The sequence below is a fragment of the Dermacentor silvarum genome, chromosome 6 (genome assembly GCF_013339745.2).
Source record: "Dermacentor silvarum isolate Dsil-2018 chromosome 6, BIME_Dsil_1.4, whole genome shotgun sequence".
Taxonomy (NCBI): Eukaryota; Metazoa; Arthropoda; class Arachnida; order Ixodida; family Ixodidae; genus Dermacentor; species Dermacentor silvarum.
Window position 1 is genome coordinate 9,676,695 of NC_051159.1, and position 60,948 is coordinate 9,737,642.

General features: G+C 47.4%; 2 protein-coding genes across 2 annotated transcripts; one reads left to right on the forward strand and one right to left on the reverse strand.

Moving 5' to 3' along the window:
- The first annotated feature begins 14,002 nt into the window (after positions 1-14,002).
- On the forward strand, positions 14,003-43,407 carry LOC125946141 (uncharacterized). The gene is made up of 5 exons (XM_049668637.1): positions 14,003-14,143; positions 17,470-17,878; positions 38,049-38,426; positions 40,754-40,966; positions 42,679-43,407. Exons 2-5 carry the CDS (start codon positions 17,480-17,482, stop codon positions 43,405-43,407), a joined length of 1,719 nt encoding a protein of 572 aa, XP_049524594.1. The 5' UTR covers positions 14,003-14,143; positions 17,470-17,479.
- An 11,270-nt stretch (positions 43,408-54,677) lies between these two features.
- Positions 54,678-55,724, reverse strand: LOC119456528 (uncharacterized). Its single transcript, XM_037718356.1, has one exon. It carries the CDS (start codon positions 55,722-55,724, stop codon positions 54,678-54,680), a length of 1,047 nt encoding a protein of 348 aa, XP_037574284.1.
- Between the last annotated feature and the right edge of the window lie 5,224 nt (positions 55,725-60,948).

Sequence of the window (60,948 nt, forward strand, 5' to 3'; positions counted from 1 at the left end):
GCGGGGCTGTGGGAGAGGGGAAGAACCGTGCAGACCAGCTCACCGTTTGTGATCCCGGCGCCGCAGGTCTGCTGGGGTTCCGGGTCGCTCCTTGTTGGTTCCGCGAGCAGGAGCAGGACCTGGAGCAGGAACACTTCGTCGCTGGTATGGACGTGACGGAGACCTCGATCGTGAGTGGTCACAGCAGCTGGTCCTTTGTGATGTTGTGTCTTCTTCAGTCAATCAGGGTACTCCTTGGAAGACGTAGGGTGGGACCCGTGGCATAGGGCGCATCGGGTTGACAGGGGTGGTTGTGATGAGGATGATGGTTTACTGTCATCCCCTTTGAAACGGGGCGGCGACAAATAGTCACCTAGCCTACTTGATTTAATCAGGTATACTATACAAGTGCTTTATCTAGCATTTTTGTATACCTCTCATTATTCTTTGTTCTTTTTCAAAAATTTACCTTGTACCGCTACCTATGATTTTAAGAGATCAGGTCGTATCCATTTTTTCTCAGCTTTTTTTTTCCACCAGTACTCTAATCGTCTCTTGCTTATCTCTACGGCTGATCTGTTGATGTTTCCTTCCACTTTCAACCCAATCGCTTCTGAGTGGCGTTCCGTGCGCCACACTGCGGGCACCACGCTGACTTTTTGGGGTTTGGCATACATCGGTCCGGTGGCCGACTTGGGGGCATATGGAGCAGACATGTGTTGTTGGTCGGTATGGTTTGCAGCGTACTTCACCGCTGTAATATCACACGTAGAAGTGTACAGCCTTGCCAGTGAATGTGATCACTGCCGTGGAGGTTTGTCCGGCATCCGGACGTGCAAGATTTCTTGGCCAGGTGCGTAGAGCCCGTTGAGGAGGACTTCTGTGGGAGTTCCTGCGGGGACGCCATGAATAACTCCTTTGGCGGAGCTATCGGGCATATATAACAATCCGGAGACCACTGAAAACAGCCTAATGAAATGTGAAGGGATTCGCCCAGTGAGAACAATAGGTAACGTACACCTTTCAGAAGCGCTTGGGTTTAAAGTGGACGGAAGCATCAACCGGTCAGCACTCTAGATAAGCAAGAGCCGTTTAGAGTATTGTTGGGGGAAAAATTCGTGCAGATTGCACAAAATTTGTGCAAGGCTGGAGAAACAGCTAGGCAGCCTACATGCAAGCGCTGTTTCAAAAACAGCGCTTGCATGTAGGGTCCCTAGAAACAGCGGAAATGGTGATCACCTAGCTTCTTCCAGTTTTGCTACGTTCGGCTAAGTTTTGCTTGGCTAAGTTTTGCTGGCCGTTCAGTCGCCTACTTTCTCGGGCTCGAAACTCAGAATCCTCGGCCCTTCGTCACTGTTTAGCAGCAGCGGCTGCGGCGCGATACTCCTGATTAGCACGCAATTGCCGCATTTGTTCTCGGCTGGGGGCAGGACGAGCGTCCAGTTGAGCGGCTACTTTGGGAGTCTTGTACTTCTTCGGCCGTCCCATGTTACATTTACGCAGTGTGAAGTCTACGAGAGTTGTGTGTGTCGCCGCCGCGGCGACATGATCTTTATAATGAGTGTGACGTCATGGACCAGCTTCACAAAGTGTTGTCATGAGTAAGCAAAGCAAGAATTGCGGCGCGATAACAATAGGCGACCGCATAGACGGAGCGGGTCTGATGGAAGGCGATGTCGGCATTGCAACGCGGTGTCGGCATTGGAACGTGGTGCCGGTGTTGTAAACTACAATATGCAACGCGCAGTGACCGCACCGCTGACGCGGCGGCGGAGGAGCGTTGCCGGAGCTAGGAGAAGCGAGGCGCAGCTGTGGCAGGTGGTTGCTAGGCAACGTGCAGGGACGTGTTCCCTAGGCGAGTTTTTGCGAACGGTACGCGTGGAAACGAAGAGCTTAACTAAACAGCTTCGCTGCTAAAAGCAGGAAAGAGATTGATACAACCTGACTTGATCTCGCAGTCATAGTAGAGGTACAAGGTAGATATTGAGGGAAAAAAGAGATTGATGGGAGTAGATAGATGGAATGTATACAAAAATGCTAGGTAAAAGCATGTAGAGGATACCTCATTAAATCACGTAGGGGAGGTGACTATTTGTCACCGCCCTGTTTCAATAGAGAAACCATTAAATCATCATGATCATCATCATTCCACGTTTCGGGGCGCTCTTTCCCGCTATGGACGCCGTGCAGCAAGCAGGCTTGAAGCGAAGCGGGTGCTCGCCCGCGAAAGACAGCAGCGACGCAGGGCACATCAAGCGGTGCGCGCCCGAGAAGCTGAGTTGCTCGCCAGCGCAGGCATGCTAATCCCAACATCATGAAAAGAATAGGTAAACAGAAGATAAACACAGGGTAAAACTAGATGGGTCCGGCAGTAGTCGGGCTGCGGCATGGCGAACGGTTGCTGTAGTTACGTCTTTTTCGTTTTGCAGATTGCCGCTTTCTTGGATGGTTGCGACGTCGAGAGAGATGTCGAACCAATTTGGCACCGGCGCAGTTCATCATCTGATTTTGATGGTGCTTCTTGCGTATTCAAGGACACGTGTGCTGCACCGATACACTACGAGTGCATGTCAGCAGTATTTCTCGATCTCCCGTCCTCGTGAAGGTGGCGCTTCCGCGCACTACCTGACTCTACTGGAACATTGACTGTCTGCCGAACTTCAAAAGGACCTGTGCGAGCGCTTTGCTCTTCAGTGGGTCCGGCAGCGGCATGGCGAACGGTTGCTGTAGTTACGTCTTTTTAGTCTTGCAGGTAGGCAATGTTTATGATTACAAATGCTACAGAAGTGATTATCGTTGTCTCCTATTGCTGCCGGACCCTGTACGTTTTCTCTCCTTGCCGTTATGTGTGTTGCACTCCCTAAGAAAACTATTGTTTCTTTCGGGATACATTGAGTTGAACCCCAGCCCGAATACTGAGACAATGTTAACAGGATTGCTGGCGGGACAGGCTCGAATCGGTCAAGACATAGGTGCCCTAACGGCTAAGATATCCTCATTCGATGATCGTTTGACCAAACTCGAGTCGCTTGCTTCCAGTAATAACGACGCTATCCAGCGTCTGCAAGATCTCGAGCAGACCATAACCAGTTTAAAGAGCACAATACAAAAATTAGACATGAAGAATGACGACCTAGGAAACAGGTCACGAATAAATAACTTGGTAATCCCTGGCTTGGCCGAGGTGTCGCGAGAAACCCCGGAAAACCTTGTAGCACCGACATTCTGTCAACTCAGCTCGGTGTTCATTGCGATGTTATAGAGCGCTGCCACAGACTCTGTTCTCGTAGGCAGGACAAAGGACGACCGGTGATAATAGGCCTACTCGATTACAGGACTAAAATTGAAAAACTCATGTAAACTCAAGAACCCTAATATATTTAATAATGAGGATTTCTCGGCGCGTGTCCGCCAGCTGCGCAGAAATCTGTGGCAGAACTCGCGTGATTTAAGAAAAAGCGGAAAATCAGTTCAGCTGCGTTTCGATACCCTGATCATTGATAACGCTCGCTACAAGTGGGACGAAGTGAAACAGTGTATTCTCAAAGCACCAGCCTGTCGGCGCACTGACTGACTGCCTCCTGAAAAGCAGCTAACAGTCTTGAATGTAAATGCGCGAAGCCTGGTCAACAAGGGCGTCACTTTTAAATGTATCGTTGAATCGCATAATTAGACTTTTATATGCGTTACGGAAACTTGGTTGCACGATGCAATATCGGATAGTGAATTTTCGCCCCCAGGCTATGCTGTGCTAAGAGAGGACAGAGTCGGTAGCCGAGGGGGTGGCGTTGCGATTTTTATTAAGACAGACATTGGTTTCTTCCTACTGCCTCACCTTCCTGGTACCGAGTTACTTTGGTGTAAGGTAAAGGTTGGATCCCTGGTTGTTGCAATGGGTGCAATTTATCGTCCTCCTGACGCCCCTGGTGATATTTTTTGCCTTGTCAGAAACTATATTGCATAGCATAGACTACACAATGGGAAATTAGTAGTTATAGGTGACTTCAATCTCCCACATATCGACTGGCAATCGCTCAAGCCAACTGGTCGCGATAAACAGCTTTGTGAGTCGGTTATCGACATGTCCTTGTCATTTGATCTGACCCAACTTGTTGATTGTTCAACAGACCTTGTTTTTTTTTTGTAAACCACGAGCTTGTACAGAATGGACACCATTGCTGCACTGTTGAAGGCTTGTCTGATCACAAGGCAGTGATCGTGAGTGTGAATGTTACGTGCGAAGCCAGAAAGCCCGTGTTTAAATACGTACCAAACTTCGTCAAACCCGACGATGCATTCATTGTAAATGCGCTTGCTTCTGCGTACGATAATTTTGTTTTGCAGTGACCAGTGCGACGTTGACTCTTTAGTGAGCATGTTTCATTGTGCGCAGCTGTATCTCTAGTCATGTTCCTAAGAAATGCATAAAACGCAATCGGCGTCATCCATGGTAAAATCGCGAAATCATTTACATGTTGCGCAGAATCAAACGAGTTCGTAAGTGTTGTCGCAAATACCATACTTTTGTCAGTCTACTAAGTATGTTGAAGACGACAGTAAAAGCTAAAATGTACGAGGCGAAACACACCTACTACAACGTGACCCTAGCGACTGTTCTCAAAGATAATCCTTCGAGGATTTGGAAAACCATCAATCCTAATGATTCTAGTTCTTCGTCATTTATTATCGACGGTATCTCCTGTACCGAGCCTTCCAGCATTCAGAGGCTTTCAATAATTTCTTTGAATCCGTGTTTGTCTCCGATGATGGTCTTAATCCACCTTTCAACCCTCTTGCCCTCCCAGCGCTTCCCGATATTACCATAACTGTCGGAGGTGTTCTTAATCTTTTACTCCACATTAACACAACTAAAAGCTGTGGTCCAGACGATATTCCAAGCACTTTTCTTAAGCGATATTCTGAGTGGAACGCACGTTACCTCACAATTATCTTTAGGAAATCACTTCTGACATCTACCGTTCCGAGCATTTGGAAAACAGCTAACGTGGTCCCAGTTTTTAAATCTGGTAAACAGCAAATCATTTCTAACTATAGGCTAATTTCCTTGTTATGTACTACTTGTAAGTTACTTGAGCACATTATTCACCAACACATTGTTAGTTACTTATCAGAGAACAACGTTATCTCAGCGTGTCAACATGGTTTTCGGCCCGGTTTCTCGACAATAACACAACTTATTGAGTTTTCCAATGATATTGCTACGGTGCTAAATAGCCGAGGCCAGCTGGATGCTATATTTATAGACTATGCTAAAGCTTTCGACTCTTGCTATCATAGAAAACTGCTTCTCAAGCTTCGTGAGGTTATTAAAAATGACCAACTAATTACTTGGATTGCTGATTACTTGCATAAAAGAAGCCAGTACGTTTCCTTTAATAAAATTAGGTCCAATACTATCGAAGTTACATCTGGTGTGCCCCAAGGTCTGTGTTAGGCCCGCTTTTATTTATAATCTATACCAATGATGCAGTGAAGGTCACTGAAAAGTCGCCAGTTAAGCTAAGGTTATACACAGACGATTGTGTATTGTATTCGGAAGCGTCGAATGCAAATGACCAGTCAGTATTAAATGAAGTCTGTGCTTGGAGCAATACTTGAAAACTTGCACCTAACCTAACAAGCACAGTCTCGATGACCTTCACGAATAAGAAAACACCTTTGCACTTGAAGTATGATTTCAGCGGGACTAAAATTGCACATGTAAATGAATTCAAGTACTCGGGCTTAACTTTTGCTCATAACATGAAATGGCAGAAACACATAGACTACATCCACTCGATGACACTTCGCAAATTAGCATATTTAAAACGTACATTAAACGGTGCTACTAAGGATTGCAAATTAACTGCATACAAGCCACTGATCAGGACAGTTTTGGAATATGCGTCCCTTGTCTGGTCTCCGTATTCTTCTTGTGACGATAACAAATTGGAATCTCTGCAAAACAAAGCGATAAGATATATTTATAACAGATACGACCACCATTTTTCACCTTCTTCACATGTCCATGGCCTATCGTTTGACACACTTGCACACAGACGCACGTGTGAGCGTCTTATCACTTTACATAAGATCATACACGGGTCGTCAGTTATTGCGGCACCGGTTTCATTTGTGAAGTGTCCTGCGTGTTCAACTCGAAGTACTCACCCCCTTAACCTTGTTCCATTTCAATCATGCTTGAACACTTTTAAATTTTCATTTTTCCGGTCAACAGTTGAACTCTGAAATGGCCTTGACGGTTCACTTCGACAGTTACCTCCCGCACAATTTGCGAAAGAAATCTATCACATATCTCATTAGTTCTAAGACCTGCTGGTGTACTCTTTATTTTTTGTAGCTTTGAATACATGCCTTTCTTTACACGCGTTTGTACTGACCATGCACATATGTAACATGCTCTACTGATTGTATGCTGTATGATGTTTGATTTTGCCTATGTAGGCTACTTATGTACCCACCCCTGCAATGTCTCACATTAAGACGGCAGTATTTGTAAATAAAAAAAATAAAATAAAAAAGTAAACACAAGGTAAACACCGGCGAATCACTGCTCCGCACTTCGCCAGCTTTCACGATGAGTGGAACTGCATTAACACCGAGTTTACCATTTTTTTTAATGTCAGTCTGACTTCCCTCCATGGAGTACTTTGTTATTGCCGTTCCAAAAGTTGGCCTTTAAATTCAAGACTCCTGTTATTATCTTTTGCGAGAGAGAGACCCTTCGGTGAAAATTGGAGAAATGTGTTGGGTGAAATTATATTTAGCCATGACGCCCCATTATCGTACAATCCCCTATAGTAGGCACGTTCCATACTTTCTTCGGTCACCATAATTATCATGGCCTTTACATTGCCAGCGAAGAGCCAGATAGTACGGTGGCTAGATAAAGTGGGAAATGTACGCTGAAAGACACTATAAACGTGTGATGTTTCTTGTTTTAATCAGTCAACCTCAAAAATGGTCATTATGTCGTCCGCTGTGAGGTAGACGGCAGGCGTAGCTGCACTCGCAGCCGTGATATTTATCATGCGATAGGTTGATGACGATGGTTCCATTATGCCAGTAAATATAACGAGTATTTTTAATTGCACGGTTATATTATTATTTACCTCAATGTTTAGGCAGTGGAATGAATACCGTGGATAACACTCGTCAGTGTCAAGCTCCTCAGGATCCAGGACCGAGTGAAAATCTCGCTACGCCGAAATAAAAAAACTAGGAGGAACACCACTTGCATTGCGCCCTATTGTAAGTCCGGCTACAAACGTGCGAGCCAAGGGCAGAAGATATCGCTTTTTGCGAGGCCGCGTGACCCAGAACTGTTCAAAAAACGGGAGCGTGCACTTCACCGCACTGACAAAGAACTTCAACCGCATTCGGTAGTGTGCGAGCGCAACTTTTAGGACCACTTCATTGAGCGTCACTCACTCGTGTGATAGGCGGGCAGGTTGTACAGATTCCGACGGCATATTTGCGACTAAGCGAAGCTCTTCCATCAATACTGGGCCGGCGCGCCTGGTTGCCTATCAAAGACAATTCCCAGAAAGAGAAGCAGGAAGACTTCGACGGGATGTCGGCCGGTAAGATATGCCCAAAAAGAAAGCACGCCTGAAATTTGACAGATTTCCACCGAATCATTTGCCAATGAAATGAGCGTGTAGAGGGCGCGAGTGCTAAGCCGATTATGAGGCGCCCTCTATAGGATGTAGCATATAAAGGCTGTGCTGTGAATAAACGGGGGCACTTCTGCTGGGGACTCGGAGCGTGTGTCTTTACTCCGCGGCCCTCGGGCTTCAGCCTGCCTCCTCGGCCGCCTCGGCTCGAACCCTCCCACCACATGGTGTCAGAAGTGGGATGCGTGGTTCCCGCGACTTGCCATGGCTAACAAAGACGCTCCAGTTCCTGCTCTCGCTGCCGCCAGTCTCCGGAGTCCCGCTCCGTTACCCTTCGACGATGTCGGCGAGTGGCTGCCCTGGTTACGGCAATTTGAGGACTATGCCTTCGCCACCGGCATGCACGCAGCCCCGGACGAGACGAGGGTTAGGACTCTCCTCTACTGTATGGGCCCCCGTGCACGCATTGTCCTCAGTTCTCTCATGTCCGATGAAGAGGCGTACAAGTCCTACGCGGAAGTCACCCGGCGGCTCACAAGCTACTTCGTGCACCCCGTAAACGAGGTGTACGAGAGCTCTCGGTTCCACAAGCGGACGCAAGAGCCAGGCGAAACCGTCGACAGTTTCTTCACGGCCCTTCGGAACATGGTACGCAAGTGTAACTACCCGTCACCTGCCGTTGAAGAGCGTCTTGTTCGCGACCGTTTCGTCGTGGGTTTGGCGGATTCTCGCCTTTCAGACAAGCTGTGCCGCACTCCGAGCCTTTCCCTGGACGACGCACTCGTGCAAGCTCGTCAGCACGAAGACGCCGAACGCGAAAGACAACGCCTGTCCCTCACCGCTGGGCAACCGCTTACGGCAGCTCACGTGGACGCGGCGACTTCGCGTAAACCCGCGCAGCGTGCACGCGGACGACGCAATAGACGGGACTCTGGCAACTTTGCTGACTTTGCGTCACGTGACCGACCCGACGGTTCGCACTCGAGCAACAGAGCTGGCGAGGCTTTGAAATGCGGCCTAGGCCTAAGTAGGCAATGCGGATTTTGCGGTCACGAGTTTCACCGACGGTCTGACTGTCCAGCGGCCAAAGCGGTCTGTAACCACTGCAAGAAGCGAGGCCACTTCGCGGCGGTATGTCGCTCAGGGAAGCGCCTCGGATCCGTCGAGCTCCACTCCGTCGCGGCGGTGGCCCGCAACGGGCGGTACGTTGAGGTGCGTGTCAACGGGAACCCTCTCGTCTTCAAAGTGGACTCTGGAGCCGACGTCTCGGTGGTTCCGCGCACGTTTCCCGGCTGCCCAGCCGTCCTCGATAAGCCGCGAGGCGAAGAACTTTTCGGACCCGGGAAACAAGCCCTGAAGCTTCTCGGCACCTTCGACGCGGCGCTGTCTTGGAGAGGCAGGCAAGTCAACGAGCGCCTCTACGTCGTTGCGGGACAAGAGCAGCCACTTCTCGGCTATCCCGCTATCGTTGCCCTTGGGGTCGTCAAGTTTGTCGGCGCCGTCGCACCAGCTCTGCCGGACGCACCACCTCGTGAAGTCCCTCCAGCCCTTTTCACCGGCCTGGGCACGTTTCCGGAAGAGTACACGATACGTATCAAGCCTGACGCGGTACCGTATGCCCTCAGCACAGCCCGGCGTATCCCGATACCGCTACGAGACGTAGTCAAAAAGGAGCTCGACAAGATGGAGCAGGAGGGCGTGATCCGGTGCGTCGACGAACCGACGGACTGGTGCGCGGGACTTGTCGTCGTCCCGAAGCCAGCGGGGAGTTACCGCCTGTGCGTTGATTTGACCAAACTCAACCAAGTCGTTCTGCGTGAACGCCACGTACTCCCGACCGTCGACCAAACCCTCGGACTTCTCGGTGACGCACGCGTTTTCTCGAAGTTGGACGCAACTTCAGGCTTCCACCAAGTACGCCTGGCGCGCGACTCCCAGAAGTACACGACTTTCATCACTCCGTTTGGCAGGTATTGCTACTGCCGCCTCCCATTCGGCATAACATCGGCCCCGGAATACTTCCAGCGCCAGATGTCTCGCCTGCTGGAAGGGTTGGCTGGTGTTGTTAACCTTATGGACGACATCCTTGTGTTTGGCCGCACCACAGAAGAACACGACCAACGCCTCCAGGCAGTCCTTGGTCGCCTCCAACAAGCGGGGGTCACCCTCAACGCTGCCAAGTGCACTTTCGGCGTGTCCAGCGTGCGGTTCCTTGGCGTTGTCGTCGGTGCCAATGGCATCACTCCGGATCCAGAGAAAGTGGCCGCCATTCAGCGCATGCCAGCTCCTCAGGACGTTCATGGTGTCCAACGTTTTCTCGGTATGCTCAACCATGTCGGTCGCTTCCTCCCGGGCCTCTCTCAAACGACTGCGCCAATCAGAAGTCTCCTGAACAAGCTTGCAGCCTGGACATGGGGACCAGCGCAGGCTTCAGCATTTGAAAAGCTCAAGAGCATGCTGTCGTCGGACATCTGCCTCGCAAGGTACAACCCTGCACTGTTGACGACAGTCTCCGCAGATGCCAGTTCCTTCGGGTTGGGTGCTGTCCTCCTTCAAGACCAGCCATCAGGGGAGCGCCGACCAGTTGCATACGCCTCTCGAGCGCTGACTGAAACGGAACGGAGGTACAGCCAGATCGAAAAGGAGGCACTGGCTGCCACCTGGGCCATCAACCGATTCGACGAGTTTCTTCGGGGTCTTCGTTTCACCCTCGAGACCGACCATAAGCCGTTAGTACAGCTCCTAGGAACCGCGGATCTCGATCTCATGCCACCACGAATCCAGCGCTTCCGCATCCGCCTTCTCCAGTACCAGTTTGATGTCAAGTACGTTCCTGGGAAACAGCTGGCCACCGCAGATGCACTCTCAAGGGACCCAGTCGTCCAGCTGCCAGCGACTCCAGCTGTTGACAAGGTGGAGCTGTACGTTCAAGAAGCACTCCGTGCTATCCCTCCTACATTTGCAGTCCTCCTCGACGACTTCCGAGCTCACCAGGCTGCAGATGGGGAGTGCGCGCAGCTCAAGTTGTACTGTGAGCAAGGGTGGCCTAGGAAAGAGAATCTGCCTCTCAGCATGGCTCAGTTCTGGGCTCATCGGGCCGAGTTGAGTATTGGTGACGGCCTTCTCCTCTGCGGTGGACGCCTGCTGGTGCCCGCTTCTCTGCGGAAGCACGTCCTCTCCCTCATCCATGACGGACACCTCGGAGTGAACCGTTGCCGCGCCATCGCCAGGGGAGCTGTCTGGTGGCCGACCATGGGGAGTCAGATCAAGACAATGGTGGAGAACTGTCCCAACTGTGCTACCACGCGGGTCCAGCGAGCAGAGCCACTGCTGCCTACCGTGACGCCTAGCCGTCCCTGGGAGCGAGTCGGGGTGGACATATTTCATCACGAAGAAGCCGACTACCTTCTCCTCGTAGATTACTACTCGAGGTACCCTGAAGTGCTGTCCCTTCGCTCGACGACGTCTACAGCGGTGATCTCCATCATCAAAAGTGTCTTCGCAAGGCATGGGATCCCAGAGACCCTCGTCAGCGATAATGGGCCTCAATTTTCGTCGGCAGAATTCCGCGTCTTCGCCCAGAGCTACGGATTCTCCCACGTCACCAGCAGTCCCAGGTACCCGCAGTCTAATGGGGAAGTCGAGCGTATGGTGCGGACGGTTAAGGAACTCTTCAAGAAGTCTCCGGACTGGCCTTTGGCCCTCTTGGCATACCGCAACGCACCTGGCGTGACCGGGTACAGCCCTGCTCAGCTGCTCATGGGGCGCAGCCTCAGGACTCGCCTTCCGGTCCCCATGGCCGCGTTGCTTCCAGAACCACCTAACGCTGCCGACTTCCACCGGCGTGACACTACCCAACGACGTCGCCAGCGTCAAGATTTTGACCGTCGACATGCTGCACAAGATTTCCGGCCCCTGGAGGAGGGAGAGAGAGTGTGGATTCGCGACACAGATTGTGCTGGCACTGTTCTTAGCCCAGCGCAGCGTCCACGCTCCTACGTGGTCCAGACGGATGCAGGTGCTCTCGTCCGCAACCGGAGACATCTGGTTCCGCAGCAGTCTCCGTCATCAGGTGGTCTAGACCTCGGCAGCTCCAGTCCACGGACACGAGGATCTGAAAGCCTGCCACAGACTCCAACTCGCCCAGAGCCTGTGTGCAGCAGTCCAACTCCCAGGGCACTTACTCCTCTACCAGTTGCATCGCCACCGGTTGCCCCGGCTACTCCCTCAAGACCGCCTGGGTCAGTTGTACGCACTCGGTCTGGACGTTGTGTTAGGCCGCCGGTGCGGCTGAACTTGTAGAACGTGCCATGAGACATTTGTCATTACGTTGTATACCTGAGAGCAAGGGGTTGCTTTCTGTTACTTTCCCAAAAGGGGGGATGTAGAGGGCGCGAGTGCTAAGCCGATTATGAGGCGCCCTCTATAGGATGTAGCATATAAAGGCTGTGCTGTGAATAAACGGGGGCACTTCTGCTGGGGACTCGGAGCGTGTGTCTTTACTCCGCGGCCCTCGGGCTTCAGCCTGCCTCCTCGGCCGCCTCGGCTCGAACCCTCCCACCACAGAGCGCTTGTTGTGATCCGCCTGTTGTAACCACTCAAGAAAACATTGATGCGACGGCCTGCACTTTACCCAACAGTTCATAGACGCTGCATTCAAAGAACGATATCCCACAAACTGAGGCGTTTCCAGTTTGTTCAAAGGATGGCCGGTGCAACATCCCAGTAAACGTTGTCCTTCTACAGTTTTGTGGCAGCGAAATTCTCGATAGTGTCTGTGTTCAAGAAACAGTGCGAATAAACAAGACTTTGCACACACTTGAGGAAATGAGCGTACACCTGACTAATATTGAGAAAATTGTCCCGTTTCAAGGAATTAAAACAAGTGGGAAGCTTGAAGATGTCTTGGCAAGAACGGCAGCAAATACACAGTCAGAGAAGTTGAAGCCTCCAGGAATGGTCGGCTGTGAGCAACACAAATTTGAGTTTACAAGCAAAATTATCAAATTTTATTCGATAACGCGCCTTCACTTTCTTGTAAAGAGCCGGAACTTAGCGACTAGATGCACACGGGAAAAGAAAAAGCACATGAAATTAGGACATGTCTTGTGACTGCAGTGATGCAGTGCTGTACATTCTAAACCTTGTTTGCTGTCATAGCTTTTTCCGTAGTGTTGTTGGTGCATGTTTGTGCTCGAAGCATGCGTAATGCATTAAAATATACGTATATGATGAACAGCAGGCATAAGTTGTTTTTTTTTTTGCATTCTATAACCGACGGCTAGTTTACTATGACATAGAGCTTTATTCCACTCGGATACCTACCGCGTGCAATAACATACAACAGTGCAAAGAAATTACACTAGACACTGGTTGTTTGAGTTAATATTTATTCGGCGGCCGTTCTACGTTCATTAAACAAAAAAAATCCTCCGACGCGGTCTTGAAAAAGCACACTTCGTGCTCGAATGACGCCGCCCCACGCCGCTCTAGAGCTCTTGAATATATGCTGTCTCAAAATACGAATTTTCGTCTCTCTAGCCTTTAGAACTTCCGCAAAGTTATTACATTGATTAACAAATCATTATTAATAGTTTCCTGAAAGATCTTTAGAATTGTAAACGTAGTTATATATTTTATCTCTCGATCTTGAAAGAGGCAGCCGACGACAGACGACTCAAATACGATACTTTCGCCATTCAAGTAACTGACATGCGTTGACATAATTCGTAACTGTCTCTGATGTCACTTAAAGACAGCTTCCAGTTTAAATACGCGGTTAAGTGCGCCGAAGTTCCAGTGCAAAACGGCCGCAGCAGCAGACGACGCGCACCGCCTGCGACAAACCCCCGACCGCAGCGCCAATTTTGTCGTAATGATGCGGAGAAGCGCTGAACTACTCTTCACGCCCGGCGGACGGCACAGCTACTAGCCTCCGTAGCAAACCTACCCATCTAGCCACCGTACAGATAGCGTGGGAGCGCGTGCGCTCGCGTTCTGAACTTGCGAACAAACGGCAGGTGTGCATGCGCCGTGTCTTCATCTTTTATGGGATACTGGGTTAAATGAGGCTGGGACTTTTACCTGTCTGGTAATTTTCATTCGGTTAGCTATGATGCTCACTTGCACACTATTGTAGTTTTTTCCGGAATTGACATTTTTTTAAGTTCCTCCTCTTCAAATGAGAATTTTCTTAAGCTATCTGCAACCGCCCGATTCTTGGCCTAGTCTCATAGTGGATACGCGCCATAAAAGAGGAAAATCATCATCACCGGTGCAGCTGACGGGGCGCTCGAGCAGCCAGAACTGCCAGAGGTGACCGATAACCAAGCGCGCTTCGAACGTTCGTCCAGGGGTTCGTCCACGAAGCACTGGGCGTGAGAGGTGACCGATAACCAAGCGCGCTTCAAACGTTCGTCCAGGGGCTCGTCCACGAAGCACTGGGCGTGAGTTACAACGTGCATCGCAGCACCGAACCCTTGGACATTTCGAAAAGTCCTCGTTTAGCCACTGCGTTCACGTAACAGGTAATATTCTCAATCGTATTTCTTATTTCAATCGTAACAGGTTTCGTGCAATAACGTTCTTCGCAGGCGCTCAGCGTAGAATAAAGTGTGCTCTCAAATTGGTGTGAATCTTCGAAGAATGCGTAAGCATTCTTTGGCCAGCTCCCCAGCCAGGTTACGCGAAAAGTGTAGTGCCTTGTATCTGCACAAAAATGCGTAATTTCCAAATTTAAAAGATTTATTCGTTGTATTAACCATCTAGATGAGCAATTTAAAGCAACAACAAAAAGATGTAAAGGCAATACCTATAGAAACACATAGGGCTCCTTAGAAAATGCATGGGGAAGCTTATAGTAGGGCAGGGCCAAGCGAAGTTTGGGTGTGGGCCAACTTGAACTTCAGCGGTGGGCCAAATTGAAATTTGCGAGTGGGCCGAACTGATATTTGTGGATGGGCCAACTTGAGATTTTGGGGTGGCCCAATGTATAATTGAACACTGCGGAGCGTTCTTGGAGTTATGAAAACCTTGCGGGCAAGCGAACGCGTTGAGACGCTCTACTCGTTATGGTTGGGCCTCACCGAGGCGCAATCAGAACGCTGGCGAGAGCTTGCAATTGGACAAGGAACGCGCGCATAATACAGGCTTGTGAGAGCGACAGCGAAGGTGACATGGCTTCGCGGCAATGTACTCTCCCCTCACGCAACATCTCACGCGCTACGGCAGCACGTGGTGTTCCCTTTCGACCGCTCTGCTTCGTCTAAGCACGCTGGTGCCCGGCGTTCGCCGGATGCGGGTAGAAATCCTGACAATGGTCTGCTAAAGCGGAAGCATTCTCTGTCACCGGAAAGGCCATGGGTAGACGCGCATAAGCTAGGGAAGACGAGTAATCAAAACTAAACACAAAGAATGTCGCAGTTTCGCCCGAAAGGCGAAGCATCAATTGCTATATCAAATTAGCTATACGAATTAAGGATAGTAGTTCACCGAACGCACGCGGCGTTGGTGACTGCTGCCGGTGCCTCTGGAGGCGGCTCAGACGTTATCGACTAGATCAGAACGGGACACTCGTCGAGCAGTGTCAGAAGTCATTGCCACCTTCTCGTCTAAAAGAGTGAACTGGAACGCCAATCTATTTCGTAGCACATTTTAAGGTCGAATATCTTGCAACTGCTGCTAGTCAATTTCTGCTAAGCAGACATGACTTCACAACTACTCAGTTGCAATTTTGCAATTACACCTGCCTTAAAGTTCTTTCTTCTTTTCTTTGTGGGGTTTTACGTGCCGAGTCTGATTATAAGGCACGCCGTAGTGTTGGGCTCCGGATTAATTTTGACCTTCTGGGGCTTTTTAACGTGCCATATAACGCAAGCACACGGGCGTTCTTGCATTTCGCCTCCATCGAAATGCGGCCGCCGCGGCCGGGATTCGATCCCGCGACCTCGTGCTCAGCAGTGCAACGCCTTAACTGAGCCACCGCGGCGGGTCCGCCTTAAAGTTGGCAATTAAAAGCTATTTACCCAGTTTATAACAGTAGCGGAAGTATTGTTGAAATTTTCGTTGCTACTGTCCGCCTAGACATACAGGCCATTTTTCAGGCGCTTCGGATGAAATGAAGCACCTGCTATGCAGAACGTCGCAACACTCGCCTCGAGATGAACTATGGCTAGGGGACATCCTCATCAGCTACAAATGCTTCGTTCAGTTAACTATGCCATGTGATGCTGGTGTGATAGGGAAAGCTCGAGCGCGCGGTGTATTTACCCCAAATCGTGGTTTTGGTACTTGCCGGTGTATACGATCACTCAGCTGCTGATAGAGAAAGCGAAGGTGATGGTGGCAAAGTTCAGCGAAGCATGCGAACATTTCAGTCGGGACGCGAACTGGCACACATGAAAGAATTTGTAGCGGACAGTAGTGCGTTTGCGCTCTCGCAATTTCCGCCAGCTGTTTTTGAAAGCCAAGTCCGGTTTCGTTAAGTATTTGAAACTCTAGAGCAGTTCTGCTCCCAGGGTCTTCAAGTGGCCATTTTCTTCATATTTTCTGCACTGAGAGGTACTCGCAGAGTACACCTCACTCAACCATGCTAACTTATTGCTGTACCATCACCACTACGGGCAGAGGTTCTGCAAGCCCTTTATGACGATTTGAAAGCACCGCATCTCAGCTTTACGAGGCCTGACTTCTTTTGGCGCTCTATTCTCACCCTTGTCTGTAAAGAATTCTACAGCACACACCCGCACCTCTTCAAATTATATAATCCCTATTTTGAACCCTAGCAACTTCCTTCGCATCAAGACACATTTTTCTTTACCCACTAATTCTTCTCGCCCAAATAAGGAGGGGTTGTTAGCTACCTATGAAAAGAAAACCAGTTCACCATAAGCAGACAAACTCATCATATTGAGATGCTCCTCACACCCTGACACCCTTGTTCGCCCAATACCTGAATTCTGGTAGGCGCTCATTGGAGCGTTCTGTTGTGTTGGCCCATGCGTTGTTTACAAACTGCTGGACATGCCAATAAAGTACTTGGAAGCAAACAAGAGCTTGCTCGAAGGAAAGTGGTGGACATGTTTAACCAGCGCTTTAAAAAAAACGCAGGCTGAGTACACAGAACTTGACGATAGTTCAATTGGGCTCGTTCTCATCCTATGTTTTTCATGCGTAGTTGAATGTCTCAATTCTGCAATGTAACCAAACTTCGTTCTTTAATTGTAAAACGGTACAAAAATACGAATTAGTAATTGTAATATGATGATACCACATCAGATTATAAAGTTCTTATAATTCCTCTCCATGATGCTTGCAGAAGGCCATCTTTTCGGGATAGCTATATTTTGTGCCTATCTTGACAAACTACCACGTAGGTAGAACTGTGTCAGTGAGAACATGCTTTGAAAATTTCAGTTTTACATTCATTGGCCACATAGTACCAAAACTTTCAGAATACCATAAGAGCATTTTGATATGCTAAGTGAAGCAATCTAATTAATGTTTGAATTTTATCTGTTTGTGGCTCAAGCTTTCAGGTAGAAATTTCGGATATGCAGACGGGAAAATCTCTTCAATTTGAAGCAAGTGTTTGATGCACATATCCAAGGTCTGAAGTATGATTACTAGGATATTAAAACAGGGATGATAGACGCTCAAGCGACCGTTGCAACATCTATTGCCAGATCAGACGCGTTCAGAAGAAGTAGTACGCCAGATTCACTCCAATCGTTCATTCTATATAAGTGAATCCACAGTCTATTGGCCTGCAAACTTAACAAGCCCTCCTAAGCATACAGCAATGCCACCACTACCGCGAAACATGTGCGCTCCATGGCTTGTGTTATTTTCGCAGCACCTACGCAATGTATCCATATGAATATGATGGGTACAGCGACAATCCTCCTGAACTGGCGGCTACGCCGAGTCCTAGCCGAGGGGCGACCTGGGGAACCGAGATGCCAAGTGAACCGGCCGCCTACTCTGTGGAGAACTTCGAACCGAGTCCTCCACAGGAGCTCGTGTGCACCGTTTGCCGGGGGGTGTACCGAGACCCTGTCGAGTGCCCCTGTCGACACGTGTTCTGTTCTACCTGCATCCGGGACTGGCTGGGCCGTGACATGAGTCCTGGATCCCACAGCTGCCCCATCTGTCGCCGAGAAATTTCGATGTCACAGGTGGTACCCGTGGTTCCCCTGGTGACAAACATGATCGCCCGTCTCACGGTGCGCTGCCCCAACAGAGACACAGGCTGCACAGCAAAGGTGCGCCACTGTTGAAGCATTCATTTTTCACTTGTAAAGGCAAATGAAGGCGATTACAACGCAAGAGAAAAACTTGCCGATTTCTGAAGGTATGCATATACCAGACAAATAGAAATCTTTAGTTCTGGGCACAAAGATATTGTGCGCGCAACTATTTCGTTTAATCTTTGAAATACTTCTTAATCATTTCGTACACGCATTACAGAAACCAAATCATGCATCCTTGGTGGGTAGTCTCTGCTAGCCAAATTGTACGTCGCGCTTGAGAAGGTAGCACTGCAGCAATATCGCTGCTTTCGACCTCCTCCTGAGATTGCTTTTGAGCGAGAACGAAGCTAAGGGCCACTTCGAGCATATTTCGTATGGAGAGGGGTATAAAAGTAACGTAGTTGCATTAAAATGAATTTTATGTTCTTTCGTCAAAGGTAAACAAGCACAAAATAAAGACAAACGGGCCGGGCAACGCACCGATTCTGCTACAACTCATACTAGTGTTTCCCGCACAAAATGTACACGCCACAAAATTACAGGAGTATATTACATGCCACAAGAACGCATACATCACTTCAGAAGTTAAAAGCCATTACAATGCGCATCACATATGGCTAATACAAGAAATAGAGAAGGGAAACACAAGGAGAGGCAGAATGATACAGGAATAGTAAAGTTGCAAACATGCTGTGTGGGTGCATCAAGACTGGGCAACATACAAAAGCTTGTCTTATGGCAACATAAGCATAACACTGCATAATTTCACTGTACACTAGCCCATAGGGGAGGTAAACATAGGCGAATATGTTTGGAAGCCCTTGTGCTCGCACGCACTTAACAGGGTGTCCCAATTATCATGCGCGAAGATATGCCAATGCTATGTAGCTGGACAGAACCAAGGTAATGTTGTTTGCCGTCGCTTGGAGATATTCAGATAATTTTTTCTTGGATTCCGCCTAATCACATAATTAGTCTTAATAATTAATCAACTTCTCAATTGTTATAATTATATAGATTAAAAGTGTCAATGACAAAATTGTGGAGCAATATTAAAAAATCACAGCATATCCACGAAGAGAATGATGATGATGGGGCGAAGCTCCGGAGGGATCATCGGTAAACCGTGAATACTCCGAGTAACTCGACCAGTATATGATCAAGTAAACACGTGAGAAACAGTGTGTGTATGTATACAATACGTTTTATTTTCTTAGACGCTTCTTCTTAGATGCTTGGTTTGCGGAGTCCCTTCATTACCAGGGCTTTGTGGTCCGTGAAATGAAGGGATAACGTAACGGTTCTTCTATAGGTCTCAATGGGAAGTTAGAGAAGACAAGATCTATGCAAGTCCCCCTAATTGTCGTGGGTTTCTTATAGTCTAAGGAGACACACGTGAGTCCATGTTTTGTTGCCCTGTGTTGTATGAGCCACTCGTTAGTTCGTTCTGTAATGTCCACATTGAAATCCCCGACCAACACAAAGGATATCCGTGCCATGCAAGAGGACGTTGATCCTACCAACGAGTTCACAGTTGCCCTCCTGAACGGAAGTTCCGTCTTTGCATGCCTGAGTCTTTGCGCCGCAGCCGTGCCGCTTCTGCCTCTCGTTCTCGCACTACGGGGTCTTCGCGCCGCCGCCGCGCTGCCTGTCGTGAAGCCGCGGCCTCGCGGGCTCTCAGCGCGGGATTCTGCCTGCGAGCGCGCGCCGCCGCCGCCGCCTCCCGTGCTCTCTACTCCGCAGCCTTCTCTTCCATCCGGCGACTCCGAGCGAAACAGAAAGCGCGCCAAGAGCGAGCACCTTTTATTATAACACCCCTAGCGGTAACCCGTCGCACTACATTATAGGTCTTCTCATCAACTATACGAAAAACTAGCGCCATCTAGTGACATTATATACACTTATTTAGAGCACTGCACGGGCCGATTTTTGCGGCCCGGGCCCGGCCCGGGCCCGTTTTTACATTGGGCGGCCCGCCCGAGCCCGATCAAAACTTTTATGGCGAGACCCGGGCCCGGCCCGGGCCCGGAAATAATCTACGTTACCCGCCCGGCCCGGCCTGCCACCCCTTTACCTTAAGCCCGAGCCCGACTCGAAACCGGCCCGAACCCGGCCCGAGACCGAAAAATACATGTTTTTCAGAGTTGAGAAGCCCGAGAATAGCTCGCAGAAAGCCCGAGCCCGGCCCGGACCCGCGTCAAAAAACCCGAGCCCGGCCCGGGCCCGGGTCAAAAAGCACATGCCGTTCCCAAGCCCGGCCCGAGCCCGTGAAAAAACTCCTCTACCCGGCCCGGCCCGGCCCACGGGCCGGGCCGGGCCCGGGCTTTCGGGTAAGCCCGAGCCTGTGCAGTGCTCTATTATATATAGAAAGATCGACACTTACGCATCTAGTGAACACTTCATAAAACTACAGGTGGCTACATACTACATCGGAGGAAGGACAGACCCACGCCCTAAGGAGCTTCGCCCCTAAAACGCCCGATACAACTTTCTGTTGCTCAATGCGTGCCACATAAACGTGTTTGCCTGAGCGTGAAAGAAGCTAGCGAATACAAGCAAAATTGCCGCGCGACTGACCGCTTGGGGCACTTTGCGTGCATTCGCGTTTTTTTTTTTTTTTTTTCGCGCTCCTAAAAAGACCTTCATGTAGACCGTATTGAGCAACAGAAAGCCGCATCGGCAGTTTAACATGTGGCTCTACAATTTTATCACTGACACTTTTAATGTAGTTATAATATTTCAGAAGCTGATTAAATAATTAGGACTAATTATGTAATTACGCAGAATGCAAAACTTAACCTGAGTATCACCAAGCAATGGCAAACAACATTATCTTGGTTCTGTTCAGCTACGTGCCATTTTAATATTTTTAAATCTTGGTGCATGATAGCTGGGACACCCTTTATATATACAAGCAGTTTCAGCTTACTAGCGGCAAGGCTAAAAAAATTTAAGTTTGAAACCAACTCAGCATTCTTGGGCTTGCTCTTGCTATGACCTTACGTGATTATTTCACAAGAAATAGTTATTCACTTTTTAAGGTATTAAAAAGTGAATACCTTATAACTAAAAACGGTAAAATGTACAATGGAGAAGTTGTAGAGACCATGGACAAATATTCAAATAATTTGTTGCCGTGATCATATAGCTGCTGGAGTTGAATTTCTTTTTTCAATCTGCAAAGAACTAGCTCGAGATTTGAAAAAAGCACCAAATAATTATACACTTGCGCGCAATCACATTAGTGCCCTTAAACATACTACCAATAAATAATCGATGCCGCACGCCGACCGAAGGCATAAATAGGCCGCAAGAAAAAAAAGTATAGGTGATGGTCGCACTTCTCGTCTCGGATACATTGCCATATGCCGCGAAATATTGTTGCCCCTTACACTGTTGGTCAATACAGACTTCTCTTTTGCATTCTTTTAATGTCTTATCATAATTTTTGTTGGTCAATAGGAATAACGCTGAAAGAGCTGAAAGAGCTCCAAGAAAGGCCACGCGTTATTTATCGCATATCTTTATTTATTCTATTGCTTCAACAGACACGAAAATTAGGTTAAAGTTGAAACCAATACCATAGTATTCAACCAATCTCCGTTACTTAAGGCCAGTTCATTCCTTTGGTCTGCGTGCAGCATCGATCGTTTGGAGCAAGTTTTAATGCACTGGTGTTGCTGTGCGTAAGCGTCTAGTTACGTGGTACTTTTTCACGTTTTGCGCACTTTCGTACTAACCCGGAAAAAATTGAAACCACAACAGCTATCTCCTCGGAAGGAAACAATATTGATATTTTTCAACAGGTTCTATCACTTCTCCATTGAATATTTTGCGTTTAAAGCAATACTTTGAATATTGGTTATTGAATTACTCTTAAATAATTACCTAAGCTCATAGTAAGTATTCTATGATTTAGCAAGAAGACAGGTAAGAAATCAAAGTTGGTTGCCTTCTCGAAGTCCATATGAAAATTTTTTAACGCTTGGCACGAGTTGGCACATAGGTAAAGATGTGTGGCGTAAAGTTATCATTACCGGTACAAATAAGCGGATACAGAAAGAGACCGTATTTATGTCTCTATACTAGAGCTAACATGGGGAATGTTAGCCATCGCCACCACTCGTGGCCATGGCAGTAAATGTAGAACGTCCTGTCAACCACAATAGTCCCGTATTACGGGAACTTTTCGGGTGAAGTCAACTAACTGATCAATAAACCCAGGCACGCTACCTGAAGGCCGCAAAGCTGCTGAATTCGAGACCCTCGCAATGTAATGAACGAGAAGACAGGAAACCGAGGTGACGAATTTGTATTAGTCAGAACATCAGAAGCCAACAAACAATGCCACGAAGAACAGCATAGGAGAAATTATTAGTAGTTCTTAATTGAAATAAAAATGATGAATAAGCGGAACTGGAAGTGGATAAAAATGCAGCAGATCCAACGTGTCCAGTTGAAATATTCATGCAGCGAAGCTTTCTGTATTTGCACAAGGAGTGTTGAAACACGTGTTTGTGTTTATTCAATGTCAATTCACTTATCAGTAGTTCTTAATTCCATATACCGGCCACCCGCACTCCTGACTACCAATCGGAAAACTAGATGGTGCAGTTTTTGGAGGGAATGCTGCATAGATCGCACAGACTCCAATTCCTCCAGCATGCCCGGCCAATACTTTATTAGTGTGTGTAGGAGGTGTAACAGTTCCATCATCGATTGATACGGGAGCAGCTATTTCTATTATTCACGCTGACTTGTGCTCTCGTCTACGCAAAGTTACCACACCTTACAATAGAGCTCATCTACGTGGTGCAAATAATGTTGTGATTCGGCCATCGGCACAATGCACCGTTCGAGTTTCGATTGACGGGATATGCCCCCATAAATAGTTCGCAGTGTTGACTTCGTGCGCTCACATGCTTATACTAGGGTAGGACTTCCTCTCTTCGGCGTCTGCTTTCATCTCGTCCCGTCAACGCCTCATTAATTTGACTGAGACCGACAATTCCGACGACGTGCCTGAACCACGCCTTCGCTTACGAACTGCTGGCTATTGTATGGTGTCTCCTGGCCGCGAACAACTTCTTGTAGTTAAATCTGACATCACCGATGTTGACGTTTTAGTTGTACCGTCAGCCTGTTGCCTATGCAAAGGGATTGCTCTGGCACCCAGCCTTGTTCGCTTCACCAACGGCACGGCCACTTTGGCTGTACTCAACACAACCACTGAGCCAATACTGCTTCCTAAAGGCGCTGTTGTCTTTTGCATCTTGGACACTCAGCCTGTCTCTGTGCTTACCTCGACTACTGCTGTTTCACAAGCACCCACAGCTATAGATGCGGTTCCTGCTTCTGTTCTCACAAGTACAATCAGCACCGATGTAACGCCACAGCAGAAGGAGGAGATACTAGCGTTGTTATCGAAGCATAAAGGCTCCTTCGACGTGCACTCTCCTCTTCTGCGACGGCTCACCGCATACACACAGATGGAACTTCCATCGTGCGCCGGTGGCCATATCGCGTTTCTTCCGCCGAACGCCAGATCATCGATACCTACGTTGCCGACATGCTGAAACGAATCATCATCCGCCCTTCCTCAAGCCCTTGTCGTAACCAGTCGTTTTGGTGCGTAAGAAAGACGGCTCAATATGATTTTGCGTAGACTACGGTGCATTGAACAAAATAACCCGCAGAGAGTATTTCTCCAGCCTTGATCTACGCTCCGGATACTGGCAGATCCCCATGCACGAAGCAGGCAAGGAAAAAACTACCTTTGCCACACCCGATGGACTTTACGAATTTAACGTAATGCATTTCGGCCTGTGTAATGCTCCCGCCACATTTGAGCGGATGATTGACACTGTACTGCGCGGCTTAAAGTGGAAGACTTGCACCATGGCGACATCTTCATATTTTCATCGACCTTCCATCAGCACTTGCAGCGCCTCGACGAAGTCCTGGCATGCCTCTCAGCTGCTGGCCTTCAGCTGAATACAAAAAAGTGCCACTTCGCCAGCAAAACCATTAAAGTACTCGGACACCTTGTCAGCAAGGAGGGCATTCGACCTGACCCCGATAAGATTACCGCTGTCCTGCGCTTCCCCAGGCCTCAACGCGCCAAAGACTTGCGTAGCTTCCTTGGCCTAGCCTCGTATTTCCGGCGCTTCATACGTAACTTTGCCACCATTGCGGCGCCGCTCCATCAACTACTTCCTTCTGGAGCTCCCTATGTATGGTCGGACGAATGCCAAACTGCTTTTGACGCCCTCAAGCGTGCCCTCATGACCGAACCTGTGCTTTGTCATTTCTACAACACCGCACCCACTCTTCCACATACTAATGCCAGCAGCCGCAGTATCGGCGCTGTTCTTCTGCAACGTCAGCAAGATTACGAAGAACGTGTGGTCGCATACGCAAGTCGCACGCTAACACCTTCAGAGAAATATTATACGATTACCGAGCAAGAGTGTCTCGCCGTTGCTTGGTCAATCAAAAAATTTCGGCCTTACCTGCACATCCACCACTTTACGGGGTCGTTACTGATCACCACGTCTTGTGCTGGTTGGCGACGCTAAAGAATTTAACGGGACGGCTCGGCCGTTGGATACTTCATTTACAAGAATACGACTGCGAGGTCACCTACAAGTCTGGAAAGAAACACCAGGATGCCGAAGTTCTCTCTCTCGTTGTCCCCTACTACCGTCTTCAAACGCTGCCTGCTTACCACCTTCCATGAGCAAACCGCAGGACGTGTCTTCTGCATTTCCTTCGCTTGCAGCTCTCGACCGGCTCCCATCCAGCCATTCTCATACGTTTGCATCTTGCCAACGTAGTGACTCCTACTGCCGCTCAGTTATGGAACGCATTCGTGGATCATCTCGCACACCTAACGCTCGGCTCTGTCGGCAGTTGAACTTCAAGATCGAAAATTCGATGTTATACTGGTAGGTGTTTCATCCGGAACGACACCGTTGGGTTCCTGTCGTTACCCGATCACTTTGGGCTCAGATACTGGAGACCTTTCACGACGATCCCATTGCCGGTCACTTTGGTTTCCATAAAACCTATGAGCGAATGCGCAGCCGCTTCTCTTTGCCTGGACTTGCAACAAGCGTAGTGAGATACGCGGCTTCCTGTTCGCTCTGCCAACACCGCAAACGACGGACCTCACCTCCGGATGGACTGCTCCAACCAGTACCGTGTCCTGAAGCTCCTTTCGCAGTCGTTGGTTTCGACCTGTATGGACCGCTACCCTTATCGGCTGGCGGTAAACGCTGGGTTGTCACAGCTGTAGACCACTTGACACGGTACGCTGAAACAGCAGCACTACCTTCAGGTTCCGCAGCGGATGTTGCAGCCTTTTTATTGGAAGCCAACTTTTTACGGCACGGAGCCCCGCGTGTACTTTTGAGTGACCGCGGCAAGACCTTTCTGTCTAAACTTCTCGACGATGTTCTCCGTGCGTCCAACACCATCCATCAAACGACTTCCAGCTACCACCATCAAACTAATGGCCTCACAGAGCGCTTCCATCTCACGCTGTCCGACATGATATCAATGTACATCAACCCTGACCATACCCATTGGGATGCTATTCTCCCGTTCGTCACTTTCGCATACTACACGGCCGTCCAACGCACTATGGGGTACTCGCCCGTTTTCCGTGTGGATGGTCGTCGACCGATCACTATCCTCGACGTTTCTTTCTTTGGTGTCCCCGTGCCCTCGTCCACATCATTGTGTGAGCAGTTCGTTTCGGGTATTGCCTGGTGTCGTCAACGCGCCTGCCTCAACACCGATGCCAGTCAACAATACCGCAAAACTCGCTATGACGCATCCCACCGTGTCGTTTCCTTCCACCCTGGCGACGAAGTGTTTCTGTGGGCCCCAGTTCGCGCTCCTGGCTTATGCGAGAAATTTCCGTCCCGTTTTATCGGACCCTACACTGTTCGGGGACTGACTTCGCCAGTTACCTATCGTGGCACTCCCGTTGCTACACCTTTGGACGGCCGCTGCCGTGCCACAGCGATTGTGCATTTTTCACGTTTAACGCCTTTCATACGGCGTTCGCCACCATAACCAGCGGCCAGGTTGGCCGCTTCCACGCGCGGGGGAAATTGTGTGAGCATTATATTACCCCTTCGTCTTCATCGGTACGTATATATTCACCATCATGGACCGCTTCATTCGCTTCACCGCGCGGCGTGCAAAATAAACCGTGCAGGTATAACCACTGTCTCGCAATATGTATATATATATATATATATATATATATATATATATATATTGTCTCTGTGCATAAAGGGAGGGCGAAGGACCAAGGTTACCGATCACACTCGACATTTTGTTAGTAACAACTGCATGAGTCAAGGAAAGCATAGCGGAAATTCACTGCTTTTGTATTCTATAGGTAGAAATAGGGATAAGGAAAATGAAAGCTGCAGAAAAGAGAACTCAGTACCTGCGGTAGTCGTACCCACCACTTTTACAGGTGCGTCGACTCATTTTGAATGTACGAACCTCGATCTTGGAGTGTTAGCCAGCGTCACTCACCCCCTGTGGGCACTTACGCGGAACATCCTTCGAAATGCAAACCCGGAACGGGAACAGAAAATTTATTCTACTGAGCACCATCACCATTTGTTAGGACCAAGTCTCTCTGTTTCTCATAATACCTGCAGGAAATGATTGTCTTGCGTATGTGCTTTGAGCCAGCCAGTCAGCTCTATTTATTAAGTAAAATATGGTACATGGATGGATATACGGACGGACGGACGGACGGACGGACGGACGGACGGATGGATGGATGGATGGATGGGATTCTATGAGCATCCCCTTTGAAACGGGGTGGTGGGTTGCGCCATGAAGCTTTGTTAATATTTTGCCTAATGTCCAACCTTTATTTTCGTGAAACACACAAATTCGAAGAATTCCAGGCATCAACCTTTTTGAACCATTAATGGGGACACAGTTTCTGTACGTCTCCGTTGTTTGTGGTCTCCCTACTTTTCTGCCACCAAACCTCCAATCACCTCTTACTAATCTTTACAGCTGACATGTTTACTTTACACGTGCTATCCCTGAACCCAAGGACTTCAAGGAGGCCAGAGGAGCCTACACTTGCCGCTGGGTAGATTTCTTCACATTCCAATAAAACATGTTCCACCGTTTCTCTAGCTTTACCGCAGCAAGCACATGCGGCTCCGTCCTTGGTGTACTTTGTTTTTTAACTGCGCGTTCTAAGGCATCCTGATCTCGCTTCGAAAAGTAAGGAGCTTCCCTTTGAGTTATCATAAATTGTTTCTTTCTTGATTTCCCTTTTTCCTTTGAGGTAGTTAGTCATAGCAGGTTTCTTTTCCCTTGCCGCCACCCATAACCTTCTCTCAGCCTCTCTCACTTTGCGTTTGACGTTCTTTGTTGCATGTTGCTGGCCTTACGGTCGCATATTTGCTAGTAAGCTTCCTAGTTCTTTTCCTCCACTGTGAGTCAATGTTTTGCCTGTACAGATACCTGAGTACTCTTGCTTCCCATCTACGTTCTTCCATTTTCCTCAGTCGTTCTTCAAAATCAATCTTACTCTGAGCCTCCCTTGCTTCAAAATTTGCCCAGCCCATATCACCCTGCACAGCTTCATTATAGTCTTCCCGTAGGCGCCCAACGCGAGGCGTCCCACTGACCTTTGGTTGCCATGGAGTCCTGTTTGTACTCCTCACTTCAAGCAAACAGCCGCATTTCCAAATGTAAGCCCTGGAACCATCACACCACACCACATACCCCGGAGCACCTCGTACCTATTGTATCCCCATAGCGCCCTGTGTTTCATTACGGCCGCATTTCTCTCCCCTTTTGCTGTTGTTGTTTTCTCCAGTGTCTCCAGATATCTATCCCCTTTGTTTATCCATATACCAAAGTATTTGTATTCTTTTACCCGAGGTATTTCCTGGCCCTGAATCAACACTGTCTGTTCACTGTTTTCATTGAATACCATAAAACCAGATTTTTTAACGCTAAATTTTAATCCTAACTTGTCACATTCTTCTCCACAGATATCAGCCAGATGTTGAATATCACTTTGCTTGTTAGCAAGCAAAACAATGTCCTCCGCAGAACATAAACCTGGAAGCTGCTGCTCAACTGTTGTGCCGGCTTGTTTGTATGAGAGGTTAAACCCGATATTGATTCCTTCTAACGCTCTTTCCATCCTTACCTTACCACGTACATCATAAACAGCAGCGGGGATAAAGGGCAGTGCGGTCTCAGTCCCTTGTTTATATCAACTTTATCCTCGCTCGTAATCGCTTCCCATTGAACGCAAACAGTATTTTCTCGGTAAATCTCCCTCAATAGCTGTATGCAGTCGTTGCCTATACCTTCCCTTTCTAGAATATTACATAAAATGCTGCGATCTACGTTGTCATACGCTCCGGTAATGTCTAGAAAAATCACATATAGTGGTCTTCTTTCTTTCCTGGGTATTTCAATACACTGGGTAAGGACGAATAAGTTGTCATCGAGCCGCCTACCGATTCTGAAACCGTTCTGAAGTTCTCCCAATATGCTCTTATTCTCTGCCCATGCTTGCAGCTTCAATTTAATCGTCTGCATTGCTAACCTGTATATTACCGATGTAATGGTCAGCGGTCGATAAGAGTGAATTTTATCTTTTTCCCCCTTACCTTTTAAATTAATTTCGTCCTACTTTCTCTCCAACTGTGTGGTATTCGCCTATGTTGTAAGCATTTTGCTACTGCTTTCAACACCCCGCAGGGGCGTCTGCGTGAGCAGGCGTTTGGTGAGTTGCGACACCACGTACCCGAGCACATGGGGGTTGGACCCTCCCGCGTGTAGCCGTGCGCGGCTTAGCCGTGTCTGGGGAAAGGGGGATCCTGGGGGTTGAGCCGATGCCGGGTGTTCGGACCTTTAAGGCCCCCCGGCTGAGGCAACACACCTCTTTGGCCTCTGCTTCACATAGACGGCACCCCCGGACTGACCCACCCGGGGGAAATCGGTGGTCGCCTTTTCCTGTCCCCCTCTCCAACCTTTTGCTTTCCTATCTCCTTTCTTTTGCTCTCCTATCATCTCTTCTCTTCCGTTACTTCCAAATCTTCACAGGCGGCTTGGGTTAACCTTGTGTATGTGCCCTCCCTTGGGTATAATATATTAGGTTATAGTGGCAATGTACGGTTGGCGCCTGCAGCCTTACGCGTTAGGTGCTGCAGCGTCCCCTAGTTGGGCTCCGTGGTGGGTGGCCGCCATTGCCGCCGAAATAAAACAAACCGTTATGGGAACACCAGCTTTTCCCCGCATACTTGATCGTCATCCTCTAAAGAGGGGACGCACCGATGAACTTTGCCTATCTTTCAACCGACCAAAAGATAACTATCCAAAATACCATGTTGTACACAGTGAGAACTCTCAAAAACCGGCCAGATCAATTTCACCATTCATTGTTGCGAAATCTTTAACCGAAGCTTTAGGGTCAGGTTACAAAGTGATCAAAATGGCTAGCGGAGACCTTCTTCTTGAGGTCCCTCAGAAACAGCAGTACGAGAAACTCGGCAACCTTGTGACGTTCGGCAACATACCCATTTCTGTATCACCACACCGATCAATGAATAGCTAACGCGGAGTCGTATCAGAAGCAGACCTCCTGGAATTATCGGAAGCAGAACTCCTGGAAGGGTGGAAAGATCAAAACGTCACCAATGTAAAACGTATCATCATCAGACGGGACAACAAAGAAATCCCCACCAAACATCTTGTGCTAACATTTGGATCTAGCGTTCTGCCTGAAACAATCGAAACAGGATACATTAAGTTAACTGTCCGACCATATGTCCCTAACCCTAGACGGTGCTTTCAATGCCAAAGATTCGGCCATGGCTCGCAGAGCTGTCGTGGTCAAATAACTTGCGCAAGGTGTGGAGTCCAGGGCCACTCCTCTGACAATTGTAGTGGCACTCCTCACTGTGTGAATTGCAGTGGTGACCACGCATCCTACTCACGTTCCTGCCCGAACTGGAAAAAAGAAAAGGACATAATCACCCTAAAAGTAAAAGAAAATATTTCTTTCAAGGAAGCCCGTAAGAGGTGCTCACTTTTCCACAGCACACCTTATGCTGATGCGGCGCGTCGGGGGGCAGCGTCGCAGCGGCCACTGCCACCTGCCCAGCCCGCGCGCAGCGAGCTGTCGCTTGTGGCTCCTGCCCCTGGGGTGGAAGGATCTAAGCCTACTCCACCCAACCAGCAAACAGGCCCGGTTACTCTAGGGTTGCCGGTAGCACAAGAGCCCGCGGGGACAGCCTGCGATATGAGTAGCGAACCCGCAGGACCGCCAGCAGCTCCCACGGTGGGTGCAGTCAAGGCTGCCTCACCCTCTCTGGCCTCTTCTGGCGCTGGCAACAGCCGGCGCAGCTCAGGCCCAAAGGCAGCCCCATCGACCTCCGGGCTGGTGGGCACAAAGGTCTCGTCCTTCGCGGTGAGACCTTCTCGCGAAATTTCTCGCTCGCAAGAGCGTGTGTCCAGCGCCTCACATGAGGCAATGGACACTACACCCATCCCGACGGCGCATCAAGCGCCTAAGGAGCGGCGAGGCTCCCTCGACCGCTTCAGAAAGGACAAATCCCGTGTTACAGGGCCTGGAAAAGGTTCTGTAATCTAAGGCAACACTTCCTTTTTTGTACACACAGCACCAATTTTACTTTCGGTATGGATATACAAATCATACAGTGGAACGTCCGAGGCATTCTTAGGAACCTCGATGATGTGCAAGAACTTCTCCACGAACACAATCCAAAAGTGCTGTGTGTACAGGAAACTCACTTAAAATCGGAACATGCAAACTTTCTTCGACAGTATGTTACGTTTCGTAAAGACCGCGATGATGCTCTTGCATCTTCAGGCGGTGTTGCCATTATAATTCAGAAAAGCATAGCGTGTCAACGTTTACCGCTGCAAACGCCCCTCGAAGCAGTGGCAGTTCGACTTGTTCTCTTAAACAAACTCGTCACCATTTGCTCGCTTTACATACCTCCACATTACCACTTACACAAACATGAATTCCAGTCCCTAATAGACGAATTGCCAGAACCTTATCTTGTTCTTGGGGATCTCAATGCACACAGCGGACTGTGGGGCGACTCTCGCATCGATGCTCGAGGCCGTCTAATTGAAGGCTTTCTTTTCTCATCCGGTGCATGTCTGCTAAACAAAAAAGAACCCACATATTATTGTCTTGCAAACAAAACTTTTTCTTCTATAGATCTCAGCATAGCTTCTCCATCCATATTACCCGAACTTGAATGGGAAGTTATAAAAAACCCTTACGGGAGCGACCATTTCCCAATACTGCTGAGAGCAACAAGACAACACGAATCTCTACCACATGCTCCCCGGTGGAAGGTCGATGCAGCGGACTGGGAGAAATACCAGACACTTACCAGTACGATCTCGTGGGCTGAGATGTCTGTGCTCGGAGTTGACGACGCCGTCGAGTTTTTTACCAACTTCATAATTGATGCAGCATCTAAGTGTATTCCCCAAACAAGTGGACTTTCTAGTAAACCTCGTGTTCCGTGGTGGAATGAACAATGCCGGAATGCGCGTAGGCAGCAGAACAAAGCATGGAGGCAGCTTCGCGATTCTCCTACTGCTGAAAACCTTGTCAATTTCAAGCAAATTAAGTCCCAAGGTAGGAGAACGCGCAGACAAGCCAGGAGAGACAGCTGGCAAAAATTCTTATCAAGCATCAATTCGTACACGGATGAGGCCAAGATTTGGAACAGGGTCAATAGAGTAAGAGGACGACAAACACATCCGCCTCCCCTGATACACACGCAGGGAGACAGCCTGGAGGACCAAGCAAATCATCTGGGTGCTCATTTTGAACATGTGTCCAGTTCATCACATTATTCTCCAGCATTTACAAAATACAAAGCAGCAATAGAAAAGAAAAACCTAGACCGAAAGAGCACCGGGAACGAGCCATATAACTTACCTTTCTCTCTAGCAGAGCTGTATGCATCACTCACCTGTTGCAACCAATCTGCCCCAGGCTCTGACCGCATACTATACGAAATGTTAAAAAACCTGCCCTCTGAAACGAAGAAAACGCTTCTCTGTCTGTATAACTTTATTTGGACCTCCGGCGAGATCCCCTCTGCCTGGAAAGAGGCCATAGTGATCCCTATCCTAAAGCAGGGCAAGGATCCATCGTCCGTATCCAGCTATCGGCCCATAGCTCTAACAAGCTGCATCTGCAAAGTCTTCGAGAAGATGATAAACCGGCGTCTAATACATTTCCTAGAATCAAGCAAGCTGCTTGACCCATACCAGTGTGGGTTTCGCGATGGCCGATCCACCACTGACCATCTGATACGCATAGAGGCTCAGATTCGTGAAGCCTTTGTCCACAAGCAATTCTTCCTGTCTGTTTTCCTCGATATGGAAAAGGCATACGACACCACGTGGCGGTTCGGAATACTACGAGACCTCGCACACTTTGGAATACGTGGAAATATGCTGAATATCATTGAAAGTTACCTGTCCAACCGCAGATTCCGTGTCCGTGTGGGTAATGCCTTATCAGTACCATATGTTCAGGAAACTGGAGTACCACAGGGTGGTGTGCTCAGTTGCACCCTTTTTATCATAAAAATGAACTCTCTGCGTCTGTACATCCCACGCAACATATTTTATTCAGTATATGTCGACGATGTGCAGATAGGGTTCACCTCATGTAACCTTGCAATCTGTGAGCGGCAGGTTCAGCTTGGTTTGAACAAACTATGTAAGTGGGCAGACGAGAATGGATTTAGGCTTAACCCACAAAAGTCCACATGCGTCCTCTTCTCCAGAAAGAGAGGTCTGCACCCTGATCCCAACATCGAGATGCAAGGTGAGGGTCTACCTGTAAAAACTGAACACAAATTTCTAGGCATAATTCTGGACGCGAAGTTAACATTTATCCCACATCTAAAGTATCTAAGAAACAAGTGCATGAAGACAATGAGCATCTTGAAAGTGTTGTCTCGCACTACGTGGGGTAGTGACACAAAATGTCTACTGAATCTCTATAAGAGCCTGATTCGATCACGTATAGACTACGGTTCCATTATATACCACTCCGCGACTCCGAGCTCCTTGAAGATGCTGGACCCTGTCCACCATCTCGGCATCCGCCTCTCTACGGGTGCATTCAGAACAAGCCCCGTAGAAAGCCTATATGCAGAATCAAATGAATGGTCACTCCATCTGCAGAGAACGTACTTGTCCTTTATGTATTTCCTGAAAGTAAACTCAAGCAAAACTCACCCTACCTACACAACTATAAATGACCTGTCCAGTGCCCAAACCTTTCAGAACCGCCCTAGCGAAAGAAAGCCCTACGCACTGCGAGTAAGAAGTCTTGCCGAAGAGATGGATGTGTCGCTCCACGAACACGATGTCATGTACTCTCCTGTACAGCTGCCGCCATGGCAGTGGCAGCTGATTGACTGTGATCTGTCCTTCGTTGATGTTACAAAGAATGCGCCGGTCGCACATATCCGTATGCACTTCCTCGAATTGCAGCACAAATACTCTTGTCCGGAATTTTTTACTGACGCCTCAAAGTCGCACACTGGCGTGTCTTACGCGGCGGTCGGTCCATCCTTTTGGGCTGCCGGAGTTCTACACCCAAACACAACCATCTTTACAGCGGAGGCCTACGCCATCCTGGCGGCGGTTAAACAGATCAAACAGCTAGACATACGCAGGGCTGTCATTTACACTGACTCCTTGAGCGTGTTGAAATGTTTAAAAACTCTCAGTAGGCACAGAAACCCCGTCATTATAGCTCTTTATTCCATACTTTGCATCGCGTATGCATCTGGGCAACAAATTGTGCTGTGCTGGGTGCCAGGGCACCGCGAGATCGAAGGGAATGAGTTGGCCGACAAGCTAGCCACATCTGCTCATACAGACGCTGCCACTTCGCCCACAGCCGTCCCTGTAATGGACCTAAAGCCACTTATCAAGAAAAAGGTCAGAGCCTACTGGCAACGTCTGTGGGACAGAGAAACGAACAACAAACTACATACTATCAAGCCTCATCTCGCTCATTGGCCGTCAGAATCGAAAACACGCTACACACAGGTTACACTTTGCAGACTCAGGATAGGACACACATACAGTACACACGCATACTTATTGTCCGGTGGCGCTCCGCCTGTCTGTGACGAATGTGGCGAGCCACTCAGTGTACTTCACGTCCTCCTGCAATGCCCTGAACTGGAGCCTCAGAGGAAAATACATTTTTCATTATCATTAAGGCAGAACCTACCATTACATCCATGTATGTTTTTGGGCAATGAACCTCTTTTTAAATACCAATCCGTTATCGCGTTTTTAAAGGATATACCTAACTTTCGTGTTTTATATGCAGGTGACTTGTAGCACGGCCTCTCTGGAGAGGCCGCTGCTGCGGTATTTTTTTTTAAAGAAAGCACGTGCCTCCTGGTCTTTGTCTACAAAGGCTTCCGGTAGGCGTCGTGCTGCTTTTATATTCTTAATACTCTAAGCACCATGACCTTTTCTCATCCGTTCACTACCCATAGATCATTCCACACGTCACTGCCATAATTCTATTCGATATATGTTTTACGCTTCTATACCGCGATTTGTTCTTAGGCCCCTTTACAGCCACATTGCATCCTGTCATCGGAACTCACTGATCATGGCAAACATACCATTCATTGTCTTGGCGCTCTTTGGCCACACTTGGCCCTTGCGCCACAAAACACCAAATATCATCATCATCATCATCTGCTTTCAACAGAGCTTCCTTACTTTTCTGTCCTAGCTCATTAATCAGTCTAACGGGAACCTCGTCTAAACCTGTGGCTGTGCGCTTAGGAGTTTTGTCTTCAACTTTCTTCCAGTTGAAATTACTCAGCACCAACTCCTTTTCCGTCTGGTTTTCATTCATTCTATTTGTTTTCTCAGAAACCGCCTCGCCATTGCCCTTAAATGATTCGGCTGTTATTTTCCGAGCATACTTTAATGCCGCGTCCCCTTCCAGTTAATGTCCATCTTCGTCAAAGATATGTTGCGGTACTGTTCCCAACTTGCTGCTTAATACGTTAATGTGGTTCCAAAATATTCTAGGTGCGGCCTTTTTTTTTCGCACGTATTTCTGACAACCAACGTTCACTTTCACCTTTAATCTTTGATTGAACTAATATTTGAACCACGGTTCTTTGCCGAGGTATATTTCCCATTTTCTGTCTATTTCATCCTGCGGCAACTGTGAGTTTTTTGCCTGCCTGTGTTCTCGTGATGCTTTCTTTCGTTCGTCGATCACCTCCCGTATGTCCCTGTTCCACCGGCTTTTCGGCTTCCTTTTTCCTTTCCAACAAGTATGTTGCTTCTCTTTCCTCATTTCTTTCGTCATTACACTTACAAGCTCACCATAATCCCATTCCTTGCTTGGAGATTTGTCAAGTTCTTTCTCGACTCTTGTGGCTATATTTGCTATTTGTTCATCGTTAAAATTTGGACAGGTCATTCTTCGTTCCTTGCTCTCTTTCCCAACTACATACCCCACTTTCAAAATGATGCGTTTAAGGTCACTCCATATGCTGCTATCCCCTTCCTCGTCTATGACCATTTCTTTCAACTTATCATAAATTCCTTCTGTCATGAGACAGTAATCGATGGCTGATTGTCTATTTCCGCCTTCGCATGTGATCTGGCCATCACATTTTTGCCCCATGTTCACGATAACGAGGGCTTGTTGCTCACAGAGATCTAGCATTAACCTCCCGTTGTTGTCGGTATAACCATCTAGATCCTGTATGTGGGCATTCATGTCACCCAACAGGATAATTTCGCCCTCCATTCCGAAACTCTTAATATCCGCACTTAGGCATTTCACTAACTCTTGATTCTTCTTTGCAATTTTTCCCTGTCCATAAATACGTCACTCCCAGCCAAGTTTTCTTTCCACTGACTGTGCCTGATAGCCAAAGGTGCTCTTCACACTTTGAATATACTCTTTCCCACTTGGCCCCCTGATATATGAGCATTCCAACTCCCCCTCCATTTCTTTCCAATTTGGTTCGGTTGCACCCTTCCCAAACGTAATTCTCAATCATTGGTGGCTCTTCCAAGTCTCTAAGGTGCGTTTCTGTAAACGCGTACGCACCTATGTGTTCTCTATTTAACTGCTCCACAATCTCTAACCACTTTTCTTTTCTGATACCGCCCTGCATTTTTATATAACCTATTGCACAGCGAGCTCTTGTCTGACTGACAAGAGCTCGCTGATGTCTGACTTGTCATTACTAGCGACTCCTCTCGTTTGTAATTACTTGCGTTCACTAACAATTGAAGAAATTAGTTTTTGTTACATACTAATTCACTGTTTAACTCCGTATAATTACTCATAATGGACTATTGACCGCTGCGGCTTAAATGTGCAACCTGTACACGTGCAGTAACTGTTTCTCGTAGTTTCTGAAGGGGATTAGAGAAGGCGTGCTATGAAACAGTTACTGAAGCAGCTTTTGGTGGGCCTTAGTGTAGTACCTTGACATATAAATCAATCGATCAAAACTATTTTTCCCTTGACTAAAGGGCTAAAACGATAGTTTTTTTTTTACAAAGATCTCCACCTGGAGACTCAGGGCAGTGCAGAAAAGAAGACAAAAAAAACATGGGTACAATAATGTTGCATATATTATTGCACACAGCAATACTTCAAATGTACTATCGACCAAAGAAGCTCACGAACCACGGGATCTCAAAAAACACTAAATATCCGTGCAGTTTTTAACAGTAGCCAGTAAAACCATACATCACCATGTTGTTCGCATATACCAGTAGAGGCTGGAAATGGGAATACTTGGCTGCGTTTCGAGGATGCGGAGATATTCAGCTTTTTGTTAGATCCCTTGGTCCGTAAACCTTTTGGTCGATAATACGTTATGCCTAACGTACACAGTACATGAAAATTGCAGTGAAATATAGAGCACATGTTTTGTCAAGTGGGCAGATATAGACTAAATCTAGCGAAATCATTCGTCAGAAGAATACCGTCAATTAATCAATCTCAAACTTTGTTTTCCCAAACGAACGATAGAAGGATATTTCAATAAAGCCGCCAAGCACGGTGACTTCGCGAGATCTAATGGCTAGGGTGAATTAAAATGGTAGCGCTCCTCGGGAGTCCCATCATCTGCCGTGACAACTACGCTAAAGTTAACAATCCCTGCGACATTCTTTTAACGATTTGAATTCCTCCATGTAGCCTCACAAAGCTACCGTAAAAATTGCCCAGCGTTCCTAGACTGTGGTGCGGGAGTGCACCGGCACACACGGCGGCTTCGGCAATGATTTTGCGTGGAGGACCGTTCCAGAGATGCGGGCACCGTCAGCGGCAACCGCTCGTGGTTGGGCACAAGTAGAGTGTACTAGAACACGATTGTCTACTACACTCTAGGCACAAGGAACTGTGGGAGCAGGGAGCGCCGGCCGCGCATGGCTCGCACGCTTCAATCAAGGTAAACTGGTTACTGTTAATAGGCCACGGCGGCCGGGCGCTTTGGCTTTCTATGCTGCTGACGGTGCGTGAGCATTTTTAGAAAAGTACACTGCCACAACCCAGGAAGGATTATGGCGACGCCCAGGGCGTTCTCGTTGAACAGATGTCTGCATTCCTACTTATGTGCGCAGTAATGCACGCGTAAAAATACACAGTTGATGTAGACGTCTATTCTCAGGTGGTGGTGCGTGGTTTGAAGAAACGTAGGCAATAATCACATTTGGTGTATTGATCCTGACAGGTACACAAACTAATATGTATATGTATGTTATCCAAATGAGTCTAATGGAGCGGCATGTGTAAAGTAACCCCAATGACAGGGCGTGCAAGGACAACTAAATATTTCACCACTGAAATCACTAACTCATCACTAACCCATTCAAAGTAGAGTGGGCAGAGGCAGCCTAAACTGTGGGCAATGGTAGCACTACTGTCTTTGGTTATACATGTGTTTAAAACGTAATAGATTGCATGACTGGCCATCGATGTTCGCAACAAGAACCTACCCAGTCGACACAGTGAATTTGGCACAAGATTTACAAAATACATTTATAGTTTAACTTAAGGTAGAAAACGAAACCACTGCGACCTCTGCAGGTGGCTATGGAGTCACTCAGCTGTCACCTGGAGACTTGCGAGTTCCGCAGAGCACAGTGCCCGGACTGCGCTGCCCCGATGCTGGCATCCGAGTTGTCCACGCACCGGCGCGAGAGCTGCTCCAGGCGGATGGCACGTTGCAGGGGTGACTGCGGCTTGAACTTGGGCGCCGATACACAGGGTGACCGTGAGTGTGTCCGCGAGATGCGTTGCTGCATCACCAGGATGGAAGGCACGCTCGACACACTGCGCCAACAGATGGCGTACACGCTGCAGCAGCTGTTTTACGTGAACCGCCAGCTCCGACAGATAACTGCTCGAATGGACGCATTGTCTGCGCGCATGGCTGCACAACCCGAAGCTCCAGCTACACCAAAGGTATAAAATCTATTAATCCACTAATTCAATTGCTGCGTTAGTTAGGAAGATGACAGAGACGAGACAACGCGTAAACTCACAGCTAACTACCTATTAGCCTGACCAGCTGTTTGCAAAACGGTGAATGCAAACAGCATGACTGGTAGGAATTGGAAGCCGCAATATGAATAACGACTCTTACGGTACGTTGTGCACATCAAAAGACAGTGTGATGGGAACCGTGACATGACATAGAAAACACCTTGACCCCTGGCTTCCAAGTCTTCCTCGATCACACTTTGTGCATTTTAAGTCATTTTTCTCTTATCGGAGAGATCTTTGTTCGAGGTCCACTGAGAATCATTGGAAACTTTGTGTTTCCACGGTAAATTAGGCCAGACACGGAGTCTGAAGGATTTCCTTTGGGGAAAGTTTCACATGAATGAGCCTGAGTTCGGAAGAGAGTAAACACGGAACGTTAAGCCCGTTCTTAAAGTTAAGTGCACATGCAGCTGCCATCCCTCTTATTCAAAAATTTCGAAGCGCATTTTTATTGCTCCTACAGGCGATGCTCGGCAGTTACATTGTAAGATATCCAAAAGTGGCTATATCTGAGTCTTCATCAGAAAGCTACGTGCGTCTCCTAAATTCATGCTGCATCTACCAAGAAAGACCAACGCGCATACTACGAAAGGAATAGAAGCTTTATTCCTAAGTAAATTTTGCATGAAATATCATGAAAATGGCCTGTCACCTGATACTGCTGCGCATTTGTTTGCAGTTATGACGATGCTGTATTGTAGGAAAGTCTACACGGAAAGAATGTTACGGGACTGCTAAAAGAAAGTTAGAAATGCCGCCCAGGTTGAATGCAAGTGGCCCGCCAAAAACAACTGTCATAAAACTGAAACTTTAACAATGACAGTGGGAGCAAAGATAATTTGTTGTGGCACCATGGTGACGCCTTTGACAAACATCAGATAGTGGTTAGGGTGAATGGGGGAAAAGGGGGCGGAGTCCGCAGTCCAGGGCCCCTGTGATAGCGCTTGCGACGTCCATTGCCCGGTGGAAAAGCTTTCCTGAGTTCGAAAGAACTCCAGGCCTTGAGGGGGCGGTTCCGTAGCACCATTGCTGCAAATTCTGCGCATGAAACTTGGGTACGGATTGGAAGAGTGAGTGCGGGGCACTCCGCCATGACGTGATATTTCGTCGGGTCGGGGAGCCACCACAGCCAGGGCTGGAGTCTGGGTTGCATGTGGGGTATAGGACAATAGGAAATGGAGGCTATAGAAAGCGTTGGTTTGTGCCCGGCCGAGAGCCCTAGCCTTCGTTCGTGCAAAGGAATCATGGGATCGTGTGAAGGTGGTACGTTGAATTGTGTAATGTCTCGTGATGTCGCAGTATGTCACTCTATCTCTGTAGCGGGACAGCCTCGACTTCGTTGGTTACCTTACTGCATTAGAGCCGTCCCGAGGCTGAGAAAACCGGCGGTCGCAGGAGCACCTTCAATACCAGGAAGTGTAGCTGTTCACAAATAAAAGGGTTGCTACGTTTCAATTTATTCAGTAGAACCGGAGTTCTGTCGCACGAATCGTTGTTGCTTTGTGTATGTTGGGTGGCCGCAGATTTCCGCATTATTTTTAACATTTATACGGCTAGCTTGTTTATATTTTCATGTATATTGATTCACCCTGATATACTGGCTTATATAAAGGCAGTATATAAGGCGTTGAGTTATATAAGGCAGCTATACTGCCTCATATAAAGGCAGCATAGCTGCATTGTACATGTGTGTTATTTATTTTAGGTAGAGTTTGCGATCGTACATGAAACGGAAGCAATTATTGGAATCAATTAGGCAGTGTGAAATAGGTTATGCACAATATCGCAACATTTCTGAGCAGTTAGTGCATAATTTTGGAGCAGCTCACAGTCACTAAAAAATACATATCAAATATCCAACAATGTCTCTTTCAAGTTGCAGCAACAGTTCATTTCGCGGTTTTCTCAATTCTCGGAAGGCTGAGTTTCATTTTACACTTGCCTGAATTCCGAATTCTAAAAATTGGCGAACTATAGGCCCTGTTATGAATGCCATAAGTGGTATCCTTCGCCACATTGAGGAAATGGCTCACAGGTAAATTTCTCAGTGAATTCTTTGAATAGTATTTGCTCGGCACAGGAGGCACTATTATGATGAGAAATACAGGCTCTCAAAAGAATCTTGAGCCAACTTGCCATCAGGAAAATACTCTTGACCACTTTTTTTTTCAACGGCATATATCGTGCAGCTTCATTGCATGTTCTCAACATTACTACACGAACTTGGCATGGCTCTTGCTTTGCAGTCATCTGCATTGAGCCCACAACGCTGGAGTCAAAAACGTGGAAAGCACCTACCTGGGCGAAGCTTGTTTGAAAGCAAAACCAGCACTGGAGCCAGTGGATCATCCTCCATTGAATGCGCCGATCGCCTCTCCATGCCTACTTCACACAAGCACCGGTGGGAGTTGCCCACCGGTCCTGCTTTCCGACCTGTTGACCCACCGCAAAACGAACACGCAAGTACTCCTTCTAGTGATTATAGTGATAGAGTGACACACCCCAACCAGTGTACACAAAACTGCCATTTTTAAGGTGATAATTAGTATATCAGCAAACGAGGCACTCGGTCATGGTGTAAGCAATACATGTAGGTTAGTGCGCTTAGACCATGGCATACTTATGGGCACCATAATATACCGACATAAAATGTTTAGCTACACAGTTTTGTTTGGCGCTATACAAAGACTGTTCGAAAGTTTCAACAGAATTACTATAAACAATGCGCAACAAGAACACGGATGCATGCAATGAACAGCAACGACACAATGCTCGCAGGACTGAAGATAATCTATTTGGGTGCAGTCGTGATCTTTAAGTTGAAAAAGTGTAGTGTTACGGACCGAGAATATAATCAAATATACAGAACGTGACCATAAAATAAAATAACTATAAAGTTCATGCATTTAGACATCGATACCACATAGGACGATAAGGATATGTCGGATTAACCACTTAGAAACAATTTTAAAATATTGCCCTGACAGTGCAATTGATCTTCCTTTTTTTTCTCTCCAAGTGTGTGGCTATTCGCTGTATTTATCGCATCGTATTGTGTTGATTACCACTTGTCTACACTTGCCAACTCTATTTTATTATTATTTTTTGGTCATGTGATGCACAAGTTACTATATCAACGTTAGTGCAAGCGCCGTAATAAAGCTTTTTTCGGTTGTGAAAATGGGGAGTCCTTGCCGCCGTTGATTGCTTGTGTCCTCGTTCCATTTGCTCATAGTTTACAATCGGGTCGTTTATGTAAACACAACAGAAGTGAGTCGAGACAGCTTGACGAGCTGTAATAAGCTATTCGAGTTCATTTAAACACCATCGTGTCGCGTTGAGCGAGCATCGAGTGGGGCTTATAGCCGGCCCGGCTGCATGGCGTAGGTTGACTCAGCCTGACCCATTGCAGCACGATTGTAAACGCGGATGCGTCGAATCAGACAGCTCCGGGACTTGCGCGGGACCGCTGAGACGTCAGCGTTCTTATAGGCCGGCATTGGGAATGGTATCATGATAAGTCCAATACGAGCACTGTGTTTCGCAACCCACTTCATGTAATGCTAATAACTATAGTCTCGACTCTGCATGCCGCCATTGTTTACGCCCGTGAGAGGCGAGTTCCTGTAAGCACGGTCACCTGGGGGTCTATCATCCCGATATATTTCATCAATCCGCCCTCGTGGGGTTCATGTAAACAAAGCCAACGAATATCTTTAAGCTACACTCTCAGAAAGTTTTCACCTTTTGGGCTTTATCTTGTCCTCAAACAATAATCGGCATCTAACTTGCTTGTCTTTCCATTTTTTAATGCTGGACAGACCGGTCAAGAAAGGCATGTTCATTATGAACTTGACATACACTCTTGAGAGAAAAATAGTGAGCGAAGTATATGCAATGAAGACAGGGCAAGGCACTCCCCAAAGGGTGCGAACTTTTTTTTCTTAGTGTGTACAAACAGTATGCTGGCTCTTGCCCCACCACCCCATGAAACAGCCCGTTTCTATTTCTCTGAATGCCAGAGCTAGATTCCACGCACCTCTGTATTGAAGTGCTACTACATATACTTTCACGAGGAGCATATATGTGTGTACGCTGAGTTCGGGATGCGTATAAAGAAAATCAATTTATTTTATTACTTCATCCGAGATTATTTTGCCGATATTTGCAGGCACGACAGTGTGCGCCAGCATTCAAGTCACCTTCTGATCGAGGCCCCACGGCCAATCTCATCCACGACACTGACGGACAGAGCGGCCAGTCCCACTTCGAAATTTACGTTCCGCCAGAAATCAGTCGCTTCGAAGGAGGAGCATTCCTTCCCTTCACGGAGCCCCCCTTAAACCCAAACTCTACTGTCCGTACGGCAGGCCAAAAGCTACCTGTATTCACATTTGGTGCGGAACGTGCATCAGAATCATCATTGGCACCGAACATGTCTTCCGCTGCATTTCACATGGCGCCCCCGAAATCGGATACTTCTGCACGGCTTCGTGATTTCATCCTCTCTGAGACCCAGGCTGGAGCTCGCCCACCGACTATCTCACATTCTGCATCAATGAACACAACCGCGCCAGGAGAGGCGCAGACATCGACCTCCATTATGGAGCTGACCACCGAAATAGCATCGGAACTCCGTCTAGACCCAACCACTTCCAGTTCTGGAGTCGCTGGTGGCTGGCAGACTCTTCCTCCTGACATCGTCGCGATGCAGGCGGATAATTTACCTGCTAGTCCTCACACGCTGCCGCCCGCTCAGGTGACCCAGCGGAACGCCAGGGACTCCGGCATGTTGTACGGCCAATTTAGCGGCGATGATTGCTGCTTCTCACGCTTCGTGCAACGAATGAGGGAAAATGCATTACACGACGACAGTAGCGACTCGCCAGATGATGGGTGATGCACGCAGATACGAGTCATTATCGTGCCTTCCAAACGGGCTCCGTGGGTCACTTCTTCCGTCCTTTCAAAGTAAACTTCCTCCCCAACCAAATCTACTGTATTATCAGCTTGTTTTGGAATGGGCGATACATGCAGAATGACGATACCGTGCATTTCAATATATAGCCCTATAGGCTGATTGGTTCAATATACAGAAAAGGTGTGCGTCCTATAAAAGCATTTTAACGCGACAGCGTTAAGGGCCCCGTGTCGCAGAAAATCCGGTGAGGCATCCGCCACCGGCGGCGTTCTCAGTCAGAAAAAATCATGCCGAACCACAGCCACGCATTCCCTCGGTGTGGCCCACAGGCGTTACTGAACTCATTGAATTTCTCCAAGTAAAATTCGTGAGAAAATTCGTAAAGTACGACACACACACAACGTACAGACATGATAGCGTCGGATTGTAATTTGAATATATTAGAAAGTAATTTCAGTATACGAAAAAACGTAATTCTGTTACGCGGAAATTCAACCACTAACCTCTTTTCCCTAGCATACGGGGGTATGAACAACTGATGAGTCACCGCTTGTAGGCTCTGCCCTACGGGGTATGAGCCATTGCTCTGCCCCGTACAGCTGCCGGCATCGGCCCTCCATTGTTTTCTATCAGGCCCCATGCCGCCTAAAATCATAGGGTGTCGGCGTCAACGGCGCCCGATAACGCCATCGCGTTCCACTCTCAAAGACGAAGCTTAAGCGTCCTCCAATTTTTTAGGCATCGAAAAAAAATAAGTATTTGCATTTATTTTCGTTGGTAATTAAAAAACTGCACCGCATGAAATCTACTAAACTAAGCAGCTTGAGAGAGTGAGCGAGAATAAATTTTATGCAAAAGAGCACACAAGCGTAGGTAGCTCCTCCGCTCTACAGTGGGTGGTCCCCGCAGTCCAGGAGTCCAGCAGCCTTAGCTGCCCTTCTCGCTCGGTTAACCAGGTTGCGCTGGTCCGTCGAGTCAGAGCTGGACAGCGCTGCCTCCCAATGCCGTGTGGTGGGGTGTGTTATGGGTGCGAGTTGTAGTGTGTTTGCGCAAGCCCGCACCATGTTGTAAAGCGTTGCACATTGATCGCAGTGTGGGTATTTATAGGAATACAGCGCAGGGTGTATGGCGTGGTAGCTAGAGACTCCAATGTGGATATGTGTTTGTTTGGAGTTTTCGCCATATTACGGCTTCCTCTAGCATGAGAGCATTGTGAGGCGGCGGTATCGTTCTTTGTGAAATGCGATAGTGTTATAGGATGTGCGTCGAGGGTAATGGTATGAGCCCGGGATGGAACTGCTCGGCGCGGCCCTCTCGCGGCTGCCGGTGTGCATGCGCTCGGGCGTAGGCGTGTGCCTGTTGATTGTCGCATAAGGACTCGTGCCCCGCTGTCCACACCATTTGTGTGTATGGTGGGAGCTGATGCACTCCATTCAGAATGCGATGTGCAGCCCTGGAAGTTTTGGCACTGGAAAAATTTCTGCGTGCCGTCTGACAGTGCGTCAGCACGATGACATAATTCCAGTGCGGTCACGTCATGATAGTTAATGCTATCGCTCGTTCCTCTGCCGCCGTAGCGCTCGCTCTGGAAGCAGACGACGCATTTATTTCGTTCCCGTGATTGTCGACTACGCTGGTGACGAATGCGGTGCTTCTTGCAGTGCTGGCCGCGTCTGCGTACAAGACATTGGGGTAGTTTTGATACTTTCTCGTGAGCGCCTGCGCAAGGGCTTGCCGCCGTCCGATGTGGAAGTTTGGGTGCATGTTCCTGGGAATCGGTGAGACGTGTATAGTTTCTTGTATTTGTGTTGAGATTTTTTTCAGTGCACTGGTCTTCCGTACGGAACATCCAAGACGTTCCAAAAAGCAGTGTCCCGCTTTTTTTGCGTAGTAGCCTTTCCTTCTGGATACCAAGTAGGCCTCTATGATTTCCTGTGCGTTGTTGTACACCCCTGTCTCCTCGAGGCGAAAAGTAGCTGTTCCGGGTGGGAGTTCGAGCACTTAAATAAATTAAATTATGGGGTTTTACGTGCCAAAACCAGTCCGAGCGCTTGCTTAAATAGACCAGCCCATCTGGCAGCATAGAACACCATTCACACAAGCTACATACAAAACGCTGCTTTTCTAGAATTTTCGTGATGGCAGACAGAAATAATACAATTGAACAGCCTGCATCTATGTGGGCACGGGCAACATGAAAATTACGCGCATGTCATAGTAAACTATGTACACAAAGCACAGTTCTTTGTCAATAGACAAAGAAGTGCATGGCCCGAGGTTTATTCCACGGTAAACGCACCAAACATTTTGGCCGACCACATGCGGTTTTTGTTCTAAAAAGTCGTGGTCTCATAGTGACAACTTACTGTCCCCCCCAAAAGTGTTGTTTTGGCTGCCATTGTGTTTTCACGAAAGCGCCAAAAAACACCACTTGGGAATAATTATAAAAATATTTGTTTTTCATTGACACTCATTTTTCTTGAAATATTAGAAAAGCATTGTTTTCTTGCATGGCGTTTGGAGAACGAATTTGTTTAGTTTGTGATTTGTTTACAAGGGCAAAAGAAAGTAGAAATTCAACAAACACGAAATTGTTATAACATTTTCTATTGTCTGCAAAATCAGTTGTCACATTTTACAATAAGCTAGAATGCAAACAAGTAGAAAAATAACATTTGTGGTTCGAGAACACAGGAAAATTAACGAGAAATACCTTTAAAATCGCAAAAAAATTATGTAAGTCCTCATGTTGACCACACATTACGTAGTGAGGTGATCAAAGTAAAAATGTAATTCTAAATTCATTTGTTAGCCAAACTAACTAATATTTATATACGAGAGCTTTTTCATAAAACTTTTTCTTTTAGGTGAGCAAATTATTTTTATGTAGAGCACCCAATTACCTGGCTTCTCTTTGCAATTGTACTTCATCCCACAGAACGAACACCCGCCAGGTATGCCGCATCTTTTTATGCTCCATGTGCTCATAGTCGGTGTCGCGCGCAGTAATGTCTCAGTGTAAAATTATGGATGGATGCAGACTACTCGCAAAGTCGGAATAGACGTGTTTAGTGTGTCGTGGTTGAGATTATTCCAGCCGTAGATTACTCATTTTTTGGCACTCTTTCGAAAACTGGTGGCTTTCTTCTCTTGCGTACAATTGACCAATTATTGACCGCAATTTCTCATAAGTGGACTCACACCGCCAGCACCAAGTGGACTCACACCGCCAGAATTTCCATCGGAGCTCTCAGGTCGCTAGGCTCACATTGAACATCACCTTCGTACCCCGAGGCTTGAGGTTCCGAAGTCGCTGCTTTGGAAGCACTGTAGCATTGCCGGCTGCATTTCTGGCGCAGTCGCCTTTCGGGAAAAATCATGAGGGGAGGATGTGCGAGTACAATCAGCTGTTGAGATCAAAGTCAATGTTTATTGAATAACAGTGTATACAAATACGGTTGTTAGGAGCATGGAAGAAAAGCACAAAAATACGTTTCACGGGCTCTCTACCCCCTGAAAAAATTCACATTGGCAACATTAGCGATCGCACCATTTACACAATGATTGCATAGAGCAACGAAAGTACATGTTATCAGAAAAAAACACACACACAATGCAAGTACATCATATCTAAATAAAAGGGAAACGCAAGTGCATAGTATTAAAAGAATGAAAAGTCTTGTCTGTTTAGAAGAAATGGCAATTCGTAACGTATAATTTGGTCACCGTTTTGCGTTAGTGAGGCAAGAGTGTGCCAGATTTTTTGGTTACTGCTGTATATTGTATGACGTTCTCTGAGACAAGCTAACCTGTCAAGATAGCCAGAGTTTCCCTTTTGCACCCTGTTTATGAGCAAAATGTAAAAATCGTGCAGCTTTTTTTATTCCAAGAGAGGCAAAGAGAGGCGAAAAGTAGCTGTTCCGGGTGGGAGTTCGAGCACTTAAATAAATTAAATTATGGGGTTTTACGTGCCAAAACCAGTCCAAAAGCTTCGAATCTCGTATTGTTTTCTTTGCAAGAAAAAGAGCTTCATTGTATTGGTCTGAGTTGTGGAAGCCCAAACCAGGTGACAGTACGTAATACGAGAAGGAAAAAGGGAGTTTTATACCAGCAATTTAATATTTTCAGGAATAAAGGAGCGTCATCTGGTAAGAATGCCAGCAACACAAGCAAGTTCAGTAGTGACCCTATCGATATGAGTAATCATCATCATAATCATCAGCCTCTATTTATGTCCACACCAGGACGAAGGCCTCTCTCCGCTATCTCCAATTACCCGTCTCGCGCTAGCTGATTCCCCAACTTGTGCCTGCAAAAGTCCTAATTTCATCACCCCACCTAGCTTTTTGCCGTCCTCGACTGCGCTTTCATTCTCGTGGTATTCATTCTGTAACTCTAATGGCCCACCGGTTATCCATCCTAGGCATTAGATGTCCTGCCCAGATCCATTTTTTTCTGTTAATGTCGATTGGGATATTGGCTATCCCCGTATGCTCTCTGATCCACACCTCTCTCGTCCTGTCTCTTAACGTTATGTCTAAAAATGCCTAACATTTTTCGTTCCATCGCTCTTTCTGCGGTCGTAAACTTGTTCTAGAGGTTTTTTGTTAACGTACAAGTTTCTGCCCCATATATTAGCACCGGAAGAATACACTGATTGTACAGTTCTTTTCAACGGCAGGGGTAAGCTCCCCAGTCAGGATTTGGCAACGTCTACCGTATGCATCCCAACCCAATTTTATTCTTCTGTAAACTGCCTTCTCATGGTCAGAGTCCTCTGTGAGCAATTGGCCTAGATAAACGTACTCCTTTACATACTCTAGAGGCTGACTGGCGATCCTGAATTCTTGTTTCCTTGCCAGGCTAATTGAACATGACCTATCTTTTTTGTATAATAATCTTCAAGCCCAGTCTTACACGTTCTCGGTTAAGGTCCTCAATCATTTGTTGTAATTCGTCCCCATTGTTGCTGAATACGACAATGTCATCTGCAAACTGAAGGGTGCTGAGATATTCACAGTTGATCCTTACTCCTAAGCCTTCTCAGTCTCAGAGCTTGAATACTTCTAAGGACGCAGTGAATAGCATTGGAGCAATTGTGTCTCCTTACCTGACCCTTTTCTGGATAGGTAACTTTCTACTTTTCTTGTGGAGAACCAAAGGGGCTGTGGAATCTTTGCAGATATTTGCCAATACATTCACGTATGCCTCCCGTACGCCTTGATTACGCAATGCCTCTATGACTGCTGTATCTCTATACTGAATCAAATGAATTTTCATAATCTATGAAAGCCATATATAGAGGTTGATTGTACTCCGCATATTTTTCGATTACCTGATTCATGACATGGATATGATCCATCGTAGAATTTCCCTGCCTGAAGCCAGCCTGTTCTCTTGGTTGACTGAAATCAAGTGTTTCCCTGATTCTATTGTAAATTATCTTATTGAATATTTTATACAATACTGATAGGAAGCTAATGGGGTCTATTATTCTTCAATTCTTTTAGGTCTCCCTTCTTATGGATTAGTATAATGTTGGTGTTCTTCCAGCTCTCTGGTACACTTGAAGTCGTGAGGCATTGAGTATAAAGGGCCGCAAGCTTTTCAAGCATGATATCTCCTCCATATTTCATTAAATCGACTGTTGTGGACGTGCCCCGGTCTAAACCAGATACGAAGGTGCTACCTGCAAACGGTTGGCTTTTATCCCACGTGGCCACCGGACTATGATTCTTGGCTCTATGGAAACAACCATTGAGCGCTATTGATGTTCATCGCCGAAACCGGCCTACATTCCTGTATTTAATAGTTTATGCCGTTGGGCGAACTTTCGAAAAAATTACAACTTCTCCAGCAGCTTTTCCCCTGGTCTTGTCTCACAAGGCCCTTCTAATTTCATCGCTATATAGTTAAAGAAGCCTCTGTACCCTGTTCATCACTCCTTCGAATGAAAGTAGCTTGGCTGCTCTGGGCACTGTACAGGTCGTTATAGATTTATTCCGCTGCTTTTACTATGTAATCGAAATTGCTGATGAAATTACACTGCTTATCTTTCAGTGCATACATCTTGCCTTGTCCTATGCCGATGTGAGTATTCATCATCAGCCTATATTTTATGTCCACTGCAGGACGAAGGCCTCTCCCTGCGATCTCCAATTACCCCTGTCTTGCGCTAGCGTATTCCAACTTGCGCCGGCAAATTTCCTAACTTCATCACCCCATATGGTTTTCTGCCGACCTCGACTGCGCTTCCGTTGTCTTGGTATCCACAATGTGGTATTCCACATTAAATGTTGCTCAAATATAACTCCTAGATCTTGCCTGATGGAGCAACAACAATGCAAGCATTTCCAAAGTCTAAATCAATGTCGATGTTTACCTTATGATTTCTGAATTCAAAAAAGCACTGCCTCGGTTTTGATAGTATTAATTACTACACAGTCTGATTTGCTCCATGCATTTAATTTACTTAGCGTAGTGCTTGCTGGTGCGCTAAATCTTCTGCTTCTGTCGAGGCATTGACCAAGCTGGTGTCGCCCTCATGGATTGTAAACCGTGTTTTCAGGTCAATGTTTACCATGCCGTTTAAGTAAAGCTTAAATTTGCGTTCCCCTATATTACTTCCTTGGGGTACACTTGATGTGAATGCGGCATCCTCCGAAGCTTCATTATTTATTGAAGCCCTCTGGCTGCGAAATTTCTGATAGCTATTAATTAAATCTAAAGATGCGCTCCTGAATCCTATATTTCAAGTTCCTTCAAGAAAGTTTAATTACTTATCCGATCGAATGCCTTTGAAACATCCAAGAATATCTCGAGTGTTAGTAATTTACGTTCAATTGCATTTGGAAGAAATTTCTTTTTTGTGTTAGGAGCGCCAGCTCAGTGGAAAGCCCTTTCCGGAAGCCGAACTGAGTTTTTGTTATTATGCTGTACTTTTCATAAAAAGATACCAAGCAATCATTAATGCTACGAGGTTTCAGAAAATAAAAACAGGGAGAAACGAAATGGGCGTGTAGTTGGTTGGATTATTTCTAGCTCCGCCCTTGAAAAGGACAATAATCACGGCTAGTTCCGTTCGTTTTGGAAACGTCCCACGCATACAAATTACGTTGTATATGTGACTGCATGTGGACATGGCCAATTATAACACGTACTTAACTGGTCGAATTTGTAAGTCGTCAATGTCGCAACTCCTCACGTTGCGGGAACTAGAAAACACACGGAACACTTCTTTGGAGTAGTCGGTTTTAATAACGCATGTTCTCTGCACTTTGCTTGAAAATAATCCAAATAACGTATATCAGGAGAACTGTTAACTAATAAGACAAAGAAATAGTTAAAACTATCACATAGTAATTTCCCGGAGGTTGCTACGCCTTCTATATCTATTTCATGAGTAGCATGTGACCACACCAGTCCGCGATCAAGTGTCAGATTCAGCTTCTGCCATACAGCATCACTGCGTTTGAGGGTTTCTCTATTTCTCTATTCAAGAGATTAGGACGGTAATTCCGTTTTGATTGCCTGAGAAAGCTTGCTACCTTATTGAGAATTTTCTAACTCACTTAAATCATTGAGATCGCGAGTTTGAATAAAGCGTTTTTAAGGGGCATCTTTTTGCTTTATTAAACCCAAGGCCGCAATTGTTAGCCATGGTTTTCTTGCCTTTTTTAGGACGTAGCACCTTATAAGTGAAATACTGTAAACATGCTTACTCAAAAATATAATGTCGTTATAGGCATCATTAAGGTCACTCTGTAGCAATCAAGCAATCAAGTTTCCCAGGTTATTCTTGCTAAATAATTGCGAAACTGTTAAAGACTGCGAGGATTAATTTCTTGAAATGTTATAGTACCTATAGATTTATTACTCGCAGATGCCGAACATTCTTTTGCTATCAGAAATATTGCCATCTCATCACTGATGGCACTGCTAATTACAATAGTACGAAGGAAGGAAGGAAAGAGTGGAGAAGGAAAGGCAGGGAGGTTAACCAGTTCAGCACAACCGGTTTGTTAACCTGCACATGGGAGCGGGATGAGGGGGAATGAAAGATTGGGAGGAGAGAGAGAGAGAGAGAGAGCACATAACAAAGCACACTCATCGTCAGTCACTGTCACAGCCGTTTGTCCAAGCCCGTTTCCTTTAAAAACCTAAGTAGTCCCTTCGTCGCCTTCAGCTGCGATGTCTTCTGTCGACGACACGTGAGAATCGTTTCAATTGACATTGGTCGATTGTCCTGGTGTGCTAGAACGGACGCCAGGGACTGTCTCGGAAGATTATATTCAGGACAGCCGCATAGAATATGTTCTAGCGTCTCCACGCAAAGACAGGCATTGCAAAAAGCATTGTCCGCCATTCGACCGAGAAATAAATAAGATTTCGTGACTACCACTCCTAGCCATAAGCGATAAAGCATATTGGCCTCTTTTCGGCGGAGTCCAGTTGGCATACAGAGATAAATCAAAGAGGGCAGGTGGTAGCGACGATTGCTCCGGTTGGTCTGGCTGCTTGGTGTGCACCATAGAGAGAGCGTGATCTCCTGTGCAAGCACTCGAAGTCTGCTAGCTGCGTCGGAGCGTGAGAGAGGTATGGCCTCTTCCTGTGTGTCATCAAGAGCTGCCCGAGCGGCATTATCGACGTTTTAATTCCCTATGACGCCGCAGCGACTTGTAAGCCACTGAAAAGTCACGTGGTGTCCTTTCTCATGTCATGTATGGAGTAGGTATCTAATATCGAATACGAGCTGTTCGTATGCCCCCCCCCCCCCCCCCCACGCAGAGCTGATAGCACAGATTGTAGGGCTGCCTTTGAGTCACTGAAGATTGACCATTGTCGACGTGACTCCCGATTGACGAAACGAAGTGCAGCGCGAAGAGCAGCTAGTTCCGCAGATGTCGATGGGTGGTCAGTCCTGAAGCTAATGGTAATAGCTCTTGCTGGGACAACCACAACACCACCGGACGTACACTGGAGGTTTGTGGAACCATTAGTATAAATATGTACACTGTCCGGATACCTCTTGTGTAGAAGAAGCAGAGACAGTTGTTTCAGCACAGGTGACGATAGCTCAGATATTTTCTTGATTCCTGGTACACTGAGATGTACTGTGGGGCTAATAAGACACCAAGGGGGCATCGATGAATAGATGCAGCGGTGAAGCCCGAGTGAAGTTTCTCGTTGAACTTGATAATAGTTTTAGAGAACGATGCTTGGCGCCTGTCTGAAGGTAGTGTTGCAAGGTGGTGATAGGGGGCACGTGCAAAATGTCTGATGTGCGTTCTCAGGGCTTCCACCGTAGTGTGAGTTTGCATCGGGTGGTCCCGAGCAATCGCAATAGTTGCCTCTGTTGACGTGCATCTGGGCAAACCAAGGCAAACTCTGAGTTCTTGAGCTTGTTCTGCCTGCAGAACACGAATATTTGTCTGGCAAGTGTTGTTCAGTACAAGTAGACTATATCTGTTAAAACCGAGAAAGAGAGCTCTGTAGAGTTTCAGCATTGAGTCTACTGACATCCCCCATGTCTTTCCTGTCACTTCCTGTCACCCACTTCTGCACCAAACGTAACTCCTCATCTTCGGCCGTATAGCGCTCCAGTTGTTTGGCTGACAGCACTCTACTGTCCAAACCGGCGGTGAGAAGTACGTACTCACAGTCATCAGCGCCGTCCTCGTCTCCGGACACTTCCCTGGAAGGTGCTGCCCGTGGCAGGCGGCTGAGTGCGTCCGCCGGAACATTCGCCTTGCCGTCTTTGAACTTGACGATGTAGGAGTACGCGCTCAACTGGAGGGCCCACCGTTGTATGCGGGCGGCCGCCATGGCTGGAACCGGCTTATCTGGATTGAAAATGCTGACTAAAGGCTTGTGATCAGTAAGGAGTGTGAAATTCTTACCCAACAAATATGCCCGGAATTTCGCTACTCCAAACACTAATGCCAGGGCTTCCTTTTCAAGCTGTAAATATTTCCGCTCTGCGTCCCTGAGTATGCGGGAGCGGAAGCCAATGGGTCGCCTCATCCCCTCAGCTGTGCCGTGAGAAAGAACGGCTCCAATTCCGACTGCTGAAGCGTCACATTCTAGTACCAACGGTTTGTCCGGGTCGTAATGGGCAAGAAACTCTGCTTTCCTTATCAGTGCTGTGACCTCTTCGAACGCCTGCTGCTGAGCAACGCCCCACTTCCACTCCGTTCTGGCGCGCAATAGTTCGTACAAAGGTGCAAGGATCGTGGCTGCCTGCGGTAGAAACTTTTGGTAATAGGTGACAATACCCAAAAATGACCTTAACTCGGGCACTCCCGTGGGTGTCTCGACGTCCAGAATAGCCTCAAGATTTTCCCTCTTGGCATGCACGCCTTTATCGTTGATTTTGTAACCCAAAAAATCAACCTCATTCTCACGAAATCTTGACTTCTCCCGATTCAGCCGCACCCCGAACTCGCGGAATCTTCCCAGCACTGGGCGTACGGTGGCGGCATCATTCCGCTTTTCTGCAATGATTACGTCGTCTAAATAGACCTGCACCCCAGGCAGCCTTTGTAAAATTGTTTCCATGCGTTGCTGAAAGAGCGCTGGCGCAGAGGCTACTCCAAACGGAAGGCGGGTGAAGCAAAAAAGGCCCTTCTGCGTATTCACCGTCGTGAGCAGTTGCGATTCTTCGTCTAACGTAATTTGATTGTAGGCGTCCCGGAGATCAATAGTTGTAAAAACTTCGCCGCCGTTCAACGTCGCCATGATGTCCTCAAGGCGCGGGAGAGGATACTGGATCGTGTGGCAGGCTTGGTTGACAGTAGTTTTGAAATCGCCGCATAAGCGAATGTTCCCGTTTCGCTTTACCACCGCCACCACGGGTGCCGCCCACTCCGAGTGTGCGACCGGGGCAAGAATTACATTTTCAACTAATCGATCAATTTCGGCATTCAATTTTGAGCGTAACGCGTACGGCACCTGCCGCGCTTTACTCAACCGAGGAACAGCATCGTCACGCAATGGCAAACGGGCGGGCGGTCCCGTTATGCGCCGTAACTCGCGTTGAAACACATCAGAAAATTCTTCTAACAAGAACTCAACGGCATTGCCAACTTCACGAATGGCTGCACTCTCACCTTCTTGCGTTGCGCTGAGCACCGGCTCCCCAAGAAGGTCCAGCGCTGTCATGACGTCCCGGCCACACAAGTTCGGCCCGGAACACCCCAGCACAGCTAATGTGGCTTTTGTGGTCTTCGAACCCAAGGAAACATCGAGCTTTAACTGGCCGCGCACCGGCAGTGGTCCAAGGAAGCATGACAACTTGAGCGGCGATTCCTGCAGGTTCGGCCAGGCATCTTGATCTGTACGTAGGTGGGCCAAGTGATGATAGAAACCGGGGACCCTGTGTTCAACTGCATCTTGATCGCTATTCCATTCCAAAGGAGAGTGCGCATTATGGCCTTTACGGTGTGAATGTTTCCAACAAGATTATCTGTCGTTTCAACGAGGAACAGAGCTTCTGCACCCGGATCGTTGCTGTTTCCTGCTGATGGATGCACAGCGTTAATTTGCTGGTGTGGCCACGTTAACGGTTCTCTCGTTCTGCTGTCTGCTTGTCCGGGACACATCTTGCGAACATGACCACGCTGCTGGCACTGGTAACACTTCGACGAGCGGAACCGGCAGGTTCTTGAGTCGTGCCCTGTTTTTCCACACCTGAAACATGGTGGCGTGGCCTCCCGACTTTCACCTCGTGCATCCATGTTTCTCAACACGTGTACGCCTTCGTCTTCAGGCGGAGTCCTCAGCGTCTTCACGTTTTCTTTCGCCATTTCCACTGCTAAAGCGATTTCCTCTGCTTCGCCTCTTGTTAAGGATGATTTCGCAAGCAGTTGACGACGTACTAAGTTATCTTGCAAGCCACAAACTATCCGGTCCCGGAGCATCCTGTCAAGTGAAGTGCCGAAGTTGCAGGTATCCGCCAATTGCCGAATGGCTACAAGAAAATCTCTGACTGGCTCTTCTGGCATCTGGTTGCGTGAGAAAAATTTGTAGGATTGGGCTATTTCATTCCGCCTGGGCGAAAAATGCTTCTGCAGTATGTCGAGTGCTTCTTTGTATGACAGCTCGTTCACCTTTGTTGGCGCGCAGCGTCCACTGACGACGGCCACAGTGTGGGTGCTGAGTCCTGCTACGAGCAATGCTCGCTTCTTCTTTTCTTCCGTGATGCCGTTGCCTTCGAAGAAAGCTTCTAGCCGCACTAGATATGCCGGCCAGTGGTCCGTAGCTTCCTCTAACTGTGGTGGGCTTGCGTATCCGGCCATGGCTACCGGGGTGTCGCTGGTGGGGCGGCAGGCTCATCCCATCCTCGTCGCCACTGAAGTGACCACGTAATCCCAAGCAGAGCAACCGAGCAAAGAACGTTTATTGCGGGTGTCGCGTGCAATATATAGCACACAGCAAGAAAGAGGGGAAGGGACAAAATAGAGAACGAGGGTAGAAAGTGATTACATCAGGTGCCCAGAATCATAGGGACGCGCGGTGCATGACGATATAACACCTGTCATGTATTTAAACAACTGGGAAGTTGCTGTCAGGCGCCGTTTCATGTAGGCCACGTGTGGGCTCCAACAGAGGTCTCGGTCAATTATTACGCCAATAAACCTGTGGGTTCTGACATAGGTAATGGTCCGCCCATTGATTGAGATGACATAAGGCGTCATTGGTTTGCGAGTAAATGCCACTAGTGCGCATTTTTCTGGTAATATGCTGAGACCTTGTTTACACAAGTAGCTCGCTGTCAAAGTTGCTGCTCTTTGAAGCTGCGCACGTATCTGAGGACGTGTGACTGTCGAAGTCCAGACACAGATCTCGTCTGCGTATATTGAAATCTTGATGGTAGTTGGTAAGTATTCAGCAAGTACAAGAAGAGCGAGGTTGAATAGCGTCGGGCTGAAGCACCGCCTTGAGGAATGCCTCTGCGCGTATAGCGTCGCGTAGTCGGGCCATAGTCAGCTAACACAAAGAATGATCTTGCAGATAGGTAACTTGCAATCCACAAAAAGACTCGACCACCTAGGCCAACCGTCGCAAGAGCATCGAGAACGGCCTCATGTAATACGTTATCGTATGCGCCTTTCACATCTAAGAATAAAGCTGCAGATAAACGCTTACGGGACCTTTCGTGCTGAACATACGAAACGAGGTCAACTACAGTGCCGATGGAAGAGCAGTCACGTCGGAAACCAGCCATGGAATTCGGATAAATCTTGTAGTGTTCAAGGTACCATTCTAGGCGGCCAAGGAGCATCCGTTCCATTATCTTGCCTACACAGCTGACCAGCGCTATTGGGCGGTAAGAGGTGAGCTCGAGTTGAGATTTGCCCTGCTTCAAGAGTGGCACCAGGCGGCTTACTTTCCATTCGTCAGGAACGTTTACCTCCTGCCATGAGGAGTTGTAAAGGCTCAACAATTCTCTCCGTGCAGATTCTCCAAGATAGCACAAGGCTCGGTATGATATACCATCTGGACCCGGAGATGAAGGGCGCCTGCAGAGAGCTAGTGCCGCCTCGAGCTCCTCCATTGTAATAGGAAGGTCCATGCGGCAATCACGGGAATGGGGGACGTCAGCTCGGGCTGGAGGATCTGGACGAGTCGCTTGGTCGGCGATCCTCGCACAAAAGTCTTCTGTGACATCGATGTCTTGCCGCCCTTGGAAGAGCGCGAGTGCCTTGAATGGAAAACGCTGTTGCGAAAGGCAACGCAGACCTTGCACCGTTTTCGAAATGTGAGACAGTGGCTTGCGGGGCTCTAGTGTCTGGCAAAACGTTGCCCAACGTTCCGATGCTAATCTATTCATGCGACGTTGGATCTTCTTTTGCATCCTCCTGGCGGCGCTAAGGTCATGGATTGATTTCGTACGCCGATATCAACGTTCTGCCCGGCGACGAAGTGCTCGTAGTCTCTCTAATTCTATGTCGAAGTCGTTTCGCGTGGAAGAGATCGTCATCATGCGGGTGACGTTTTGCATCGTACTTTTGTTTCCTCTAACCCAGTTGACGGTAGGGCCTCGCGGCAAGCATCTTCCATATCAGATTTGAAGGTGGCCCATTGAATGGCCCTAATGGTCTTCCGTGGATCAGATCTAGACGACAAGCCTTTGATGCTAAGATAAGTGGGAATGTGATCACTCCCATGCGTTTCAATGTCTGAAAACCACTTCACACATTTGGCGAGAGTTGGAGACGAAAGCAAGGTCGAGGCAGCTGCCGTATGTGACGCCTCGAAGAAAGGTGGGGCTACCATCGTTCAGGAGAGTAAGGCCATAGTTGTAGGCGATGCTTGCTAATCTTCGTCTTTTTGCATTGGTTCTTGTACTTCCCAATGCCGGATGGTGTGCATTGAAATCTCCTAGGATGACCCATGGGGCAGGACACACACTCAATATATCTGCTAATCTTTTCGTATCAATATTGCTTGAAGGCGATATATACACGCCTATGGGAGTAAACAAGAGTGGGAACAAGAGTAGCAACGTGGGATGGTGTACAATCCCCCTTGAAAATTACTTTTACGCAGGGCGTATTCCCAAGGCGGCGCACTTGCGTAATGATAGTGCCCTCGGTAGCCGGCTTGATGAGGCTAGGTAAGTCATCATTGGGAATGGCAATGTCGATGTCATAAATTACACCGGCTATGGATGTATCGTCGATCGGAATAAAGGGGCGCATTTTGATGCCTCCTAGTTCCGTGATTGCTTGAAGTTTTCCAAGCGCACTCACGTTGTAAACGTCTATGGCGAGTATATTCTTCCGTGGATTTTTTATGATGTCTTTAATTTGATCTGGCACCGCACATTCCAGAAAAATGGATAGGGCTTGCCTGTTCAGCAGTCGCAGGTTGCTTGAGGGTTCTTCCGGCATAAAGATGATGACGTGTGGCCAGCGCGCAGGCCTTAACTTCATAGTCGTTGTACTCGCAGGAGTTGACGGCGATGTGTTTATTTTTATTTATTTATTTATTTTGGATACCCTAAAGGCCCAGAAGGGCATTACATAGGGGGGAGGGGGGGTGTTGAAACGGGAATAACAATGTAGTCGGACTGCAGGTGAAAATGGCAATTCAGTGGACACAAGAATGCAAGTTCAAATATAGCATATGGTGAACAGAAACTAAAAGCAACAAGGTATAATACTAACACAAAGGACAAGTCCACATTGTATCCTAGAAATACAATGTAAAAATATAAAATATAAAAACAATGTATAACATACAGTCAGTTCAGTGTAAAAAAGAAATGCTTTTCAGGTACGATCATGGCAGCACTTAAAGAACAATGCGAGCATCAGGTGGATGACTTTTGTGTGAGGTGGATTTGTGTCAGTTTCTAATGAAAACGCCAACTCTTACTATATACAAAAAGGAAACTATTCTGAAATGCCTTGACGTTCAAGAAAGGATTGCAGCGCCGACAGAAAAGATTGAGGATCATTGATAGTGGCAATGCTAGATGGCAATGAATTCCATTGATCTATTGATAGTGCTAGAGGTGAGTTCCGGTATTTTTCAGTATGAGCGAAAATTGGTTTGACTTTGTATGCGTGGTCTAATCTAGACGATATGTGATGCGCTGGAGAAATATGTGAGTGGGAAAATGACGTGTTGCTATGGAACATAGTGTGAAAAAATGCTAATCGGGCATATGTTCTGCGCATGGCGAGTGATGGCATTTTGAGGGAGTCTTTCAGTTTGGTGACGCTTTGGAATCGCGAGTAAGATGACAGGATGAACCGTGCGGCTTTGTTTTGGACCGCTTCGAGATGGTTAGTCCAGGTGACGATCTTTCTCTTCGCCCTCTTGCTCCGGACGGGTATCAAGCTGTCGTCGGATGAGTCGTCTTCCGACATAGAGTACAGCTCGGTGTCTTCGGTGTCACTGGGGGAGCGAACTCGCTTCCTTGCGGTTGACGGCCATGATGACTGCTGGCCAGGCGGGTCTCTGGAATGCTCCGCGTCCATGGCCGCAAGACGGGGAGGCACCTCGAAAGGCGAAGATTTCCCAAAAATTGGGAGCACAGGGACAAGTGTTGTTCTTGTTGTTGTTCTTGTTGTTGTTGACTTGAGTGGTTGTGTCGCATACCCACAGTGGGGGATCGGCCATGAATCGGGTGGTTATATTCGGTGCATAAAAACAAGGAAATTAACGAATAGAATACTGGAGTTTAGAAAGGAAGATTTTGTGAGAGGAGAAGAAAAAAACTAATTATTAATAGGTTAAAAAAGAAGTAAATGAATAAAAGGTAGGAAAGGTGACAATAAATTGAGCATGGTAATCGATTTGATTCAATGAGATAATTTTGGATTGCCAAGCAAGCATTTCTGTGGCTGAACCCAACAATAGAGGCTCTAAAGGATAGAATTACAGGTTCCGATAAATCTAGGCCAATATAGCAAAGCGGAATTTCCAGTAGTCTTTTCCTTATTGCAGAAAAACGCCTACAAGACAACAAGAAATGGCCTATTGTCTCCGCTTCGCCACAGAATGAGCACAATGGTGAGGGGACCAGACCAGACCTGTGTAAGTAAAAGTTTAACGTAGGGATACGGCAGCGCAGCCTCGTGATGGCCACTTCAATTTTCCCGCTTTGGCAAAAGTCTCTGTGCAAAGGGTATAGCAGATGTCTGCATTCCAAAGAATTAGTTAGAGCAGAGCCTGACACTGCCTGCATAATGACACTCCTGCGAAATCTAGCAACAGTGACATGAACAGTCGAAGGACAATACGGAAAAATTGGTCCGGTTATCGATGCCTTGGCTAGTGAATCTGCTATTTCATTTATAATAAATCCTTTATGGCCAGGCACCCAAATTAAACGAAAACTTCTCAAATAACCAGGTATCAATGAATGAAACGTCCTCAATACGCGAGAGTCACAAGAAGCAGTGAGGGATGAGCACAATGATAATGAATCAGTGACTATCACAGCAGACGTAATTGATGGCTCTAATTTGCGTAGAGCCAGCACACCGACATGAATTCGGGTAAACATATGGGTATAAAATGTGGCAGCCGAAGATAAAATGTCCACTCGAGAATAGGGGAAAATATACCAACACCTGATTTTTCCTCACATTGTGAGGCATCTGTCGCAATAAGGACGTTTGTTTGCAGGCTCTGCAGATGATCTTGTTATTACAAGATCATCTAGAATGCTATGTGGAAGTAATTTTGAATTATTAGAAAAGATGTCATCGAATTGAATATCAGTGGTAACAGATCTGTCGGGAATCGGAAGTACATCACAGATGCGCACGTCCAAAGGGTCAAGTAAATGTTGCGTGGATGTAATTTGGGGAGTATGTGAACGCGGCCAGTTTACACGAAAAAAAACAATCAGGTTGGGAAATGAATATTGTTTGAGAACGTCGTACCGGTGATTCGTAAATTCTCAAAAACGTTTGTAGTGTCAAAAGACGGAACCTACACGAAAGAGGAGGAACACGGGATTCGAGATAAAGAACCGAATTTGCAACAAATTTAGGAAGCCCT

Bases quoted from the DNA above. Each gene is read 5' to 3' on its own strand.
- LOC125946141 (XM_049668637.1), top strand. From the start codon at position 17,480: ATGTATCCATATGAATATGATGGGTACAGCGACAATCCTCCTGAACTG. The intron at 38,427-40,753 runs GTATAAAATCTA...CTTGCTTTGCAG, and splicing joins AAGCTCCAGCTACACCAAAG to TCATCTGCATTGAGCCCACA. The intron at 40,967-42,678 runs GCAAGTACTCCT...CGATATTTGCAG, and splicing joins ACCCACCGCAAAACGAACAC to GCACGACAGTGTGCGCCAGC.
- LOC119456528 (XM_037718356.1), bottom strand. From the start codon at position 55,724: ATGGCCGGATACGCAAGCCCACCACAGTTAGAGGAAGCTACGGACCAC.